This window comes from Vicia villosa, linkage group LG1 (genome assembly GCF_029867415.1).
Source record: "Vicia villosa cultivar HV-30 ecotype Madison, WI linkage group LG1, Vvil1.0, whole genome shotgun sequence".
Taxonomy (NCBI): Eukaryota; Viridiplantae; Streptophyta; class Magnoliopsida; order Fabales; family Fabaceae; genus Vicia; species Vicia villosa.
This window is the reverse complement of record NC_081180.1, coordinates 74,238,719-74,310,807: the sequence shown is the minus strand read 5'-3', so window position 1 is coordinate 74,310,807 and position 72,089 is coordinate 74,238,719. Positions and strand designations below refer to the sequence as shown.

General features: G+C 36.7%; 4 protein-coding genes across 4 annotated transcripts; 2 read left to right on the top strand and 2 right to left on the bottom strand.

Annotated features, from left to right (window-relative positions):
- Positions 1-28,886: 28,886 nt before the first annotated feature.
- Positions 28,887-32,587, bottom strand: LOC131642288 (uncharacterized protein At4g15970). The gene is made up of 4 exons (XM_058912568.1): positions 32,157-32,587; positions 30,659-31,024; positions 29,368-29,849; positions 28,887-29,241 (listed from the first exon to the last, which is right to left on the bottom strand). Exons 1-4 carry the CDS (start codon positions 32,343-32,345, stop codon positions 29,190-29,192), a joined length of 1,089 nt encoding a protein of 362 aa, XP_058768551.1. The 5' UTR covers positions 32,346-32,587; the 3' UTR covers positions 28,887-29,189.
- A 4,735-nt stretch (positions 32,588-37,322) lies between these two features.
- LOC131645962 (uncharacterized) lies at positions 37,323-37,790 on the top strand. The gene has a single exon (XM_058916151.1). It carries the CDS (start codon positions 37,323-37,325, stop codon positions 37,788-37,790), a length of 468 nt encoding a protein of 155 aa, XP_058772134.1.
- A 1,713-nt stretch (positions 37,791-39,503) lies between these two features.
- On the top strand, positions 39,504-59,458 carry LOC131642269 (protein transport protein SEC24 C-like). The gene is made up of 25 exons (XM_058912549.1): positions 39,504-39,716; positions 39,873-40,782; positions 41,552-41,785; positions 41,863-41,937; positions 42,387-42,485; positions 43,064-43,175; positions 43,800-43,927; positions 50,060-50,179; positions 51,158-51,238; positions 52,727-52,804; positions 52,922-53,014; positions 53,869-53,923; positions 54,579-54,655; positions 54,967-55,038; positions 55,180-55,263; positions 55,586-55,705; positions 55,787-55,855; positions 56,140-56,217; positions 56,351-56,489; positions 56,693-56,857; positions 57,300-57,445; positions 57,798-57,977; positions 58,324-58,412; positions 58,526-58,557; positions 59,082-59,458. The coding sequence occupies exons 2-25, from the start codon at positions 39,979-39,981 to the stop codon at positions 59,189-59,191; spliced, it is 3,240 nt and encodes a 1,079-aa protein (XP_058768532.1). The 5' UTR covers positions 39,504-39,716; positions 39,873-39,978; the 3' UTR covers positions 59,192-59,458.
- Positions 59,459-66,633: 7,175 nt separating this feature from the next.
- Positions 66,634-69,567, bottom strand: LOC131642277 (uncharacterized). Its single transcript, XM_058912559.1, has 6 exons — positions 69,108-69,567; positions 68,978-69,026; positions 68,784-68,835; positions 67,297-67,460; positions 66,992-67,108; positions 66,634-66,871 (listed from the first exon to the last, which is right to left on the bottom strand). Exons 1-6 carry the CDS (start codon positions 69,497-69,499, stop codon positions 66,710-66,712), a joined length of 936 nt encoding a protein of 311 aa, XP_058768542.1. The 5' UTR covers positions 69,500-69,567; the 3' UTR covers positions 66,634-66,709.
- Between the last annotated feature and the right edge of the window lie 2,522 nt (positions 69,568-72,089).

Below are 72,089 nucleotides of genomic sequence, written 5' to 3'. Positions count from 1 at the left end.
CGAGCCGGATTAGTGGCCCATATGTGGTGGGTCAAAACCGGTGTGAATAGCAAAAAAAAATAAAAAATACAATAGTGGGAGAATCTTTTCGATAGGGTATTTTGACAACCATGAGAATTTTTTTGACAAACTTCCATATTTTTTTAATGGGTGGATAGAAACAATTGTCTAAAATCAAGGGCATTTCTTAATCCACCTCATGCTTTTCTTAGGCAACACGTGAATTTGTGAATTTTTAAAAATGTCTCTGAAATTTGGAACTACATTTCCAGGAAGCACCAAAACTTTGAAAATTTGGATTTTGGTGGACGAGACCCTACGTAACAGTTTTAAACTAACCGAAAATACTACTACGGGTAGGAACCAGAGAGGTATTTTTGGAAGCGCTTCAAATTCATATGAATGTTTAAGATTGAAGAACATCTACACGTAGAAACAAACTAAAAATGCACTTACGGAATAGAACCAAAGATGCATTTCTGGTTTGTATTGGCTCTTAAACGCGCGTTGCCTCTTCTCCTCCAATAGTTTTACAAATATATCCAATACGCAAAACACTCAAACCCTCTCAACACCCATTATGTTAAAACCATCCCATTTTGCAAAAATTTCATCAAGAATCATCAAGCATTAGACAAAGTTCCGTGTTCAACCAGATTGAAGCAAGAAAAATTATCACTCGTAAGTTGTTTTGAAGCTTTTTCGAGTGAATGTAATTTCACCTAGAAATTGTGTTTTAGGGTCTAAAGTTCAAATTTTTATAGTATTTGCAAGATTAGAAGTCATAATAGACATTTTAGAAATGTTGTTTGTACGATCAATGACCATTTTTTTTAGGTCTTGGCGAAGCTGAAAAGTTACAGGTCGTACGGAGATGCATTTCCGATTTTATTTGTTTCATCAAAAAGCGACAATGCATGTCTGATTTTATCTTGTTTGCATTTTTTCATTTGTATTGAGCTTGATTCTTATTATTAACGTTTATTTTGTTATTCTATAGGAGTAATGGCTGAAGAGAGAGCTTCAAGACTGAGACATGGCAGGCTTGCACAACACGCTTATGTGCATAGAGAAATGAGTCAGACATCCCATGCTCTTGCATCAGGATAGGCTGTGCCGGATGCGTCTACATCCCGGGCTAATCCTATTTCTACACCTACTACATCCTCCTCCCGTAGCATGAGAGGTTCTCCAGTTCACTCCCCGCCCCGTCCTCCTGTAGATGCACATCGTCACCTATTGTGTTTGAGGTAGGAGAGACATCTGGCTCTCACCCGACACCAGATGTCACACAACCTGAGGTACAGCCTGAGGCACAACCAGAGACACGATCTAAGGCTCCTGAGGCACAACCAGTTGAGGCCGGAACTACAACGCCTCAGGGTTTTGGAGGAGGGCCTTCTGATTTTTCATTGCTGCAAATGTTGCTAGACATATTTGGGACGGAAAGGTATAAATTTATAATTGTTGTTATAATTATTTTTGTTGATCTAATTTTCTTATTAATTTTTGTTTAATGAATTGTGTTAAACCATGTATGAAGGAACGAGATTCGCTGAAAATCATTAATCATGGATGGAAGATCTCTAGACTCATACCTCCCGTAGAGCACAGTTTGATCAGCTCTTGCCTCTTGGTGCTTTCAGGGTTAAAGGGCCTGACCCTTTATGGATATAACATTGTTAGTCATGGTATGACTAACGCTTTTGTTGAGAGGTGGCACCCTGAGACGTCCTCCTTCTATCTATCACATGGTGAGAAGTCGATCACACTCAACGCTGTCGCGTGTCTGTTGCACCTTCCGATAAGAGGAAGTTTTGAGACCATAAAAGGTGCGGCGAAGAGAAGGTGTTGGAGTTGTTGGCTGGTGTAGCTTTGGCTGAGATGGATAAGACCTGTGATTCTCATGTCAGATATAGCTGGTTGAAGAAGGTGTTTGATGATGAGCTACTTCTAGCACAAGAGGCTCATGGTGATCCGAAGCAAGTCACCCATCACAAAGCGTATGCTATGAGAGCATACCTGTTATATCTGATTGGCTCTGCCATTTTTGTGGACACCGGTATCACTTACACTGATGTCATGTATTTGCGGTTCTTTGATGATTTTGAGTGGAACTAGGGGCAACTTGTTTGGTGTACTTGTACCATAAGCTGTCTAAAGACTGCAAGTAGAGGACAAAACAAATGACTGACATCATCACCTTCCTTACGGTAAAATTTATTGGTATTATATTGTGAATCCATTTTGTTAATTATTGTATTGTTACTAACTAATAATCATTGTAATTTCATACCCGGATCCTACAAAATTTCTCTCGTATCTCGGGTTGGTCATTGGACGCAGATTATATTGAGGATCGTCTGCGTGCTGGTGCATTCGACCCGCTCATAAGGAATCAGGCGACAGAGTCGTTCATAGTCTATATTGACTGGTTGGTTTTTGATGATATAGACTTTCAGGAATATGCCGACCACTATGTCACGATTCCATTCGACGACGTTGCTTTGTCTTCTGGATGGTTGGCTTGCGGGTCGCGCAAGACGGGTGCTTATCTGTCTAAGCGCGTCATGCGCCAGTTCGGATACATGCAGGATATTCCTCGAAATCCAACTGTTTATGCTTCTCCCCTCGTGAAACGGAGAGTTATGGATGTCTTATTTAATGATTTTAAAAATCATCATGTGTCAGATAAGGCCTGAAGTACCATAGCACCAAACGACTGGAGATACGCTGACGGTTATACCATTTGATTCTTCAAGGTGTCTCGTCCATACCTTACACAAGATGCTCCAGGAATTCCACTGAGGCCATCTCATCAAGAGATTCTAGAGGAATAGGCTAGGAACGACCATGCCACTGATGTGTTGTATTGGTGTCGTCGTATCATAGAGATCACACATGAAGGTATTGATGGAGGATTGTTTCCTGATGGATCTGAGGTTAGAGGTGTACTAGATGCCATCATCACGAAGGCTTTGTTGTACAGGAGGCAGCGAAGGAACGCCGAGAGGGTTATGGGTCGGCTCATAGTCCATCATACCCAGTAGACTTCGTATATCTTTATGTATTTTAGTTTGGATATTATATTATGTCTATTAACTTTTTGAATTGTATTTGGATATCATTTTGGTTACTTTTGGCACAATTTATTATATATATATATATATATATATATATATATATATATATATATATATATATATATATATATATATTTCTGGTCTGGGCCAAGCAGGCCCAACAAGCACAATTCAGGGCCCAAGTCCAATTGAGCACATGCTCTCCTTTGACGTTGGAGCTTCATCCGCACGTGCTCTACAAAGAGCACGTGGTCACCCAAAAGTGGGAAATCTAGGCAACCTCCTCTCTGAACCCTACGGGTGGTTCAACCAGGACGTGAGTCACTTGCTGACTCTGCCTTACGACGTGGCATCCTGGCAGTTTCCTTCGTTTTGGGCCTCCAACGATTCAGCCCAAAATAGGAAAATCTTGGCCCTGCGATGGGAGCTATAAATACCTGTTACACTAGAGGGTCAGGCAACTCATTCATTCTAACCTAATCACTATACTTGATATCTCAGGCTCGTATTCTCACTTTGGCATCTAAGTACCTTGCAGGTACATCCCCCTCATTCACTCGAAGCCCAACTGTTGAAGACCATTGACGTATGATCATATATATATATATATATATATATATATATATATATATATATATATATATATATATATATATATATATATATATATATATATATATATATATATATATATATATATATATACTTGAATTTTGTATTCAAAATTTGTTGCAAGTGATTAATTTGTATCTTACAAAAATTGTATTTGATGCAAAATCAGAAATATATTTTCGGTTCCAAAACGGAGATGCATCTCTGAAATTAATTAAAATCTAACCAAAAAAAGATGCGTTCCGAAAATGCATTGCTAGTTTTCCATAGGCATTTTTTGGAATTCCATAAGGTGTTTTTTCCCTCTATAATATGGAATAAGAAATTTCCTAAAATTTTGCATCAATGGCTTAACACATCCCGATGAGATAGTGTTTGACTGACTCCCAATGAAGCGTAACACATATCTATGTTAGTATCGTATGCTTGCTTTACCTTCCACATGGGAAAATCGAGGTTGTGTCAACTAATGATTCATTCACAAGAGGTTGCAACCTCATTTCAATAAAAAGTTTCTTTAAACTTCAAGACTAACATACACTTTGCATTAGAACTATCATTCTTAGAATTAACATTCTTTTGCATACAAAATATGTGCTTAACATCAAGGAAATCTCTATGATGAGAATCAGTGAAGAGCTTGATCATGGCAAAGTACAAGAGACTTGAGAACTCCGAGGAGTAAAAGCTAATCATTTCAAATATTGACCATCAAGGGGCAACTTCTCTAAAAACTTCATTGGGCATGAACAATTAATGCTTTCTTTGATTACCCTGAGGGGAAGAGTTTGAAGACTCCGTTGAGCATGGGGCAATTGAATCGAGGTTTGACCTCTCAAATTCAGCATGTCTGGGGCAATTATGTCGATAAATCTCTTCAAGCTATGATCAATCTGGGGCAATCACGTCGAGGAATCTCTCTTGAGTTCAACCAATCTGGGGCAGTTACGTCGAGATTCGACAAACCTCTTCTAGGATCCGTTGACCATGATGGACTATCTCGAACACTTGAACATACTGGGGCAAGTTATCTTGAGTATTTGTGGTGCAAGGATCCTTTGAGGAGAATTCCTTTCATGAAGCTGGGGGGACCATCTTTTGAGTTATATCGTTTCTCCCCGATCATAAGGGTTTATTTCTCCTGGAAATTTGGTCTCCCCCCGAGTACAGGAGTTTATTTCTCCTGAAACGTATTCTCTCCCCGAGTACAAGAGTTTATTTCTCCTGAAACGTATTCTCTCCCCAAGCACAGGAGTTTATTTCTCCTGAGAGTTGTTCCATTCCTCGAGCACAGGAGTTTATTTCTCCTGAGATTTGTTCCACTCCTCGAGCATCGAAGTTTATTTCTCCTGAGGGTCATTCCTTCCCCGACCTGGTCTCCTTGTCTGTTTTTCTCATCCTAACATGGTGAATCGAAGGAATCTCCTCGAGTTGAAAATCTTCCAAGCAGTGGCACATGGTGAGAAGCCAAAAGTTATTTTATACTCCACAAGCCAACAACCAGAAGGTACATCTTACAAGTCAAAGTCCAATACCTATTGGCATCTCTACATGGCCCTTAACACTAAGGGGATTCTCCCTGGTGTCTACCTCACTAATGCCTTTAGTTAGCACTCTGCATATAGTGTTCACTGCATATAACATTGCATCCTCGAAAGCGTCGCATATCCATCAAAATGGAGCATTACGCCATAGAAATAATCTAAACATGCATCAATTCATAAGCCAGTTTGTATGTGCCTAGGAGGCACGAAGTAATATATATCCCCCAGAAGAAGTCTCATCTTCTCTCTCCGATGTGGATCGGACACAATGACTTTCTTCGTCAGAATCGTTGTCTCCAAGGTTATTTCCCGTGTGCTGCGTGCAGAATAGAGTGTGAATGAGGGTGGGCATTCAACCCATCTCATTTTTCAATCGTTTGAATAACCATACTTGGTGTGTGGCAATTCGAATAATTGCCGCTCCTGAAGAGTTACACCCCGCCTTTGGCCTGAGGGATTAATGTAATTCTTATGCTTCGCAAGCATCAACATCTTCGTGATTCTTCAGTGTTTACCGATGTCTTTTGATCGAGTCTAGTCGTCACTAGTCTCTGTGGTCCCTTTCCCTCATGCGGACAAAATTTTCGGGTCCAACCCCTGTGTTGTGAATCCTTTGCCTTCCGACCTTCGAACCATTTCAAAGCCCAGTTCCTATCCTGGCAAACCCTTTCAAAGCCCAGTTCCTGTCCTGGAAAACCATTTCAAAACCAACTCCCAATCCCCAGCCTCAGTGTTGTTGATAATCTTCTCCTGCTCCAGCCTCATTGTTGATGTTTATCCTTTTTAATTCTTGTGGGTCGTAGATCCGTTGATCTTACCCTGGTTTCGAGTCATGGATTGTAGGTCGGTCGACCTTATCCTCATCTTTTTCAATTCTTGTGGGTCGTAGGTCCGTTGATCTTACCCTGGTTTCGAGTCATGGATCGTAGGTCTGTCGACCTTATCCTCATCTTTTTCAATTCTTGTGGGTCGTAGGTCTGTTGATCTTACCCTGGTTTCGAGTCATGGATCGTAGGTCTGTCGACCTTATCCTCATCTTTTTCAATTCTTGTGGGTCGTAGGTCCGTTGATCTTACCCTGGTTTCGAGTCATGGATCGTAGCTCTGTCGACCTTATCCTCATCTTTTTCAATTCTTGTGGGTCGTAGGTCCGTTGATCTTACCCTGGTTTCGATTCATGGATCGTAGGTCTGTCGACCTTATCCTCATCTTTTTCAATCCTTGTGGGTCGTAGGTCCGTTGATCTTACCCTGGTTTCGAGTCATGGAACGTAGGTCTATCGACCTTATCCTCATCTTTTTCAATCCTTGTGGGTCGTAGGTCCGTTGATCTTACCCTGGTTTCGAGTCATGGATCGTAGGTCTGTCGACCTTATCCTCATCTTTTTCAATTCTTGTGGGTCGTAGGTCCGTTGATCTTACCCTGGTTTCGAGTCATGGATCGTAGGTCTATCGACCGTATCCTCATCTTTTTCAATCCTTGTGGGTCGTAGGTCTGTTGATCTTACCCTGGTTTTGAGTCATGGATCGTAGGTTTGTCGACCTTATCCTCTTCTTTTTCAATTCTTGTGAGTCGTGAGTTTGTTATACTCACCCTGGATTTGAGTCGTGAGTCTGTTATGCTCACCCTGGATTGGAGTCGTGAGTCCGTTATACTCACCCTGGATTTGAGTCGTGAGTCCGTTATACTCACCCTGGATTTGAGTCGTGGATCTGTTGATCCCACCCCGGTTTCGAGTCATTTACCCTTGTTTTCAGATTTTTTGGGTCAGTAGATCCTATCATTCCATCAAACTCATACTTTCCAATCACAGTTTCATACAACAACCATTTCCATTTAGAACCTTGTATTGGCACCTTGGCTACGTTACAAGCTATCCCCATTCAACCATTACTCACCATAAACTTTTCCATCAGAAAAAACAAAAAAAAACAAAATTCTCTTTCCCCAGCAGATATAAAAAAATAAAGATAATACTTACACCATCTCTTCAGGACAAATTTCTGGCACTTGGATATTTAATCTTCTTCTACCTCGAATGTTCGAAAGGCTAGCGCCAATCTCACCTTCAGGTTTAAGACGATTAAATAGGCAGTTGTCATACCCCAAATTTGTCCTACCCTTATTTATCTGGCTTATAATTCATATACATACATCATTTAGGTCGTGTCCCAATTCATGCATTCATATCATGGTTATTGTTCCAAAAGGTGACAAGAAAAGGGGCTCCCGATACAAAGAATTTCTGATCAAATATAAGGATCTGAGGTCTGGTCTTGTGGCATCATTCTCCTGAGGGCATCCTTGAATCAGGGTTCTCTCACTTTCAACTCAAGGCATTGGTTAGAAAGTACAAGCTTGATGTTCAATTGATTATCCTGAATTAGGGTTTCCTGACTAAAGTCAACACAGTTGACTCTTTGGTCAAAACACTGATCAATAGCTGATTTTATGAAAAAAGATGGTATGATGATCGTGTGGAGGCGTTCAGTTGATTTCCATTGGTCAGAAGCTGATTAATCGGGATTTTTGTTAAGGTCGGAGAAAAATCAGAACAGTTGACTTTTGGGTCAAAATCAGGTCGACCGCTCCAAAATTGACTTTTGGTGGAAAATCGGTCAAGAAAAGTCAAAGAATGAATAAAATCAAAAGTTTGACAAAAGTTGCCAAAAATAGAAAAAAATCAAAAATGGAAAGTTTCATACTTAGAAAATATTTCGGCTCTTAAAAGCTTGATGAACAGTCCACTTCAGCCCTGATTTACACGTATCAAAAGGCCTTATTTTAGAAAATCCCCAACATCAAAAGTGTTCAGATCATGGCATGCTACAATTCTCTAGTTGAAAGTTTTTTCATTCGAATCGTGGTTGAGAAGGTAAAGAGGTTTGAAGTTGGAACTTTTTCTTTTGAATCAAGTCACATTGCTGGGCAAGCTTCTGGACACACGCAAGCATTTTTACAAACACGTGGCGTGTCAGCTTTGAGGATGATTCTAAGAAAACTCAAACATCCATTAGGTTCAAACATGATTCCACCCTCTTCTTCTCCATACCCTCTACACAACAACCAATAATCAAGTCATTTGGGTAGATATTGGATCATTTACAAAGCTTCAAAGTCACTTCTTCACCAAGTCACTCGTTGCCAAAGACATGGGCCAAAATCCAAGGGCACGCGTGTGCGTTCCATCAAACAGGTGGTGAGCCATTTCTAAGCCCCGTTTTAGAGAATTAGAGGCATCTCCCAAATCCAATTCAAGTGCTAAACTATTATACTCCACGCCCTCTTTCATTTGGCACCAAGACCATGGCAATTGGCTGCATATGGTGCGATATACAAGCCATTAAAGTTATGCCCTAGAGAGATATATTTTGGCTGGCAGGTTGGTACACTACGCGCGCCTACACTTTGCAGCTATACATATCCATGTTCCAAGGCGAATTTGAATGAGTTGCAAACCTATTATCCCAATCTTTCCAACACATAACTTGTGCTATCATGTACCCTCTTCAAACTGATGCCAAGATCGAGACAAATGATGACCTATGGCTAGAGTTATGCGTGCACAAAGTCAACACCATGGACACGGTTGTTCTCGGCATAAAGAGAAGGATTATGCTACATGATGCAATTGGCCCACACCCAACCTTACCCTATCTTCCCATGCAAAAGGCACGTGAAAAACCTTACCATGTCCATAAACCCTTGCTCCCTAAGTTATGAGAATTAATCCACTAGACTTACACCACACCATAACACAATGCATCTCATGCACACTATATAAACACTAAACCCCATCACACTCGCGGACTTCACTTCATTTTTTTTAGTTTCACAAAGCTTCTCATTCTCTCTTCTCCTCCTCTCATCTCTCACTCTAACAACCATCATAACAGAATCTTCAACAACCTCTAACTGTTTCCGATTGCCATAACCACTACCAACCTCCATTCTCAACCATCTTCAACCGTCATCATCGATCATCCTCACCTTCACTGGTCTTGATCATCACCTTCGGTCATAACAATCATCGTCTTTGCATCATCATCCATAGGTCTGAAGCTACTCTGCTTGATATCATCATCGTTAGCATTCCAAGAAGAGCGGAAGTTTTTTTTTGAAGATTTGTTGCAAGATTCACCAATAGGTAAGCCTTGATCCCTCTCAACATGTTAGCAAATGTATGTGTTATATGCATTAGTTGTGGCGGTACTTGATGCAATTTGTGTTCAGTTTTTTCAATTCTTGAACTATGATTCGGCTTACATGAAATAATGGCTACTTGAACGTCTGAATTGTGTTTTTTTGATTATGCACGGCGTGAAGAATGTTTTGGTGTAGATAGCTTGAGGTCTTGTTAAATTGTTAAAGGTTATGGCTTTGATTTTCTGTTCGGTTTGCAAGTTAGAAGAAGAATTAACAAAAGCTAACATTAGATTCAGATTCAGTATGAAAATTGGGGTGGAAAGGTATAAGCTTTATGCATTTCTGGAAAAAAACCACTTATCTCCGCCACACCCTCGCCGGGGAAGACGACCGGAGCGGCGCTCCGGCGTCCGTGTCCTTTAATACACTCTCTCTCAGTTCGCATGCGTGGCGTGCGCTCATTGGTTCCCTGTTTTCCATTAATAGTCCATTTTGTCTTTTGCAAATGATTGATACGAGTGTTGGCTATCAGTGATTGGTCCATGACGTTTTTGTCTTTTAGCATTTAAATGAAAAAGGTGACCAATAGATAACTCAATACATGCATTCATGTTATATTTCACATGTAATCATATGCTGAGACAATTAATAAACCACATGATAATCACATGCTGAAATAAAAACAAATGAAATGCAATAATAAATGGAATAAGTAGTGAGCGTTGGGCCTCACGATCTTGGGCCTTGTTACCTTTCTGGAATCACACCCCTTCGTTGCTAATGCACCACTATCCAATAACCATGGGTCGGGGCGCTAATGCTCTTCCCACCCCTGATTGCAGGCCCAGTTTGCTACACAACATAACTTTAGTTCATTTCCCAACTGCTTTTACACCCCCCTGCAGTGTAGATTAGATCTCCATTTTAATTTTTGTTTTGCTTTTATTTTTAGCTCATAATTCCAATTTTAAATCAAATAAAATGCATAAAATCAATGTGTAGATAGTTTAGATATTGTGAATAATTGTCATGATTTTTGTTAATTTTTCTTAATTGTTTTAATCCTTTTAATTGAACTTTTTCTTTACACCTCTTTGTAAATAATTCTTTAATAGACTTAGGAATTAATTTTAGTCTCGATTTTTTTAGAACTAATTGATATATGTGTGTTTGTGAATGCCAATTTGTTTGCTATAGTTCTCAATTTTATTTGTTGCATATTGATTTTCCTTTACCTATTCCATGTATAGTTTTTTTTTCTTTAAATAAAGTGTATAGTTCTTTTATTATTTTTGATTCCCTTGAACAACAACTTAGATTAGAATTCAAGAATAGTTCCCTTCTTTCATTCTTTTTTCTTTTCAACTTTTAAAATACTAAATAAATACCGACAAGGATCATACCGCTATTATTTTTCATAATAGGAAAGAAATGATTGGGGCGTAGGCCCCGATGTACGTTCTTTTCTACTTAGCGGAAAAGAAATGATTGAGGTGTGAGGCCTCGGTGTATTTCTTAATCGCTATTTAGAGAAACGATTGTGGCGTAGGCCTCGATGTGCATTCTCTAAATATTCACAAAAAACTTCTTTTTGTTTTTCTTCTACCTAGCGGAAAAGAAATGATTGAGGTGTGAGGCCTCGGTGTATTTCTTAGTCGCTATTTAGAGAAACGATTAAGGTGTAGGCCTTGATGTGCATTCTCTAAATACTCAGAAAACAAAAACTCCTTTTGGTATGATCTAAGTCACAAATAAATTCCCTTAAAAAACACCAACCAAAAACACTTAAAAAACTTAATAAATGGTCAGACTTAAAACAAAGTAAGGAAGTGGTGTGAAGCCTTGTAGTGGGTTTTGTCACCATGGAATTATCCTAAAAGACACAAACCAATCTCTCTTTTTCTTCTTTCTAAGGGCAATGTTATTTCCGCTCGAACGCATCGTAGGTCGATCCCTTATGCAAGAGAGCGAACGTTTACTCCGCCCAACTAAAAAACACAAAAACAAACAGAAAATCTTGAGCCGAGCTACGGTAACTCTGATTCCTGAAAAGGATACGTAGGCAGCGGGGTAGGGCCCGTGCGAGTACAATTCTTTATTTTCCCTACATTTTGCATTCATTCGCGCATAGACATAGACATAGTACACACCCTTTAGATAGAAACAAACATAGGTGGATACCATCGAGTACGATGGGCGCGAGGGGTGCTAACACCTTCCCCTTGCGTAACCGATTCCCGTACCTTGATTCTCTGGTCGCAAGACCCTGTTCCTTCCTTTGTTAGGTTTTCTGATATTCCTTTCCCTTATGGGATAAATATATTGGTGGCGACTCTGTTCTTTTTTCGCGAGCGTGCGACAACTGGCGACTCTGCTGGGGATGTTGATAGACCTGTGCTGGTCCATTCTTAGCGAGTCGATCCTAGCCTTTGTTTGTTTCGTTTATCGGGTGTTTCTTTGTTTACTTATGTGTTTGCTTCGTTTGTATATATGCTTGCATATCATATTTATTTCTTGCTTGCATATCATGTTTATTTTCCGCATGCATCTGGACTATATTATGGGTCCCCGTGGGGGCCACATATTTTTCCTGATTTGTTTTGCAGGTGGGGGGTTTTTGTGAGGTAAAAGGCCCACTACCCAGGCCAGTGATACTTAGGATTAGTGTGGATGCCCATGTTAACTCCCGTAGCGTTTGATACGATCGAGCTTGACATGGGGTACCACGACCAGCCGAGGTTCTTTCATGGAACATTGTGTCTGGCATGTTTGTGCCTCAAACACATTGTACCCCATGGGAATCGTTAACCCTGGTGACCATTAGGATCCACTTGTCCGTGTCTAGACTTCATACCTGTGAGATTGGGGTGGGACAGGAAACCTTGGCTCCTACATACCATTGGTTCTTCATACTTGAGGTCGGACCTTTATTTGGTCTGTTCTCATGGTGCTTGATATGTTGGTATCCAAAAGGGCGTCGAACCTTTGATCATGCGACATTTGACCTGTACAGAGATGTTTCATCAGTTATCTAAAGATTGTACAGATGCTACTCGTATTGTGTGGGTCGTTAATCCCATACTTTTGCATTGCATAACATCATTACTTTATCCACTTCATTTATGGGGAATCCTAGAGTCTATTTCAAAAAAAAAGAGAGAAAAAAGGAAATAGAACAACAAAAAGAAAAGAAAAAAAAAATCTATACAAAAAAAGGGGGCTTTGATTCCAAAAGAAAAAGAGAAATGAAAGTGTGTGAAAAGACCTTAGAATCTCTCATAAATGAAACATACATTCATATTATCATGCATTTCATGGTTCTTTCAGAGACTTATGGAACCCTTTCTATTCAGATTTCAAGATCAACAATAGACTTGACTTCTCACCGCCACGAGCTCCGAGATCAACTATGGAACAACTCCGTGAGGAAATGGATGAGATGAGGGAACAAATGGGTCATCTTATGTTGGAAATGCAAGACTTGATCCATAATCAGGATGCACTAAAAGAGGAAAACAGTCAGTTAAAAACTCAGGTGAGTCTGGTCATGGAAACTCTAGAAAAGGTACTAAGAAAGGAAGGTGATGGTGTCCCTGATGCTGCAACAGAAATTGTTGATCTCTCCTCTCCAATAAGACCTATTTCCATTCATGGAATGCCTCAAGGAGTTTTTCTTCGACCTCAAGCGCCAGAACCTCCCCGTCAACCGGTTTATGTTCCTATAATGAATCAGGAAGGCCAAATGTATGGACAAAGACCTGAGATGCCCGAGAAAGTTTTTGATTCGATTCCGATACCATATGCTTAGTTGCTCCCTCACTTGCTGGAGCTTTAATTGGTTAAGCTACGCAATTTTCCCGTGACTAAAAACCTCCCCCTTGACTACGATGCCAATGCTCGCTGCGAGTACCATTCTGGGGCACCCGGTCATGATACCGAGAATTGTAGAGGACTGAAGTATCGAATTCAAGATCTCATTGACTCAAAAGTGATTTTGTTCACCCCTGAGGGTATGAAGGTTCAAGGCAATAGGGCTCCGATTGTGGTGGAAGAAAAGGTTGATTCATACTTCTATGTCGGATCTACTTCAGGTCAGAAGCACAATACATCGTCTTGGATTCTCGACCCTTCACTTTACCAGTCTTCGATTGTCTCTCAGCCAAATCAAAAAAGGAAGACACGTGAACAGATTGGGTATTCGAACTGTCACCGACTACAAAATTTCTCTTAGAAAAGGCAACAGAGACCTAAGAAACCTGAAAGGAAGATTGACCCAATATCCATGTCTTATGGTCAATTGCTACCTCAGTTGCTCAACCACTGTGTGATTGGGTTGAGGGAATGGATCCCTCCTCCTGTCGAATTTCCACCAGGATATGATAATGATGCGAGATGCGAGTTCCATTCAGGAACGCCTGGCCACTCAGTTGAAAATTGCAGGTCATTAAAGAACCAGGTGCAAGATCTGATTGAGTTAGGGCTCATTACATTTACTCCAAATGGTCTATACATAAATTGAAGAGTTCATGCCCAAATAAAATGTCTGTATTCCATAAAAGTCTCCAAGGAACAATAAGCCCAAACGGAGTCAAGGCTCCTCAATAATGGCAATCAGCATTTCATTTTTGTAGTCTCATTTGCAATATCCCTTGTTTTGTTGAAAGTTACTTCCATGATTGAACTCGTTGGTGTGATAATAATAAAAGCGCCACAAATTCTCGAGCAACTTTGTCAGAATCTTTTTCAAGTGGTAATCAAGATGTTCTGTAGAAGCATATCTTATTCTCAAGATTCTTGTGCCCAGTTGTATCCGTGGAGGTTGGTGTTTCAGTTGGTGTTTTGGTCTTTCCTTACAACAAATAGCTTTTCTAAGTTTGATGGCCATGCAAGGTTCCTCCGTGTTTGATGGTGGATACTACTCCGACATCTATGCTTGGGGCTCTCGATTGAGGGATAAGCAAGACGTACTCTTATCTTGAGCATTGCACCATTCGCATTGCTCGAATCCCTAAAGTAAGGCAAAAATTTACAACTCTTGGGTGACTTCGTTGGAGTTTTCTTTTGAAGTAATCTGAAGTGTTTGGAAGGAACACATGATAGTGCTAAGTGACTACCATGCTGGAGCACAAAGCCATTCAACTGAGGATTGTGTGTCGTTCATTCCAAGAGGTTTACACATGGATTGAAGTCCCTATGAGGTCTCAAAACTACAAGAAGTATTCAAGAGCAATAAGTCCAGATGGAGTCAAGTCTCCTCAACAATGACATTCATTTAGTTTCTTTACTGCATTCTCATTTGTAATTTTTCCTTTGTTTGTCTAAGCATTTATAGCATGTAAGAACTTGTTAATTTCTGAATGAAAATAAAAATACATTGTTTATGTTTGTCTTGAAGTAATCCATTCGTTATCACTCATAAAATGTTTTTAGCATTACGATACCAACTTTACTAATTGCTTGCTTAGGCAAAGAGCTGAGGGAGAATGATGAAAGATAAAATTGCAAAAATCTATAATTGTGTGCTTTTAAATAAAAACGCTACTGAGGATGTACATGCATTGTTTCAAATCCCCAAACACCGGAGATATAAGGGAGATAGACCCTCGTCAACCCCTTTGAGCCTTGAAGTAGGAGTTTATTTTCTAATCATAAAAATCCTTATTTTAACCTTGGGGCATGGTAGTGTTCGTTTAACTTGATCGAGTGTTCAAAACTCACCAAAAAGGTATGCATCTAAGGATACAACAATGGTTATCCTTCAAAAGGTTGAGGAATGTCAAAACTGCAATGGTTATCTTAATTCCATCACGAGGTCAAAAGATGACGATGCCATAATGGTTATCCCTCATCAATCAAAGAATGAGGCAGTCACAATCTTTCAAAAAAAATCGAGAGCAACACAATATCACACGACTTGTTCAAAAAAAGAATAAAATAAAAAGAGCCCGCTAAGTCAACAACATGAAAACAAGTGACTTAGGCAAAAGTTAGGGCATCCCGCTGGACTCCAAAATAAAACTCAAGAGAATTTGTCCAGGCAAAAGTTAGGGAAAGAGGAAGCGAAAAAGGGATTACAAAATAAAAATCCTTCTCAAAAAAACAAAGTCTTGTGATAATCAATTAGAACAATAAGAAAGTGAGTGACTTCCATGTCCGAAAAACCTCATTGATTCTTCAACCATTTCGAAATTCCTTGTGAGGGATGACCACTCATGTCGAGTTAACTGAACATAGGACTGGAGAACATCACGAAGGGGGTGGGTAAAAATAATTTTGGGCCTAAAAAATCCTCTGTTTTTAACCGTGAACCCGTCCACGTTACAACCCTCAAAAGTCCTAATTGAAGTAGGGTTTATTTTGAAAGCACATCCCGATGAGATAGTGTTTTACTGACTACCAATGAAGCGTAACACATATCTATGTTAGTATCATATGCTTGATTTACCTTCCACATGGGAAAATCGAGGTTGTGTCAACTAATGATTCATTCACAAGAGGTTGCAACCTCATTTCAATAAAAAGTTTCTTTAAACTTCAAGACTAACATACACTTTGCATTAGAACTATCATTCTTAGAATTAACATTCTTTTGCATACAAAATATGTGCTTAACATCAAGGAAATCTCTATGATGAGAATCAGTGAAGAGCTTGATCATGGCAAAGTACAAGAGACTTGAGAACTCCGAGGAGTAAAAGCTAATCATTTCAAATATTGACCATCAAGGGGCAACTTCTCTAAAAACTTCATTGGGCATGAACAATTAATGCTTTCTTTGATTACCCTGAGGGGAAGAGTTTGAAGACTCCGTTGAGCATGAGGCAATTGAATTGAGGTTTGACCTCTCAAATTCAGCATGTCTGGGGCAATTATGTCGATAAATCTCTTCAAGCTATGATCAATCTGGGGCAATCACGTCGAGGAATCTCTCTTGAGTTCAACCAATCTGGGGCAGTTACGTCGAGATTCGACAAACCTCTTCTAGGATCCGTTGACCATGATGGACTATCTCGAACACTTGAACATACTGGGGCAAGTTATCTTGAGTATTTGTGGTGCAAGGATCCTTTGAGGAGAATTCCTTTCATGAAGCTGGGGGGACCATCTTTTGAGTTATATCGTTTCTCCCCGATCATAAGGGTTTATTTCTCCTGGAAATTTGGTCTCCCCCCGAGTACAGGAGTTTATTTCTCCTGAAACGTATTCTCTCCCCAAGCACAGGAGTTTATTTCTCCTGAGAGTTGTTCCATTCCTCGAGCACAGGAGTTTATTTCTCCTGAGATTTGTTCCACTCCTCGAGCATCGAAGTTTATTTCTCCTGAGGGTCATTCCTTCCCCGACCTGGTCTCCTTGTCTATTTTTCTCATCCCAACATGGTGAATCGAAGGAATCTCCTTGAGTTGAAAATCTTCCAAGCAGTGGCACATGGTGAGAAGCCAAAAGTTATTTTATACTCCACAAGCCAACAACCATAAGGTACATCTTACAAGTCAAAGTCCAATACCTCTTGGCATCTCTACGTGGCCCTTAACACTAAGGGGATTCTCCCTGGTGTCTACCTCACTAATGCCTTTAGTTAGCACTCTGCATATAGTGTTCACTGCATATAACATTGCATCCTCGAAAGCGTAGCATATCCATCAAAATGGAGCATTACGCCATAGAAAGAATCCAAACATGCATCAATTCATAAGCCAGTTTGTATGTGCCTAGGAGGCACGAAGTAATATATATCCCCCAGAAGAAGTCTCATCTTCTCTCTCCGATGTGGATCGGACATAATGACTTTCTTCGTTAGAATCGTTGTCTCCAAGGTTATTTCCTGTGTGCTGCGTGCAGAATAGAGTGTGAATGAGGGTGGGCATTCAACCCATCTCATTTTTCAATCGTTTGAATAACCATACTTGGTGTGTGGCAATTCGAATAATTGCCGCTCCTGAAGAGTTACACCCCGCCTTTGGCCTGAGGGATTAATGTAATTCTTATGCTTCGCAAGCATCAACATCTTCGTGATTCTTCAGTGTTTACCGATGTCTTTTGATCGAGTCTAGTCGTCACTAGTCTCTGTGGTCCCTTTCCCTCATGCGGACAAAATTTTCGGGTCCAACCCCCGTGTTGTGAATCCTTTGCCTTCCAACCTTCGAACCATTTCAAAGCCCAGTTCCCATCCTGGCAAACCCTTTCAAAGCCCAGTTCCTGTCCTGGAAAACCATTTCAAAACCAACTCCCAATCCCCAGCCTCAGTGTTGTTGATAATCTTCTCCTGCTCCAGCCTCATTGTTGATGTTTATCCTTTTTAATTCTTGTGGGTCGTAGATCCGTTGATCTTACCCTGGTTTCGAGTCATGGATTGTAGGTCGGTCGACCTTATCCTCATCTTTTTCAATTCTTGTGGGTCGTAGGTCCGTTGATCTTACCCTGGTTTCAAGTCATGGATCGTAGGTCTGTCGACCTTATCCTCATCTTTTTCAATCCTTGTGGGTCGTAGGTCCGTTGATCTTACCCTGGTTTCGAGTCATGGATCGTAGGTCTGTCGACCTTATCCTCATCTTTTTCAATCCTTGTGGGTCGTAGGTCCGTTGATCTTACCCTGGTTTCGAGTCATGGATCGTAGGTCTGTCGACCTTATCCTCATCTTTTTCAATTCTTGTGGGTCGTAGGTCCGTTGATCTTACCCTGGTTTCGAGTCATGGATCGTAGGTCTGTCGACCTTATCCTCATCTTTTTCAATCCTTGTGGGTCGTAGGTCCGTTGATCTTACCCTGGTTTCGAGTCATGGATCGTAGGTCTGTCGACCTTATCCTCATCTTTTTCAATCCTTGTGGGTCGTAGGTCCGTTGATCTTACCCTGGTTTCGAGTCATGGATCGTAGGTCTATCGACCTTATCCTCATCTTTTTCAATCCTTGTGGGTCGTAGGTCCGTTGATCTTACCCTGGTTTCGAGTCATGGATCGTAGGTTTGTCGACCTTATCCTCTTCTTTTTCAATTCTTGTGAGTCGTGAGTTTGTTATACTCACCCTGGATTTGAGTCGTGAGTCTGTTATGCTCACCCCGGATTGGAGTCGTGAGTCCGTTATACTCACCCTGGATTGGAGTCGTGAGTCCGTTATACTCACCCTGGATTTGAGTCGTGAGTCCGTTATACTCACCCTGGATTTGAGTCGTGGATTTGTTGATCCCACCCCGGTTTCGAGTCATTTACCCTTGTTTTTAGATTTTTTGGGTCAGTAGATCCTATCATTCCATCAAACTCATACTTTCCAATCACAGTTTCATACAACAACCATTTCCATTTAGAACCTTGTATTGGCACCTTGGCTACGTTACAAGCTATCCCTATTCAACCATTACTCACCATAAACTTTTCCATCAGAAAAAAGAAAAAAAACAAAATTCTCTTTCCCCAGCAGATATAAAAAAAATAAAGATAATACTTACACCATCTCTTCAGGACAAATTTCTGGCACTTGGATATTTAATCTTCTTCTACCTTGAATGTTCGAAAGGCTAGCGCCAATCTCACCTTCAGGTTTAAGACGATTAAATAGGGGCAGCTGTCATACCCCAAATTTGTCCTACCCTTATTTATCTGGCTTATAATTCATATACATACATCATTTAGGTCATGGCCCAATTCATGCATTCATATCATGGTTATTGTTCCAAAAGGTGACAAGAAAAGGGGCTCCCGATACAAAGAATTTCTGATCAAATATAAGGATCTGAGGTCTGGTCTTGTGGCATCATTCTCCTGAGGGCATCCTTGAATCAGGGTTCTCTCACTTTCAACTCAAGGCATTGGTTAGAAAGTACAAGCTTGATGTTCAATTGATTATCCTGAATTAGGGTTTCCTGACTAAAGTCAACACAGTTGACTCTTTGGTCAAAACACTGATCAATAGCTGATTTTATGAAAAAAGATGGTATGATGATCGTGTGGAGGCGTTCAGTTGATTTCCATTGGTTAGAAGCTGATTAATCAGGATTTTCGTTAAGGTCGGAGAAAAATCAGAACAGTTGACTTTTGGGTCAAAATCAGGTCGACCACTCCAAAATTGACTTTTGGTGGAAAATCGGTCAAGAAAAGTCAAAGAATGAATAAAATCAAAAGTTTGACAAAAGTTGCCAAAAATAGAAAAAAATCAAAAATGGAAAGTTTCATACTTAGAAAATATTTCGGCTCTTAAAAGCTTGATGAACAGTCCACTTCAGCCCTGATTTACACGTATCAAAAGGCCTTATTTTAGAAAATCCCCAACATCAAAAGTGTTCAGATCATGGCATGCTACAATTCTCTAGTTGAAATTTTTTTCATTCGAATCGTGATTGAGAAGGTAAAGAGGTTTGAAGTTGGAACTTTTTCTTTTGAATCAAGTCACATTGCTGGGCAAGCTTCTGGACACACGCAAGCATTTTTACAAACACGTGGCGTGTCAGCTTTGAGGATGATTCTAAGAAAACTCAAACATCCATTAGGTTCAAACATGATTCCACCCTCTTCTTCTCCATACCCTCTACACAACAAACCAATAATCAAGTCATTTGGGTAGATATTGGATCATTTACAAAGCTTCAAAGTCACTTCTTCACCAAGTCACTCGTTGCCAAAGACATGGGCCAAAATCCCAGGGCACGCGTGTGCGTTCCATCAAATAGGTGGTGAGCCATTTCTAAGCCCCGTTTTAGAGAATTAGAGGCATCTCCCAAATCCAATTAAAGTGCTAAACTATTATACTCCACGCCCTCTTTCATTTGGCACCAAGACCATGGCAATTGGCTGCATATGGTGCGATATACAAGCCATTAAAGTTATGCCCTAGAGAGATATATTTTGGCTGGCAGGTTGGTACACTACGCGCGCCTACACTTTGCAGCTATACATATCCATGTTCCAAGGCGAATTTGAGTGAGTTGCAAACCTATTATCCCAATCTTTCCAACACATAACTTGTGCTATCATGTACCCTCTTCAAACTGATGCCAAGATCGAGACAAATGATGACCTATGGCTAGAGTTATGCGTGCACAAAGTCAACACCATGGACACGGTTGTTCTCGGCATAAAGAGAAGGATTATGCTAGATGATGCAATTGGCCCACACCCAACCTTACCCTATCTTCCCATGCAAAAGGCACGTGAAAAACCTTACCATGTCCATAAACCCTTGCTCCCTAAGTTATGAGAATTAATCCAATAGACTTACACCACACCATAACACAATGCATCTCATGCACACTATATAAACACTAAACCCCATCACACTCGCGGACTTCACTTCATTTTTTTTAGTTTCACAAAGCTTCTCATTCTCTCTTCTCCTCCTCTCATCTCTCACTCCAACAACCATCATAACAGAATCTTCAACAACCTCTAACCGTTTCTGATTGCCATAACCACCACCACCCTCCATTCTCAACCATCTTCAACCGTCATCATATATCATCCTCACCTTCACTGGTCTTCATCATCACCTTCGGTCATAACAATCATCGTCTTCGCATCATCATCCATAGGTCTGAAGCTACTCTGCTTGATATCTTCATCGTTAGCATTCCAAGAAGAGCGGAAGTTTTTTTTCGAAGATTTGTTGCAAGATTCACCAATAGGTAAGCCTTGATCCCTCTCAACATGTTAGCAAATGTATGTGTTATATGCATTAGTTGTGGCGGTACTTGATGCAATTTGTGTTCAGTTTTTTCAATTCTTGAACTATGATTCGGCTTACATGAAATAATGGCTACTTGAACGTCTGAATTGTGTTTTTTTGATTATGCACGGCGTGAAGAATGTTTTGGTGTAGATAGCTTGAGGTCTTGTTAAATTGTTAGAGGTTATGGCTTTGATTTTCTGTTCGGTTTGCAAGTTAGAAGAAGAATTAACAAAAACTAACATTAGATTCAGATTCAGTATGAAAATTGGGGTGGAAAGGTATAAGCTTTATGCATTTCTGGAAAAAAAACCACTTATCTCCGCCACACGCTCGCCGGGGAAGACGACCGGAGCGGCGCTCCGGCGTCCGTGTCCTTTAATACACTCTCTCTCAGTTCGCATGCGTGGCGTGCGCTCATTGGTTCCCTGTTTTCCATTAATAGTCCGTTTTGTCTTTTGCAAATGATTGATAAAATGCATTTTAAATCAAATAATAGATCTCCATTTTAATTTTTGTTTTGCTTTTATTTTTAGCTCATAATTCCAATTTTAAATCAAATAAAATGCATAAAATCAATGTGTAGATAGTTTAGATATTGTGAATAATTGTCATGATTTTTGTTAATTTTTCTTAATTGTTTTAATCCTTTTAATTGAACTTTTTCTTTACACCTCTTTGTAAATAATTCTTTAATAGAGTTAGGAATTAATTTTAGTCTCGATTTTTTTAGAACTAATTTATATATGTGTGTTTGTGAATGCCAATTTGTTTGCTATAGTTCTCAATTTTATTTGTTGCATATTGATTTTCCTTTACCTATTCCATGTATAGTTTTTTTTTTCTTTAAATAAAGTGTATAGTTCTTTTATTATTTTTGATTCCCTTGAACAACAACTTAGATTAGAATTCAGGAATAGTTCCCTTCTTTCATTCTTTTTTCTTTTCAACTTTTAAAATACTTAGTAAATACCGACAAGGATCATACCGCTATTATTTTTCATAATAGGAAAGAAATGATTGGGGCGTAGGCCCCGATGTACGTTCTTTTCTACTTAGCGGAAAAGAAATGATTGAGGTGTGAGGCCTCGGTGTATTTCTTAACCGCTATTTAGAGAAACGATTGTGGCGTAGGCCTCGATGTGCATTCTCTAAATATTCACAAAAAACTTCTTTTTGTTTTTCTTCTACCTAGCGGAAAAGAAATGATTGAGGTGTGAGGCCTCGGTGTATTTCTTAGTCGCTATTTAGAGAAACGATTAAGGTGTAGGCCTTGATGTGCATTCTCTAAATACTCAAAAAACAAAAACTCCTTTTGGTATGATCTAAGTCACAAATAAATTCCCTTAAAAAATACCAACCAAAAACACTTAAAAAACTTAATAAATGGTCAGACTTAAAACAAAGTAAGGAAGTGGTGTGAAGCCTTGTAGTGGGTTTTGTCACCATGGAATTACCCTAAAAGACACAAACCAATCTCTCTTTTTCTTCTTTCTAAGGGCAATGTTATTTCCGCTCGAACGCATCGTAGGTCGATCCCTTATGCAAGGGCGCGAACGTTTACTCCGCCCAACTAAAAAACACAAAAACAAACAGAAAATCTTGAGCCGAGCTACGGTAACTCTGATTCCTGAAAAGGATACGTAGGCAGCGGGGTAGGGCCCGTGCGAGTACAATTCTTTATTTTCCCTACATTTTGCATTCATTCGCGCATAGACATAGACATAGTACACACCCTTTAGATAGAAACAAACATAGGTGGATACCATCGAGTACGATGGGCGCGAGGGGTGCTAACACCTTCCCCTTGCGTAACCGACTCTCGTACCTTGATTCTCTGGTCGCAAGACCCTGTTCCTTCCTTTGTTAGGTTTTCTGATATTCCTTTCCCTTATGGGATAAATATATTGGTGGCGACTCTGTTCTTTTTTCGCGAGCGTGCGACAATCAGCAGGAGATCAATGGCGTGGTCATCCTCAGCCTGCTGGTTCTCCAGGATCTCCTCGTGTGCTGGCCTAGGAGCGTCGGGAGCGTCGGATCTCATCAGAGGATGTGACACCCGATAGAACCATGTGACATACCCCTCAACACTGTGCCAGTCCTGGGTGACCCGAATGCGACGATACTCCTCCGGGACCACTTGACGCTCCCAATCTGCATATATGTTAGTGTGTCGGGTCACTGTGTCGGGAGCAGCCTCAAAAGGTGACCTGAGTATCAGCTCCACAAATCCAAACTATCGCATGCACCGCTCAGGGAGATACCACACCATGGTGTTGGTCCCGCATGCCAACCAGCCAGAATATAACGATATGCTGTCAAAGGGGATAACATCAGTGTAGTCGCTGAATGGCCTTCAACTGACGTCATCGTGCATCGTGCGGTCGAGGTACCCACGGTATGGTCTCACTGCATTGTTCCCCTCTGGAGAACGTATCAGGCGGCCCTGGGCATCTCGTCCTCGTACTCAGGATCAACGCGGAAGTCGTGGATGCGGGGGAAGTAGGAGATGATCCAGCTCTGAAACACAAACACGATAATGTATTAAAATTAAATACGAAACATAAATAAATGTGAAACAATTAAAATGAAACGTACCGTCAGTAGTGTGCAGGATCCGGTCAACTGCCTGGTCCTCCAGTTGGAGGCCTCATTCAGCTTCTGGTATAGGTATACCAGAGTAGCTGACCCCCAGTTCCACTGGTAACGGTAGTCACGTCCATGAAGTAGCGGAGGTAGGTCACGTCGACATATCTTGCACTCTTGTCCACAAAGATTGCAGCGCCTACCACAAACATGAACCAGCACCGGAGAGCGCAGCCACGGTGATACGCCATAAATAGGTCGTCATCCGCCTCCTCGGATTCGGCCGCCGCCACCAGGTGGTGCTCGAAATAAGCTTTCAGTGTGGTGAACCGGATATGAGGCCCATTTGTCGTCTCGCACTCATAGTCAGCCATATCTGGCTCCATACCCAAATAGAGCGTCATCCACTCACTGGCTTCGATCCTCTGGATCCGGGAATGGTCCAGCAGCATCCCCCTAATCGGCAAGTGGAGAAGACACTGCACATCGTGCAAGGTAATCGCCATCTCCCCAACCGGTAAGTGGAAAGAAGACGTCTCCATGTGCCACCTCTCCACAAAGCCCCCTGCATGCCGTGGCTGATGGTGGTATACTCCGTCATGCATAGCCCACTAAGCCCTGAAGCTCTCACCGCGTCGTTAAACCACTGCGCCTCTGGTTTAAAGAGACCGAAAACCTTCCGGGCGTGGTTCACCTGTTTCAAAGTCTGTCTCTCCTGTTACAACAAAAACAAATAAAAAACACTGTTAATTAGACCGTTAAGAAAATGTTGAATAAACAGCTAAATTAAAAACGGTTAAATAATAAAGTCGGGCAAATTATAAAAAATACCTCTCCCCCCAGATACGCCGAGCGACGTGCTCGTGGTAGGTAATCAGCAAGGTCGTGTGACTGGGCCCTCCCGGGTAGCCCTCCTCCTGCTCCTCCTCCTCCCCGCGTGGATGGACAACATCCGGTACCTCCTCCGCCTCGTGGTATGTAACTGCCTCCTCCTCCTCCTCCTCTCGCTGGCGAGAAGAAGATACCCGAGTCAGACGACTCCTCGATCCAGATGCATAAGTACCCTCGTCCATCTGCACGGGAACTCGCACACGTCCCTGTCCCTTCCCCGTCCCTGCATCGACGCCAGCTGCGCCGCCCGCTCGCGTCTAGCCGACGCAGTCTGGGTCTCTCTACCATGTCTGATGCGTGCTGGGTTGCCTGCCATGTTCCTGAAAACAATTGAAATCAATAAGAATGCGAAACAATTGAAAAAACAAAAAAAATCTGGACCACTTCGGAAGTTCATTTCCGAAATTGGCAATGGAGGTGTTTTCGGAAATGAACTTCCGAAACACCCCTGCGAAGCAGTTTTCTGCAACTTCCATGGCAGACCCCAAAATCCAACTTCAAAACTAATTTTAATCTATCTAAACAACCTAAATAGCAGTACCAACCTACCCCAATATAATTTTCGCAAGTTCTAAACACCCTAATAGAGATATGAATCATGGATCTAAGAATTGAAAAAATTGATAAACTTACCACTAACAGAGATTGAGATGATTTAGGTTGAGATTGGGTCGCCTTTGGCAATCTCTGACTAGTTCACACACTTGCTTTTGCAGAAATTTTGAAGAGAGGAAGTTTGGAAGAAGATTTAAGGTAAAATGAATGGGGGAGTGGGGCTGTTTTGCTTAATCTGCAAAACACGCATTATTTCGGAAATGCACTTCCGAAATGCTGTTTTCGGAAATGCATTTCCGAAATAAGACAAATTTAAAAAAAAAAGGCGCTTTCGGAGATGCATCTCTGAAAACACTATTTTTTTCATTTCGGAAATACATTTCTGAAGTAAGGGGTATTTTGGATTTTTCACCAGAGGTGGCCAAGAGAGTAAGGAGGTGGGTAAAGAAATAATCTTAAATTTATGCATTAATTGAAATATGTGTTGGCTTGGATTCATCATTAAATTTATGCATTAATTACAAAATGTGTTCTCTCGATATTGCAGCTATAGTATGCATTAATTGAAATATGTGTTCTCTCTATCAATATTGCAGTTGTAGTTTTAAAGAACTTGAATATCAGTTTCTCGTAAGGTGATATTCGACATTTCTAGATATTCGACATTTCCAACATTTAGGAATATTTGTACAAGTTTTGTTGAGATACTCATGTTTCTAGGGGTGTTCAAAACCAAACCGACCCAATAGAAAACCGCAAATCAAACCAAACCAAACCGAAATCGTAAAAAACCGTATTTGGTTCGGATTAGTTTGGGTCATTTTTTAACAAAACTGCACGGTTCGGTTCGGTTTGCAGTTTGTATTTTGTAAACCGAACCAAACCGAATCAAACCGCATTATGTTACAACCTAAATTTTACTTAACTCACATCAACCCAAACTTAAACCTATTATACATTAGTCTTATGATTACGAACAATTTTCTCATCCTTGCCACATACATTTTCCCTCTTCTTCTATAATCTCTACTCTCTTATATTCTTTCTTTTTCACCTTCTCATTTTATGTAAATGTTCCGCGTTTCAGTTTCGTTTTTATCGCACATCTTCTTCTCTAATCTCTCAACACATTTTTTTCTTTTTCACCTTTATTAATCTTTCGTCTCTTTTTTTTTTTTTCATTATAATAATTTTTATATTATTTTATGTTTAATATTCCACGTTTGTCTAATTTAATTTTTACATATTAAATGAAAAATTGTTGTCAAAATATGACGAATTTTGTTGTTATTTGATAGTGTATGAATGTCTAAATACAAAATTATGTTGTCATTTATATGTGTATGTATGACTCAATAAAATATTTGTAAAAAACCGAACCAACCAAACCACATTAGTTTGGTTTGGTTCGGATTTTTTTTTAAAACCAACCGAACCAAACCAAACCGCACATTTTTTCTCTTGCGGTTCGGATGATTTTTTCCGTCAAAACCGCCCAAACCGCACCGCAAACACCTCTACATGTTTCTAATTGCTTACCAGATTGAAAGTGTATTGGGATGATTATAGACCAATTCCTCTTTGTTAATGTGCTTTCCAATGTTCATTTGAAGTTATTGATTCAACTAAGCTCTAGATTGTGTCATCATTAGGTTTCTAAAAGGTTTGAGTGAACATTTTGCTTATTAAAAATCACAAATCATGATGATGAACCAATTACCTGATAGTGATGATAAAAAAAACTAATCATACAATAAAAATGGGAATTAACTGAAACAATTATTGCATCTCCAGATACTGAGCAATTTAAATCTATTACTACTTTAAAAGTATTTCATTTTAGCAAGGAAAGAACAACTCACAAGAAAAAGGTAAAGACCAAGGCAATTTTTCAAAAAGTACTAAAGATGTGTGTGCACGCATTGTGGAAGAAGCAATCATTTAGTTTATACATGTTTTCTCAAGCATGATTTCCTGCATATTACAAACCTAAAGGGAAAAATCAACAACATTCTAAGGCCAATGTTGTTTCTATTGAGAATTCAACACATGGATTCTTCTTCATATGAATCTTCTTCCATTCTATCTACTATCTATTATCTACTATCTACTATCTACTATCTAACATATATTAAAAGATTGACCAAACTTCCTAAATTGCCCTTTCCTCAAAATAAATTTACACTACAAAATGGACAATTTGGTAACTAACAAAATAACCCTTCACCTTTTTACCTTTTGCACCAAGTGTTCCACTCTCATTGGTCCACCAACTTTCTACAACATAATACACTACCTCATTTTCTCTCTCCTTATAAAGTACAATTTCAATTGAAAATATAATATAGTTGCATATTTATGATTATTATTCATTTATAATTGAATCATTTATTTTAAATTTACATATTTTTAAATATATTTTATACAATATTAAATAAATTTACATGATATTAGGTTGTAGTTTACGGGTCACTATCAACATAATACATATTTTATTTATTTTTTCAAATGTTAAAATTCTTTTTATTCTTTTTCCGTCTCATGGATCAATTTTTTTCTTTGCTTAATTATTTAATAATTAAGTAATTCATTTTAAATTTATTTGTATAATGTATTTTTTTAATTTTAAAAACATAATACACTACCGGATTCTCTTTCTCTTTATAAAGTACAATTTCAATTGAAAATATAATATAGTTGCATATTTATGATTATTATTCATTTATAATTGAATCGTTCATTTTAAATTTACATGTTTTTAAATATATATGATACAATATTAAATAAATTTACTTGATACTATGTTGTAGTTTACGGGTCACTATCAACATAATACATATTTTATTTATTTTTTCAAATATTAAAATTCTTTTTATTCTCTTTCCGTCTCATGGATCAATTTTTTCTTTGTATAATTATTTAATAATTAAGTAATTCATTTTAGATTTCTTTGTATAATGTATTTTTTTAATTTAATTAGCATGATGAAAAATGTATTTATCTCACGGGTCACTAACAAGAAAATATTTATTTTAGTTAATCAATCATTATTTTAATTCAAGAGACAAAATTTTTATTTTTAAATATTAATTTTTTCTCCATCTCACACTACAAGAATTTTTTTTTGCGACATATAGGTTGCGACATAATTTTAAAAAAATCGGAAACATTGTACGACGGTTGTAGGCCCAACTGCCCTTAAAAGAAAATTGCGACAGTTCAACAACGGTCGCCCCCAAATATATTTATGGTTATTATTTGAAGATTCTAAATTACTACATTTTTTTTTTAGTTATTTACACAATATCATAATTAAGTTACCCATCCTCAAAATATATGTTGTTGAAATTAATTTTTTTTAATGGTTAATTTCTATTTTAAATATACAATTTGGTCAAACTTTTTATTTCATATTTTTTTCATATAATTCAAAAAATACTACACCATAAATAATGCACCCGTGCAATAGCACGGGTCTCTAACTAGTTTTGTTTTACTAAAGAGCGGTATAATGCATCATTGAACTATTGCAACAGTCAAAGTCAACCACAAGTTATTAAGTGGTGTTTGGTTCCTCACTCATATTGCAAAGTCCTTTTACGCTATCAAAACTCTTATAATAATCTTTCACTCTTCCTTAAGAAGAGCTTTAGTTTCCCTTTGATATTCCAACTTAAGTTAAGTCTTGCTATCAAACGGATCACTGTCAAGTGTATAGTATGCTTGATCATCAAGTTAGAAGCAAATCACCAATTTAATCCCTAAGTGTATAGTCAAATAAATATACAACAAAATGTTGCACAGAATTGTGCAAAGCACATACGAATTAATTTAGGAACACTTAAATCAATTAATTCAACAGCATGCTACATCATTCACATTGCCAAAGTGTACTTTAGTGTGTGAAATATTCTTCCTAGAGATGCTGGTTTATAAAAATCAATTTCCTAATTAAATCTTTATATCAAACCTTTTCATCCCAGAGTGTCGTTGAACTTCCCCATTTTAATGTGACACATGCAACCAAAACATTAATGTTGATCATTTTCCTTAATATCGAACCTTTTCATCCTAGTGTGCCGTTGAACTTCTACATTTAAATGTGACACATGCAACCAAAACATCAATCTTGATCATTTTCCTCTGGTGAATCATGGTTCCTGAGAGCATCAAGGCTGAGGAGAAATTTCACCCCAAAAAGAAGAAATTAAAGCAATGAACAAGAATAAAGAGTATTTTGAGAATGGTAAATAAAAAACAAGGTAAGAATATGAATAGAAAGGTTCAAGTATATGGCCAACCTGCATTTTTGAGGAACCCTCCAGGAAACAATTGACAGTTTCTTCAAGCTTGGAGGCAATGATAAATAATGTTTCCAATCCTGAAGCATAATTCGAAGGTCGTGAAGCTTGCTATCCATACCAAAGCAACAATTTGCATGCATCGTACAAACCTGGTTTAGATCCCTACTGGGCTCACAAAGCCCACCAAATTTAGTTGTATCCAAAAATCTCATCCTCAATCCAATATCAGCAATGAAAGGGTGAACCTTGATGAAGTTAAGGACATCTTGATCATGGTATCCAGGATAAGTTTCTCGAGAAGAGTACCAGAATTTGTAAAACTCTATTGATCTATTATTCGACTTTACAAAGTTGAATCCTCCATTGGGTCTGTTCTCTACATCATCAGAGCTACCTGTGAAATGATCACACGCTATCTGGAAATCTGCGTCAGGGTAAAACTGCGGAAATGGGTCCCTAAACCACATAATATCAGCATCCTGGAAGAGGAACACCATAGTAAGCTTCTGAACAAGAGAGCTTAGAAATATACAGAGCTTCTAAAATAGCTTTTAATAACATCAATTGTAGGAAGATATAATAATAACAGCAACAATAAAATGCATAGCCATGAATATGCAGCAATAATAACTAGTTATTATTGGTAAATTTAATAACAAATGTAAAAGCTAGTTATTATTGCTACAACAGTTTAACAGAATCTCGCAAGTCAAAGTTTATGAAAAATCTTTGGGTTCATTATACATTCAATTTTTACTGTCGCTACACTGTAATGCCTGGAAATGAGAAAGAAAGGAAAAAAAGTAGAAGATGGAGGAGAAAGAAAGGTTTGTTCAATTATCAATGATAACTAAGAATGATAATTCCCACGATAGGGCAAAAGGAGCTTCCACTTTATTCACAGCCTCCACTGTCAAATTTTACATTTTCTTATCAAATTTCTACAAAAAATGTAACACGCTCCATAGCTTGGCTAAAAAAATAAAATCAACAATATAGACTTATATTGCTATAATCAGTATATTCTTTACATGTAAAATGCTGAAAAAGTATATCATATAGGATACAAAATTGACGCAACACACGCAGCTCATTCACTTATTCACTCATTCGTTTAACAGACAAATATCCGTTTATTAAGCACGATTATCTACAAAAATCCATCCCAATAAACAATAAACATTGAACTTAAGAGAGTTTTGTGCATGGCAGATGAAGTAAAAACAACCATAAGGCTTACATAACTATGTTCTAGTGAACTTGAGGAGATTAGTGATGAAAAAAATACCGTGAACACAAAATTGTATCCCATCTCAAGAATAGAACGCAGGAAATCAATCCTTCTCCACATCATCATCAAGTAGCTAGGAGTCATAAAGTATGCTTCTTCATGAAAATCAGCTTCTTTACTAGCAAGGGAAAAGCAATGGATATGTATAACCTGACAGCGTGCAAATGCCTTTTGATCCAACGCAACGATTACCAAATGGTTTAAAAGCCTACGAGTACGATCTCCTATTCTGAAGCTCTGAAGGAAAAGATCAATGACAGAATTTGGAGCTGCCCATGCTTCATTTAATGTGGTCAAGATAACAGTTTTGTCTTCCATGGCAGCCTCACTCAAGATTTTTTCAAGCGGAAATTCGTTGCTAGTCTGCAGAAGAGTCGATTAAATTTACCTTTTTCATGGACAAATGCACAGATTAACCACGACAGTAAAATAAGTAATCCCTCCATCGGGGCAGCAGTTCAGCATCAAGATACTCTCCTGGTAAAATGGTAATAAAACTTTCATGCAGGTTATGGTCATGCTGATGCTTATTATGAAACTAAATAAAATAATGAAGTATAACTATGAAACAACCATCACTTCTAACAGAAAACAGTCTATTCATATTTTGCAATACTGACCATCACTTCTAGCAAAGAACACAGTCTATTCATATTTTGTAATACTGACCCACAATTCATATCAACAGTGAAGAAATCACAGCCGGTTAGTGTATATGTTTCTTCCTGTCCATTGTTTAGGTTATCAGTAATCATAAAAGTTCATTATCACATTGTTAATCTTCTTGGTTAATGCTTGGGAAAGATCTAACTGAAATTTCAATTTTATCAAATCTTACTACCTCAGGTCCTCACGTCACACGCAATCTCATGGAATTTAAGTAGATATCAACTGCAGAGGGCTAGTGCATGTGTAGTATCAAGGTGAGTTAAAACAAAATCTACAAAACAACCAACCACTAAATAACACAGATTTTGGTCCAAAATTAGTATTACAATACTAAAGATTTTACGGATCTTTACTGTCTGCGAAATTTAAGCAGAAAAACCTATGAAGCGCTCACAAGGACACCAGACACACGACACCAGTAATAATTTAAGAAAAAAAGAATAAAATTAAACTTAATCACTGGTGTCAATCTTGTCAGATACGCCTCCACCTTTGGTCATAGATGTGGGTGAGCATAAATCACACCTTTCAAAAGACAATGCCTAACAAAATATCAAGTTCTCATAAGAAATTAGAGCTTCAATTGCAGTTCACAGTGAATTCAATAACATTGTGAATACCAAACGTTGAACACGCGCGTTTGAGGTAGCACAACAACTACATTATAATCAAATGCATACACTTGAGAAAATTAAGTTTCAAATTACTTTTCAATCGATAACACATTGCAGCAAGCACGCGAAAACAACGATGCACAAAATGCTATATCTCGATTTAGTGAAAAAAAATTGATGCGATACACAAGTAGAGAGAAGACGGAACTTACCAGAGCCTGATCATTAGACGGAAAAAAGCTAGAAAGACGAGCCAGATGATAAGAGGAAGAGAATCCGGAGAAGAATCGGTAGGAATCAGCGTCTCTGAGAAGCATTAAACAAGAAAGAGAAACGGTGGCGAAGAAGAACGCCGTAACGAGGGCGCACCGGAGATGAGAGACTTTGGAGTCCTGAAACATGTCGTCGGTGGAGTCACCGGCGGTGAAGCTGTTCGTTGTTGTGGAAATTATATGGCGGCGCGTGAGAGAGTGTCGGTGCGGTCATGTTAATAGTGATGCATGAAGAGAACGTGAATGTGAATGGAAATGGAAGTGGGAGTGGAGAAGAGTGTGAATTAGAAGAATCGAGATTTATGGAAAATCAGTTACGAGCGCGGAACTAATTCTAGTGTTATTACCAACTGGTACGCCTTTATGACTTTAACCTTCAACTTCTTACCATTTATTAATTGTCTTTTTTTTTTTTGTTTCATATTTATTAATCGACAACGTGCTTGAGTTGGAGTTCCGAGTTAGGCTCTATTTGATAACACCGGAAAATAGCTTTTAATTTTTAGCTTCCCAGCTTATATTAATAAAAAAAAATTCTGTTTGATCACTGTCCTTTAATTTTTAATTTTTTTTTTTTTTTTTTAGTTTTTTCTTAAAAGTTATTTAAAGTTATTTTTGAGCTTTTAACTTGTAACTCTTTATTTCATTTATACTCTTAGTATTTTAACAAAAATATAATTTTACCCTTCATATATATATATATATATATATATATATATATATATATATATATATATATATATATATATATATATATATATATATATATATATATATATATATATATATATATATATATATATATATATATATATATATATATATATATATATAAAATAGTTTTTGCGTTGTATAATTATATTCGTGTCGATTTAAAAAAATGTAATATTTAACTTTTTTAACAACATTAAAATTACATACCTTGTAATAAATTTAGAGATAGTATTGCTAATTTTTAAATTTGTGAAACATTTAGAGATTATTACGACGACAAAGATTCGTAATATTATTGGAGTTTTACCGTAAAATAGACAATAAAATTATTTTTATTATTATTTTAAATTAATATAATTGAATTCAAAATCGTAATAATATTATTTTATATATCTCATTAAATTTATATATAAATGTTATTATATAAATTCATTTAAAAATTTAAAAATTTATATATAGGGTTTGTTTGGTAAAAATAGCGGTTGACTTATAAGCTAGCTGATAGCTTATAGCTTATGACTGATGGCAGATGACTGATGACTAGTAGCTTATAGCGGATGTTTTAGACTGATAACTTATAAGCTCATTGAAGTGTTTGGTAAAATTAGCGGTTCAATTAACTTATAATTGTAAAATGACATAAAAGATATTTAATATATAATTATTTTATTTTAAATTAAAATAAATTATAAAGGTTAAAAATGTATTTTATTTGAAATAATAAGGATAAAAAAGGAAGAAAAAGTAATAAGCTATAAGACATAAGCTAAAACGCTATTTGAAATAGCGTCTGAAAAATAAGCTATAAGCTAGTCAAATAAACTATAAGCTCGTGATGAAAAGACCGTTACCAAACAGGTCTAAATTATCATATGAGCTTATAAGACATAAGACATAAGCTATAAGCTCGAAAATATGTCTTACCAAATAGAGCCATAATTGTTCGATATATTTTGATATATTTTGATGTTATTTTTAATTTTAATATATATTAGTTTTTTCGCATGTGTTTGCTAATATACGTATTTTTATTTTATAAAAATTAATTTAATTATATAATACAATAATATAATGAGACTATCAATTTCTTAATTAAGAATGTCCTTTTATGTCATTTTGTATTTATCAGCTAGTATGACAGCTAATTTACCAAACACTTAAATTAACATATCAGCTACCAACTATCAGCTACCAGCTACAAGTCATCAGCTATCGGCTACCGGCTACCAGCTACAAGTCATCAGCTATTAGTTAGTTTTGCAAAACAGAGCCTTAGTTAACAAAGTTAAGGTTGATTTTTTTTACTTCCTTTTGTGAATATCTTAGGGAATAAGTTTTAGAGACTTTTCTCTATTTATTAAATTTCTAAAGATACTATAGGTGAAGTTGAGAGTTGTAATCAAGGAAGGATGATTTGAGATCTTCGTTGTCTAATAGCATTCTTTGTGTATGAAGAACCTCTAGTTGTAGCGTTCTTCTCTGTTCTCCAAGAGGTCCATCTTAATATAGAAATTGACAGACAGGTTTTAAGACATGCTAGAAATGGCTTCTTTTTTTTGTGGCATCAGTCTATCAACTTCAAGTAGGTCTTCGCCCCACTTCTGAAGGACATGTGGGGATTTTCTTCCTGACTCTTCCATTAATTTGGAAGAGTTGAGCTTCTGCTTAGGTGATGATTTTTTTCTTGAGAGCTTCTGCGTGATGGGTTTTTGTCAAAGGAGAACTTATTTGCACTGATAGTTATTATTGATTTGGAAGGGACCATTTGTGGGGATAGGGTCGAGACGTCTTCTTATTAGTTTGTCTTATGTAGTTTGGTTTCTAGTGTCTAGTATAAAAATTTTAGGTGGTTAGTGTTCCAATTGCCTCTTCCTAATGATATTAGATCAATTTTTAATTTTTTTCCTCTCTCTATGGTCTAGTCTTAAGTTCATTATAATTTGGCATGTGGTAGTCTGTACTATTTGGTATGTTCGTAACGATAAGTAATTTATTGGTTCGTAAAAAAATGTGAAAGAGGCTAAGGATAATAGTGTTTTTTGGCCTGGAGTTAGTTTATTAACAAATCCCCGCTAAACTCTTTCTCTTACTAATTGCCTCTAGAACCATATCTTGTGTTTGAACAAATAGTAGCTCGAGAGTGGAGATTTTCCCCCTTGGTGTCTAGTGACTTTTTGGGAGTTGTGATCAGGGGAGGGTGACTTGGGATCTTCGTTGGCATAGAGCATTCTTTGTGGATGAAGAACCTTTAGTTGCAGATTCTTCTATACTCTCCAAGAGATTATTGCGGAGCTACCAGCTACATAAACCTTTAGTTGCATTCTTAGGATCTGTGATCAGGGGAGGATGACTTGGGATCTTCGTTGGCATAAAACATTCTTTGTGGATGAAGAACCTTTAGTTGCAGATTCTTCTATACTCTCCAAGAGGTTAATACAGAGATGGAGGCATGCTAGAAATGACTCTTTTTTGTGGCGTCTGTAACACCCCGACTTCAGTTAATTATTTTAATTTAATTTAGAATTATTATTTTATTTAATTGGAAGGTATATGTGTTTTATTTAATGTATGGTTATAGTATTATATTTAGTTAATATTATAAATATTATAGTTTTTATTAAAATTAGATAGATATGGGTCTTTTGAATAAAGAACTGAGGGTGTGGTGAGAATTAGTCAAATAATAGAATTAGTATTTTAATCGAGTTACTAGAATAATTAGACAATTGTATTATTTTAATTTAATTAGAGAATTAATTGAATTAAAATAAAATAGTTATTTTAGAGTTTTATTTATTTATTTATTTAAATACGGGAAATAAAATGGAAAATAGAGTTTAAGTGAGGGTGTGAGGAGAGTTTGAGGGTGAAAAGAGTCAAAGCTTAGGAAGGAAGAGAGTGGTAGATCCCAAAGACCAAGTATTCATCGATTTATATTTTCGAGGTAACGCGAGAAACTCTTTACATATAGGTGGTTAGACATTCGGAGGGATCCTTATCTTCTAATCTTCTTTTTATCCTTTATATGTTTGTGATTGTATGTTTGTGGCCTAAGAGTTAGCTTTAACCTTTTTTATTTGAATTCTTGCGAACTATTGTATTGATATGCCTTGAATACTTGTTTATGTATTGTTGTTGTTTAATAATTTGCGAGTGTGCACTTTGGGCAAATTCTTAATAATTGGACTATGGTATAATTGTCCCAATGATTGATCTATGTTTTGTGCGATAACTGAAAAAGGCACAAAAAATCTCAAATGACTTTTTTTTTCTGAAAAATAATAAAATAGGAGAATTAGAAAAATCAGATTGAGTCGAGTCAGGGGGAGGCCGGGCGGCAGAGCCGCAGCAACCAGAGCCGAGCTGGTCGACAGCGACAACAGTGTCGGGTAGGACTAGCAATGTGAAGCTACATCATACGGTGCGCGATTGTGCATGGGAGAGGTGCGGCGCGATGGCTGGGCCGCAGTAGGCGACGTGCGGACCCAGCTCGAGGCCACAACAGTGCTAGGTGCATGTGCGGCGAGTTGCAACGCAGTGGACCGCGACTGGGCAACACGGGTAAGTCACGATTTTGCGGCAACGATTCGCGGGTCGACGTTCGGATTCACTTTTTAATTCGGCAAGTTTTCGAGTAATTTTGATTGCGATGACTTTTCACTGTTGTTTTGGTGAGTTTTAAGTTAGAATTGCAAATATTGAATAATTTGAGTTATATGGCTAAATTAAGTTATATCAACACAACTCTAAACATGTCAAAGTTACTAAATTTTAACTCTAATAACACTGGGTTTGGGATGTTTTTATCATTGTCTTGAGTTAATGTTTGGATTATTTGATTAATCAAGTGTTTATTTTGTTTGAGACAAATTGAATTCCGCTGTTATTTTTATTTTATTTGGAAAAGCATGTTTGTTGAGCATGTGTAACACCTGTTTGGAGAAAATAATTATTTATCTTATAAAAATGTTTTCGGGGCTTTAGGGTGTTGCATTGTTGGTATCAGAGCAGGCTGGTTTATTCCACCTAGGTTGAGAATGAGTTTGTACCCTTGTATGCGACATGTGTGTAAATATTGTCGATACTTTTTCTTAATTTGTTTATCTTATTGTTTACGATTAGTTAATGTGTTTTGATTGATTGTGCGAAAGAAATGACTGAAGAAATGACTGAAGAAATGATCGTGTGATTGTTGATGTTTGGAGGCTATGGATCATGTGATGGGGAAAGCGAATGCGGCTTTTTGGGCTCAACAAAAATCAACATGGAGTGGTTGATGAGTTTCGTGGGCTGGGAAAGTTTCAGAAGAACAATCCACCTACGTTCAAGGGAAGGTATGATCCAGAGGGTGCTCAAACTTGACTTCAGAAGATTGAGAAGATTTTTAGATTTATGACGTGCACTGATAAGCAAAAGGTGTTGTTCGATACACATATGTTATTTGAAGAGGATGACTGCTGGTGGGAGAATACCTGTCAGAGGTTGAAAGTTATAGGTAGAACTGTTACTTGGGTGAATTTCAAGATTGAGTTTTTAGAGAAGTACTTTCCAGCGGATGTTCGCAGCAAGAAAAAGATTGAGTTCTTGCATCTGAAGCAAGGTAGTATTATTGTGGCAGATTATTTCGCTAAATTTAAAGAGATGGTTAGATTTTGTCCTCATTATAACGGTGCGGAAGCTGAAGGTTCCAAGTGCGTGAAGTTTAAGAGTGGCTTACGTCTTGAGTTTAATCAATTCATTGGTTATCAGGAAATCTGTCGTTTCTCTGTGCTGGTGAACAAATGCAAAATCTATGATGAAGATAGGAGAGTCAGATCTATTCACTACAAGAGTGTTAGTGAGAAGAAGAATGGAAGTTAGAATCGTAGTAAGTCGTATAGGACTCCAACTGATAAAGGGAAACCAGAAGTTCCAACAAAAGACCTCGAGTGTGAAAGAAACAAGTAATGGAGATGCTCCTACCTCTCTCAAGTGTTTCAAATATGGAGATTTAGGTCATCATGCTTCGAAATGTACTACTGTGAAGTGTATCAAGTGTGGAAAACTGGGACATCGTGCTAATAAATGCAAGAGTAAGGTGGTGACATATTTCAATTGTGGAGAGAAATGTTATATCCGTACTCAGTGCCAGAAACCAAAGCAAGCTCAATCAGGTTGAGAGGTATTTACTTTGAGTGGAGCGGAGACTTATGAGTCTGATAATATAATTCGATGTACGTGATTTACTAATTATGTCCCTTTGATTGCTATCATTAGTACGGGTGCGACACGTACGTTCATATATAATGATTGTGTGAAAAGATTGAATCTTGAAGTGTCTTCTATGAGTGGTTGTAAGGTCATTGATGCTCTAGTTAATGGTTCGGTGACTACTACAATGGTTTATTTGAATAGTCCTTTGATGGTTTATGATAAGGACTTTGGAGTTGACTTAATTTGTTTTCCTTTGAGTAAACTCGGTGTTATTTTGGGAATGAATTGGTTGGAGTTCAACCATGTTTATATCAATTGTTTTAACAAGTTAGTGTTGTTCGCAAAGTTTGATGAAGTGGAAGAATAGAGGTTTATATCTGCTAATCAAGTGGAAGAACTATTGAAAGATGAGGCTCAAGTGCTTGCGATGTTCACTTCTTTGAAATTTGAGACTCAAGCTATGATTGTTAATCTTCCAATAGTGTGAGAGTTTCCAGATGTATCTTCCACTATTCAAGGGTGTAAAGAAAATTTTCTTAAACATTTTCATTAAATATTTGACATTGATTATTATAAAAATCAACTGATAAATATTTGTCATCGATAATTATAAAAAATCAAATAAACAGTAGTACATTAAAATATCTTACAAAAATTTCTTAACAATAAGTACGAAGAGTATTTTACATAAAATAATGCGAGACAATATTTGTAAATTGATTCATATAAAAATAAGCAAATAACACACATTTTTAGTGAATATTTAAAAAATATGAAATAAATATTTATCATTGACATAAAAATAAAAACAAGTCAAATCTTTCTCTGAAATATATATAATAAACCACAAAATAGATACTCAAACAAATATCATATTTAAAAGTTAATATTGACAATTTGATTCATACATTCAAAAGCAAATTCGATGTTTGTATTAATTTCATTCAATTTCTTTCAAAATATTTAAATATTGTATAAAAATATCTTTTTGTTTATTATTTAATAAACTAATTTCATTTCTACTAAGAAACAAAATTTAGAGAATATCAAATTAGATTTTTTATAAAAACAATATTTAATCAGTGTCATAAGGTTTTCTCAGAGGGAAAAAAAATTAAGTTTTATATTATTCTTTTAATTAATTATAGAAAAAATAAATAATTTTACATTAACAATTAATGAGACACATATTTTATCGAATCAAATATATATTTTAAAATTATTTTAATGATGTAATAGATTGATAATTTTTTACAAAACACTGTAAAACTATTGGTGGGTGGGTAAATATGTGTGTAATAAATAAAAGATACCAAACCTACAATTTAGCCTAATTGAAACAGGAGGAGTAGATATCTCCGTTTAATTTTGGATTCCGATAAAAAATTGAGTGTAATATAAAAAGAAAAAAGAACCGGAAGCAAACGAACGGCGTTAGTGAAGAGCAAAACAGGAAAAAATTGGGCGCTGATATAAAATAAATAACGTATAATCCACCAATTACCACCACTCTCTAAAACCCCTCAATCTCACATTCCCGATCTAACATTTCCCCCCTCTCAATTTCGCTGATTCTCCAACGATCTCATTCAGGTTTTCTCTATTTTCCAATCGCTATTCAATTTGCTTCGATCGTGTTTTTTTCGGTTAATTCATTCACTATATGCATGCAATTCTGTTATTTTCATCGATCTTATTCAATTTTCGAGAATTGTTTCGTTGATCTTTCGATTCATGTTTTTTTTGTAGATTTGGATCGTGTTTTTATAAGCATTAGTTTGATAATCCGTTGAAGAAGAACAAGGTTATTTAATTAGAGGTTAGGGGAGTTTGGATTTGATTTGATTGAGTAATTATGGCTGCTCCTGTGCCTCCAGGGGCACCTAGACCCGGAAGCAACACACCTCCACCTAATTATGTCCCTAATTTTAGAGGTTCTTCTGATGGATTAGCTGATAATATGCAGAATTTGAATCTTAATCGGCCTCCTATGACGTCCAATCCTGTTTCTAGACCTCCACCATTTGGCCAGCAACCTGGCCAGCAACCGCCTTTTCCTTCATCAGGTCCGACGCCACAGGGGTTCCCTGGTTCGTCGCCTCCGTTTTCGCGACCTGGTCCGCCTCCTGGAACATTGGCAAGGCCTACAGGGCCTCCTTCTGGACCTCCGGTTGGTTCCCTTGGAAGGCCTACTGGACCACCTCCTGGTCAACCTTCACCGTTTGGGTCAAGACCGCCTCCTGGTTCTTTTTCGTCTCCATTAGGTAATGTTGCAGCACCGGTTTCTGGGGTTCCTCCGCCTGGTGGTTCTCCGCCTGTTCGTCCATCTGGGCCTCCTCCGCAAAATTTTGGTGCCCGTCCTGGTCCGAGTCCTTTTAATGCCCCACCGATGAGTGCTCCTCCTGGCATGCCTCCTACTAGTGCACCCATTAACTTAATGAGTAACGGGCCACCAGTGTTTTCTGGTGGGGCTATGCCAGGTCCTCAACACTTTCCAGGTGGCAGTGTTCAACAGCCACCGGTTGGACCTCCAACAATGAGAATGCCTCCAGGTCCGGCTGGTCATCCTCAGTCTCCTTATCCTATGGCACCTCAGGGAATAATGCAGCCTCCGAGTTCACCTTTCGCTGCACCTTCTTGGCAAACACAAGCCCAACAGGTACCTATTTATTTGAACTTATTGCATTTGGATGTCTTTTTATCTATATTTTCTAACGACATTTTGTTGAATGAGTTGACAAAAGTAATACAGCCTACTCTTTTGCCACTATGCATGACAAATAGACTTTTTTCACTATGTTTAAAAGGAAGAATATGGCTGATGCATTATCTTAGCTCTACTAGAGTCTAGAAGTATGTTTGGTTGCATGAATGAAAGGTTTAGCTGTATTTTTGTCTCTTATGCAAAAATAAGATTATTTTTTATGCATTTATAAACAATTTTGCCATGTGTATGCATCGTCATTACTCAGCAAGGTTGTAGCTTTGTAGGTGCTAAAGCTATGCGGTTGTCTGTTAAATTGATTGCAAGAGGCTACAAACATGATTTGGTATATTTCCATTGTTTATATGTAGCTTTGCAATTTATTCTTCAGGCTGAGGTCTGGATGTAAGCCTAAACCAGGAAAAGTTAGAAGATATGGTTAAGTTGATATACAAATTATCAAAAATCCTATGTTCTCTGTGGGCAAGGCACTAAGCATATCTTTATGTAATTACCTAAATATCACATAGTGCTTGAGAATTGGTGAGCTGTTATGATGTGTATATATAAATGAACATTTAGCAATAGTAAAAATCTCATATGCACAGTTGTGACGTTTAATTGTTATCTAGTATTTATCATACCTAGTACTTAAATTGTGTTAGCTATATATGCATCTATTCATCTTTTGGAAGTCAGTCAATAAACTTTTAGAATTATGTAGGTAGTTCCGCCTCCTCCAGCTCCTGGTACTTCACAGCCTCCCAGGATGTTTGGCATGCCACCACCACTGCCAAATCAATCTATGACTACAACTATATCACCCGCTGTTGGTCAAACTGGAGCCCCCATGGCAGGGCCTTCGAAAATTGATCCCAATCAAATTCCAAGGCCCACGCCAGGGTCCACAGTGATCATGCACGACACTCGTCAAGGCAACCAGGCAACCATCCCTCCGGTATTCATCTGAAAAAACTCTGTTGTTAAGTCATATATACCACTACTGCTGTTTGTTCATATGGTTTTTTTGTTCAGCCTGCTACAAGTGATTTTATTGTACGAGATACGGGCAACTGCAGTCCACGTTACATGAAGTGCACAATAAATCAGGTCACGTTTAATATCTGTGATATATTTTTATCCATGAATAAGTTAATGAAAAATGCTAAGATTTCTTTCTTGCCTGTATGATGTTGCCCTTGTTTTTCTGTATAAAGTTCTATTTCTGGCTTTTATGTTGTGGCTACTTAAAGGTTGCTTTTTTCTGTTTGACAATCTCATATATAGAGCGGTGGAGGGCTTTATTCTTTTGATGTAATTTTTATGCTTTGGCTTCTGAAGAGGTTTTTTATTTTTATTATTTTTGCCTAAGAAGATGCCTCGTTTTCTTGCCCTGTATTATTTTTCTTTCTGAAGATTAAATTCTTCTGTTCAAAGTGAATTTTGGTGTTACAGTAATTTTCTGAGATTGGTTATTTCATTTTTGAAAATGTTTAGATTTCTGTTATTTTATATTGATTTTCTCTCATTTGCTTTGTTCTTTTTGTTGAATGAAACAGATTCCTTTCACTGCTGATCTTTTGACAACATCAGGAATGCAGTTGGCTATGTTAGTCCAACCTTTGGCGCTTCCACACCCATCCGAGGATCCCATTCAAGTACCTATGATTATTCCTTTGAAGTTTATGCATGTCTTTTTCTTTTTAAAAATTTAATAGAAGTGTTAGTTGTAGAAGTTTCTATAGCTGTGGGTATTATTTTTTGAAGTTCTACAGTCATCTATTTTTTTATTTATTATGGAGATTTCATTAATAGGGTGACTTATGTACATTTCACATGTTATTAGTATCTATGTAAATTAAAAATTGGAATTTTTCTTTATCTTTGGCAAATGTTTGATGATGTTTTAAACTTTTAAGGATTCATGAAATGACAGCCTTTGGAATTCTTTGTTCATATTGTAACTTGCTGTGTTTTTCTTATATTTGCTTGTATTTCCTTAGAGAATATTAAAAGCATTTCTCTTCTTTCAAGTATTTTCAACTGTTTATGCTTGAACTAAGAAGATCGGTGGTCAGCCGATAATTACTGAATTGAAATCATAGTTTGTATATCTGTAGTGGCAGATATACTTTATAGGATAAAGTTTGTGAACTTTGTGCTCTGTTATTTCTAAAATGTTTCCTTTTAATAAAATTTTGGTGTAATAACTTTTAAATATCTAATGCTGATATAGGTTGTTGATTTTGGAGAGAGTGGTCCGGTCCGTTGCTCACGTTGCAAGGCTTATGTAAATCCCTTTATGAAATTTATTGATCAGGGAAGACGCTTTATCTGCAATTTATGCGGTTAGTATTATAACAATTGCTCATCCTAATATTAGTTGTGGGTATATACTATGGTATTATGTTTGGAGATGATTTTTTACATTACATTTCCTTATAGAATAAAGAGAGAAGAAATATAATATTTTTTTGTCATTTACTGACAAAGTCAGTCAGTGGTTGGTTGAGCATCATCAATCACATTACAAGTTTATGTATATATTGTACACTTTATTTATTGCTCACTTTTTAAGTGTGATTATTGCTGCTTATGCACTTTAGGTTGAAAAAAGGAAAATAAAGCATCAAAGAAAAATAGCAAATATCATCAGTTAGATAGGTCTGACAGGACGGACATTCAGATTTCAATGCAGAGATAAGCCCTTATAAGTTTTAGCTTGACAATCAAAGAGCAAGAAAAGTGCCATAGAATCCCCCAGTCTGCTCTCTGAGGCTATGTTGGGCTCTGCTAAAAAATTAAGAAGAGAGAAAGAATGTGAGAAAAGATAAAGAGATGAAAATTAATGGGTTAGATGTATTATTGGATATATGATAAAGGAGAGAAATAGAAAATAATGAAATTATTCAAAAGAAATCTTTTTGTGACACAGCCAACTATTTAGCTTTGAATGTACATCTGTTTTGCAGGATTTAGTGATGAAACTCCACGGGACTACCACTGCAATTTAGGTCCAGATGGTCGACGTAGAGATGCTGATGAAAAGCCTGAGCTATGTAAAGGAACGGTTGAGTTTGTTGCTACTAAAGAATTCATGGTTAGTTTATTTGTTAACTATTCAGGGCTACATGAAGATGGATTTCTTGTATATTTCTGTTATTGAGTTGTTCATCATCAGGAGCATACAAATTTAAATAATCTCAATGTGCCAAATTTGCTTAATTTGAGATGATATCTAGTCCACAAAGATTCAAACCATGATCCTCTTGACCTTATGAACCAGTGATCTTCATGAATAGGATAATCCACTGGTTTTTACTCTTCACCAATAGTATTTTAGTTTTTTTGTGTATTTTTCCATTGCTTGAGAACAGTTTGGTATTCTCCTAGAATTTATACAATAAGCGTGAACTAAATACAAAAATTAGGCCCAATACCATTTAAGTAGATAAAGCCTGATAGGAATGGATCGGACCCCACAAGTGATGATGGGGATGTGTTAGTTAACAAAGATAATTTGGGGCCTAAACAATGGAGAGTATATGTGAGAAAGAATAAGAAAGGCCCAGTTAATTAGTATTCCCATATAAATAGGAGTTAGTTTAGATTTCTCATATAAATAGGAGTAAGTTTAGATTTCCCATATAAATAGGAGTTAGTTTAGATTTCCCATATAAATAGGTGTATGGGGCAGTAGCTAGGTATCTTATTATTATTTTCTGTTTTCCTTATTAGGATTTAGGCAGTGAGAGAATTGTTTTCTCTAACTGAGGAGCATTTGCTCTGGATTTCTTTTCTGTTTTCATAATCATTAATAAATTAATTTTCTCCATTATATTCTACCTTTCCTCTGTTCTATCAATTGGTCCGACCTGCTGTGTTCATGCAAACCAGAATGGCAGAGAGAATTACTGCAGTTGAGGAACGCTTGGGACGTGTGGAAACCAGTATTGAGGAATTGCGTACTTTCCTTGCTGCGGAAATTCAGCGGGCGATAGGGAATCGTGGATCACCTCAAACAAGCGGTGAAACGGTTACCTCACCGTTGGATGAGTTTCGTTTGTCCGCAAAGAAGGTGGAGCTGCCAGCTTTTACCGGCGACGATCCGGTGGCATGGATCACTCGTGCTGAGACATACTTTGAAGTACAACGAATCTCTCGGGATGTTCGTATTCAGTTGACAAAGTTGAGCATGGAAGGCCCTACTATCCATTGGTTTAACCTATGGCATGATTCAACAGAGGAATTGTCATGGGAGAACCTATGTGAAGCAATGATGGCGAGATTTGGAGGAGGTCGTTTGGAGAACCCGTTCGAAGAACTCAAGGATTTGAAGCAATCTGAGACGGTGGAGGATTACATAGCCGAATTTGAATTGTGTTCCTCTCAGTGTGGAAGGTTACCAGAACAACAATTTCTGGGCTATTTTATTGGTGGTTTACGTCACGATATCCGTTCTCGAGTAAGAACATTCAAGCCGCACAACCGGTATGTAGCGATGCAATTGGCACGTGATGTGGAACGTGAATTTGCTGAAAATTCAGGTCATGGATCTGGTTCACGTTACAAACCGGGTCATGGCTCTTGGACAAAATCTCAAAAACCTAATTGGGCTTTTCGCGAAGGGGAAGGAAAAGGTTCTGCAATTCAGACCCAGAATAATAACTATTTGGGAAAAACGCGTGCTGGTTCGGGTTCTGGATCTCAAACCGGGTCAACACGACCTACTAATTCTACAGCATCTTCTCGCCCAAATTTAGGGGACAATTTGCGCCGTAATTCTCGTGGTGTTCGCCATCTACCAAGGGCAGAAGTTAATGAACGTCGTGCAAAAGGACTCTGTTTTCGTTGCAACGAAAGATGGGATCCTCTCCATCAATGTGCAACAAAACAGTTACGATTGATTATCTTGGGAGATGATGAAATTGTGAACGATGAAGGAGAGATTGTCGTGTTAGAGGCTGACTCAGAAGAAGAGCTCACACAAGAGGAATTAGAATGTAAAACCATGGGACTGTTTGGTGTATCCACTAATCCAAACCAAGCCCGGACGATGAAATTGGAGGGATGTTTACAAGGTGCATCTATTTTGGTTCTTATTGACAGTGGAGCCACGCATAATTTCATATCCCCTAAGGTGGTAGAAACCCTCGGATTGCCTATGGTGCCTTCTAATCCCTTGGGTGTTAAGTTAGGAGATGGTCATCGTGTCTTAACTAGGGGTAGATGCAATGGAATTCAGTTGAACGTGGGAGCGGTGCAGATTTGTTTTGATGCTTATGTGCTGGAGTTAGGAGGTGTGGATTTGATTTTGGGAGTTGTGTGGCTGGAAACTTTGGGAAAGGTGACCATGGATTGGAAAGAAATGTCTATGGTGTTCAACCATAAGGGCAGTATGGTGAAATTACTTGGTCAGGCTGTAGATGATAAGATGGCTGCATTCCAAAGCATTATCACTCCTTCTCGAATGATAGCAGGCTGTGAATGGCCTACCTTGATGGAGGTGCTAGGATCACCGGTGTCGCGAGTCTCTGATCATCAAACTAAGGAGTTGGGAGGATTGTTGGATCGTTTTGTTATTGTGTTTAAAGAAATTCAAGGTCTTCCTCCGCCAAGAAACACTTGCCATTCAATTGACCTTTTACAGGGTGCTGGTCCGGTAAGTGTGCGGCCTTATAGATATCCTCATTTACACAAGGATGAAATTGAAAAACAGATTCAGAGCCTACTCCAACAAGGGGTGGTGAGAAACAGCACCAGCGCTTTCTCTAGTCCCGTCATTTTGGTCAAGAAGAAGGATCAATCTTGGCGGATGTGTGTAGATTATCGTGCACTCAACAAGGTAACAATTCAGGACAAGTACCCTATTCCTGTTGTAGATGAATTGTTAGATGAGTTACATGGTTGTAGTTACTTCTCTAAGCTCGATCTTAAATCTGGTTATCACCAAATTCGTATGAAGGAAGAGGATATTCATAAAACGGCTTTTCGGACCCATGAGGGTCACTATGAGTTTTTGGTTATGCCGTTTGGCCTCACCAATGCTCCTGCAACCTTTCAATCGGTAATGAATGCAATTTTCAAGCCCTTTCTAAGGAAGTTTGTCCTGGTTTTTTTCGATGATATCCTAGTATACAGTAGTAGTTGGGCTGAACATTTGCAGCACTTGGAGGTGGTTCTTAATATTCTGAAACAACATCAGTTTGTGGCAAACCAGAAGAAATGTACCTTCGGTCAGCACCAAGTAGAATATTTGGGCCATGTCATTTCTAAAGCAGGGGTTGCTGTTGATCCTGCCAAGGTTAGCAGTGTGTTACAATGGCCGATTCCTAAGAATGTCAAAGGAGTGCGAGGTTTTTTGGGGTTAACCGGTTATTACAGAAAGTTTATAGCCAACTATGGAAGAATCGCTAAACCCTTGACAGAATTGACAAAGAAGGATGGTTTTAGCTGGAATGCAGCAGCTGCTGAAGCTTTTGAGAAATTAAAAGTAGCCGTTACAACTGCCCCAGTTTTAGCCCTACCTAATTTCAAGGTTCCATTTGAAATCGAATGTGATGCCTCAGGAAAAGGAGTTGGTGCAGTGTTGTTGCAATCAAAGCATCCCATAGCATATTTTAGCAAGGCTTTTGAATCATCTAGGTTATCCAAATCTGCCTATGATAAGGAGTTGATGGCTTTAGTGTTAGCTATTCAACACTGGAGACATTATTTGTTAGGAAGGAGGTTTGTGGTTTATTCTGATCAAAAGAGCCTAAAACACTTGTTGCAACAACGTATTACCACAGCAAATCAGCAAGAATGGATGGCTAAGTTGTTGGGTTTTGACTTTGAAGTGGTGTACAAGGTGGGAGTGGAAAATAAAGTGGCTGATGCTTTATCTAGACAGCATGAGGATGCGGAGTTGCAAGCTATTAAATCCTATCCTATTTGGCAGCAGAGCAGCCAGCTACAGCAAGAAGTATCAAATGATCCTTTGCTTAAAAATATTGTGGAGGCTATTCAAAAGGATCCTAATGCTAAACCTGGTTTTGCTTTAAAAGGCGGCATATTATTCTACAAAAATAGGTTAGTTATACCTGCTAACTCACCACTTATTGAGGAGTTACTAAAAGATTTTCATTCGTCTCCGAGTGGGGGTCACTCCGGCTACCTACGCACTTATAGGAGAATGGCGGGAACTTTATATTGGCAAGGGATGATGCGGCGGGTGCAAGATTTTGTGAAAGCTTGTGATACTTGTCAACGCCAAAAATATACAGCAACTACTCCTAATGGATTACTACAACCTCTTCCTATTCCGGTTTTGGTATGGAGTGAGATATCTATGGATTTCATTACTTGTTTGCCTAAAAGTAATGGATTTGAAGCTATATTGGTTGTTGTGGATCGTCTCTCCAAGTACAGCCATTTCATTCCTCTTAAACATCCATTTACGGCTCGTTCAATAGCTGCTATTTTTGTGAAGGAAGTGGTTAGATTACATGGAATTCCGGAGTCTATTCTTAGTGATCGTGACCCCTTATTTGTGAGTATTTTTTGGAAAGAGTTGTTCAAGTTAGTAGGCACGGTGCTTAAAATGTCCTCGGCATACCACCCCCAAACGGATGGCCAAACAGAAGTGATTAATCGTTGTTTAGAGGCCTATCTACGTTGTTTTATTGCAGATCAACCTAAGACATGGGCACACTGGATTCCGTGGGCAGAACTGTGGTATAATACAACATTTCATGTGTCTACGGGGTTCTCCCCTTTCGAGGTAGTATATGGCAGAAAGCCTCCAGTGTTGGTGCATTTTTTGGAGGGCGAAACCAGAGTAGAAGCTGTAGCACAGGAGTTAAGGGACAGAGATGAGGCGCTGCGTCAATTGAAAACTAATTTACTCAAAGCCCAGGAGTACATGAAATACCAAGCTGACAAGAGGCGCAAGGAAGTGCAATTTGAGGTTGGTGATTGGGTTTTCCTCAAATTACGACCTCATCGACAACACTCGGTCGTGCAAAGAATCCATCAAAAACTAGCCCCTAGATTTTTCGGACCTTATCAAATCATGAAGAAGATAGGGCAGGTTGCTTATAAGTTAAAGTTACCACCAACATCTAAAATACATCCTACATTTCACGTGTCGCAATTGAAGAAAGCGGTGGGAAACTATACTACTACTACTCAGCTACCTATCAGTTTAGAGTCAGAAAAAGGGGATATTACTCCGGCCAAGGTTTTGTCATGGAGGGATAAGTTTGATGGTGGACAGCACAAGAGAGAATGGTTGATTCAATGGGAAGGGATGGATGTTGGAAATGCTACCTGGGAAGAGGAACTGTTGTTGAAGAGTCAATTCCCTGATCTGCGCCTTGAGGACAAGGCTAATGTTGTAGGTGGGGGTGATGATAGGAATGGATCGGACCCCACAAGTGATGATGGGGATGTGTTAGTTAACAAAGATAATTTGGGGCCTAAACAATGGAGAGTATATGTGAGAAAGAATAAGAAAGGCCCAGTTAATTAGTATTCCCATATAAATAGGAGTTAGTTTAGATTTCTCATATAAATAGGAGTAAGTTTAGATTTCCCATATAAATAGGAGTTAGTTTAGATTTCCCATATAAATAGGTGTATGGGGCAGTAGCTAGGTATCTTATTATTATTTTCTGTTTTCCTTATTAGGATTTAGGCAGTGAGAGAATTGTTTTCTCTAACTGAGGAGCATTTGCTCTGGATTTCTTTTCTGTTTTCATAATCATTAATAAATTAATTTTCTCCATTATATTCTACCTTTCCTCTGTTCTATCAAAGCCCAACCCTGTATTTCAATTCATAAAAGATGTCTCTAGACTAAATTATGAATTTAATAAATAGCAGCTTACCAAACCTAATAATTCTCAAGCAAATTTGTTTTCCTAATATAGTTCGTAGAAAATATATCCGCCTCAATGTCAATACCCCAAATCAAATGTTGAGGCAATTTGTCTATAAGCTTATTGATATTTGTTGCTATTGCTGGTTGTTATACACGGCTGTTTGCTCATATTGAGTCAAGTTTATTTGGTCCGTTTGTATGCTGGGTTAATAAAGTATAGTTAATTATATGATGGCCTAAATTTATGTTATGGCTCTAATACGATATACAAAGTAAGCATTTTATGCTTTGGTTTGGAGTACACTGTTTCTTCTCTGTCATCCTTAACTGTCTTGTAATGAGTGGTGTCCAATTTACTATTTTGTGTAGGTCCGTGAGCCAATGCCCGCTGTGTACTTCTTTCTCGTTGATGTATCAATGAATGCTGTTCAAACTGGTGCAACAGCTGCAGCTTGCAGTGCCATAAATCAAGTTATTGCGGACCTTCCTGTGAGTTCTAACTGTAAACAACTTATCAACCATTTATTCATAATAATATATGTGAAGCATAACGTTTTTTAAATTTTTCGTTTTTTGATTGGTTTGAACATATTCTTTTGTTATATTCCATTTAGATTGGTGCTTTAATATAACGAGACAAATCTTTCAGATTCACCCCCCTCTCTGCTCCTGCTTCCAAAACAAAACTGAAATAAATTTAATGAACTGTTTAAATTGAATGGGGTTATATGAAAAATCAGTTTCCCACCAAGTTGGTCCTTACACTTATTATTATAGCATAACTATTATTTCTGCAATTTATCTATGTGTATTGTCTTATGTGAGCTATTTGATCTTTTGGTCTAAATATTATGTTAATTTTATAAGCACATCTTTGATGAAGATCTCACAACACACTATCAATGCTATGATTGTATGACCATTTACAAGTCTGTTTATAATTCTAATTAGATAGGTTTGACACATGAATTACAAATACCTTCTTGCCTCCATTCCACGGAATGCGGATTCCTATGTTTGGTATGACATGAGAATGATGTGATTCTTGACAATCAGGAATGAGTGAACTTAATTTTATTTTATCCTTTTTTATCTTCATTATATAGTTATGATCTCATTCATCATGTGCTTATCATTCTCCGTAATGATATAGACTACAGATGTTAGCATTAGATTCTTATTAGGGCCAAACTGAATGAGATAGTTGGGTCACTAAAAAAAGGAGAAACGTGTGCGCACGCATGCCTGAGCGAGACCTAAATTTTAATTGTTTAATTGTATCTTTTGGGTTTATCATTGTTGTCTTTTCAGTCCTTTTGACAAACCTCTCTTTTTTACATATCTGACTCAATTTCAGGGACTCTTTTTATATTGATTTAAAATTTAGGTGGTGTGACCAGAGATTCTGGCAAATATTTTTGTTTAACATTCTCTTAATAACTAGAATTTTCTATTTTATTGCTACAGGAAGGTCCTCGTACACAGGTGGGAGTTGCAACATTTGACTCAACAATTCATTTTTACAACTTGAAACGTGCGTTGCAGCAGGTAGAAGCACTTAAGTACCCGACTAAACATACTGAATTTACTGATTTTTTTAGTTTTGGAAGATTTACTTTCAAACTCATGTTTTCATTTGGCTTAAATTAAATAGAAAATTTATATTTTGTTGAGGTGAATGAGACTGAGGATTTATTTACTATATTTAATTAGTGTCTAGGAAACTGAGCTGTCATATTGCAGTTGTTTGATTCTTGTTCTTGTTTTTGTTTCAGAATAGTGGTGGAAACAATGGTTTTCTAATATTATAATAATAATAATAATAATAATAATAATAATAATAATAATAATAATAATAATAATAATAATAATAATAATAATAATAATAATAATAATCTAGGTTGTCAATAGGTGCTATAGTGGCATAGCGTGGTGGCACGGCCCCTCACTGCTACACTATTGACGATAGCGGTCATAGCAGCCGCGAATAGTGGTTTCGTAGCGGCGCTATAGCAGTGCCATCGCAGTTTGATAGTTGCTATACTCAATTTGGGGCAAATTTTTAAACTCCAATATTTTTTAAGGGATTTATCTTTCCCACCCTTTTATTGACCTAATATTTAACCCTAAGTGTTATGCTTCTTTAGTCCCAACGTTTTCTTCCTTCATTTTCTTCATCGCTCTTCCCTGCCTTTGCCGTTTTCAATTGTGCTTCGCTGTTCGCTTCTGCTTTCATACGTTTCTTCGTCGTTCGCCTCCGTTCTCCTCTGCTTGTTCACCATTCGCCTCTGTTCTGTTTCTCCTTGCTCTGTTTCTCTTCAAAGTTTTGTAACTTAATATTAAACTCTCTTGTTCTGTTTCTCCTCTTTTCTTTCTCTTATAGACCGCTTTAATAACAATGATTTAACCGAACATATTCTCCTAAACGATATTGATGAATGTTATCAATGGTTGCAATAAAATGAGAGTGAAAATGGAATATTGGAAGATGATTTGGTTTTAAGAAATTGTTGGTTATGCAATTGGGGCTAATGAATCAACAAGATTTTCTAGACAACAATCTAGACTTGCTAAAACAGTGTCTTATGGAGATGAGGAGTTGGAGGTGCAAATACAAGAGTTTGAATCAAGTGATGAACAAGATAATATTAAAGTGGTGGAACTTAGAAGTGAAGATGAGGAAAACACGGATGTGATTTAGAAATTTCATGTTGTTTACGTTTAGAACTTGGTTTAGTCATTTTGAATACTTAATATTATAGATTTGATTTTGAGGAGAACTCATTTTGATGGGATATGTGCCGCTGCCCGAGATTAACAACCTAGATGATTATTATTATTATTATTTGCTTGCTTCAAATATTTTTAACTTGGGACTGAGTTGTGAAATTTAGAACATACTGTAATAAGTATTCCTTTGCAACTTGTAAGATACAGTGCCAATCACCTAACTAACTTGTTTAGATATCTAGCTCTTCAGAATTATGGTTTTACGGAAATGAGTTTTAGGCTAAATTTGAAATTTAAATTTTGTAGCCGCTGATGCTCATTGTTCCTGATGTCCAAGATGTTTATACTCCTTTGCAAACTGATGTAATTGTTCCACTATCTGAGGTTAGTTTCGAATATTTTCCTATTGCAGAAGCTTACATGATAAGTTGATTCTTATGTTTTATTTTCTTATGTTTGGTTTAACCATATTGTTAATTGGTTTTCTTCTTTTATGGTTAGTGCCGTCAACATTTAGAATTACTTCTTGAAAGCATTCCTACTATGTTCCAAAGTAATAGAACTTCTGAATCGGCCTTTGGCGCAGCAATCAAGGTATTGCATTTTACTTTAATGTTATAATAATTGTCTGACTCTATTGTTTTTTATTAATGCTGTTTGCTGAGATGGTTATAGATATGAAATAAACCTATTTACTTCAATGTTCATCTAACATTTTGCTATAACTTCACTCTGTAAATTCTTCATTTGTTAGCCTCCTTTCTGCTTTTCTGAGGTTTATTTACACCCCTCACCAACCTTTTCTTTTTTGTATGTAGAGTGTCTTTATGATGTATAACACTTAAATTTCCCAGGCTGTTTTTTTTTTTGTGTATACATGGAAGTTGAAGGATTTTGTCATGTTGGGCATTTAGATATTTTTTTCTAAAAATAAATGGTTTCTATTTTCGATCTATGTGGATGCCTCATTGTTAGGAGCTAGCACTTTATTGTTTGAAAATAAATGGTTTCTATTTTGGAAAATGAATACAAAAAAGGATAGAGACGTTTCCAAGGACCCCCTTTCATGAAATGATTTCACGATTGAACACTTGCTTAGTTCCCTTTCATGGACTGGCCCACTTGATTTCTTGGTCCCGTCCTTATTTCTCCTGTTTAGATCCTCCTTATTGGGAGCCAAGTGCTAAAAGGTTACAGGCCAATCCCTCATCTGGCCCTTACTCACACTGCACTCATTGCTTTGGTTCTTTATTCCCCTAATAGCATTTTGTAATTCTCTCAACCTATCCCGTTATTGTTGGCATTTTGTAATTCTCTCATCCTATCAGGTTATTGTTGGCATTTGTTATTATTTAGTGTCTTCTCATTGAGGTTGACAACTTCCTCTAACCAAACCAATATCTCATACGAAAAATATTAATGCTTATATCTTTGATTTCTTATTTTAGGCAGCTTTCCTTGCAATGAAAGACACTGGAGGAAAGCTTATGGTTTTCCAGTCAGGTGTGGTTCTTAACTACTATACTTCTTAACTTAATTGTATCTACTAACATCATGAATGGAGGGAACGTAAAAAAACCATGTTATGAATAATACACACGGACATTTGTTACTTGACCAGTTCTTTTCTGGATTTATCTGACTTGAGTAAAAGTGAGTATCTAAATCTAAATATAATGGAAGTTACTAGTTTTCAGGAAGTCACAGTTTTCTATTAAAGTGCAATACCACGATTTAAAATGAAAGAAGGAAAAAAATATTTTCTTAAGGATAAAAAATGAATAATATGCATTGTTGATACAACACAAAAGAAGTAATATGCATTGGCTTTATCCAAAAGTTTTTGTCGTCTTAAAAGCCCGTTCTCATCTTTCAAAAGTAATAGGTCTTGCCCATAATTGTTCATTTAATTACTTTTTGAACAAACATTATTATTATATAGTTCCGTTGGCATTGTTTTTGTTTGGACTTGGTGACTGCATCATTTTTTTAATGTTTGATTGGGTCATATTCTTAATAAATACTTTGGGTTCTTGTTATCATTTTGCTTTTATCTTTGCCGATTTCTTTCTCTCATCTTTTTTCTACAATTTTATCTGTGTTTTATTCTTTGGCTAATGCATGAGTTTCTTTCGTGTTCCTCTTTTAATTTTTTCAGTCTTGCCATCTATTGGCATTGGTGCCCTTTCTGCACGTGAAGCCGAAGGCAGAACAAACATCTCTGCAGGGGAAAAGGTATTCATCTTAAGTTGGCTGTCTGCATTTTATGGCATTTTCTTGTTATTATAAACTTGAGCTTGTTAGATGGTGACATGGGATTAGTTCCATATATTTGTAAATCCCGTTATTATTAGCTGTAAAATTGTAACAGAGATCAAATTTAATATTAGACATTTGATTTACACTAGTGAAAGTTTAAAATATTCATCGGCATATTACATTAAATTATACATGATTCGACTGATACTTTGCATTGTTTTATCTGTTTTACATCCTAAATATTCAAGTGCAGATGCTGATCTGTTTTTCTGTATATTGAATTTCAGGAAGCACATAAATTACTTCAACCATCAGATAAAACATTGAAGGAATTAGCAGTTGAACTTGCTGAGTATCAGGTCTCTCATAAGTTCTTTTGGTTTGATTTAGTTTAGGCGTTACTTTTCTGTCCAATCCGAGTAATGAGTTGATTTATCTTGTGAGCTTGATGAGCAGCCTGTTGTGGATGGTTAAAGTATAACAATTTTGCAATGCTGTAGGTTTGTGTTGATGTATTTGTGACTACTCAGACTTATGTTGACATTGCTTCCATATCGGCGATCCCACGGACTACTGGTGGACAGGTATACATCAATGCTTAATGTATCTGTTGTATAAGTGAATATCCGATCGCTGTTCTATTTTTGCTTCCATATGACTTTCATTGTATTTTATGCTAAAAAATATTTCATTTTTAGTGTTTATAAGACCTTTACAATAATGATGAAAATAAGTAAATGTTATTTTTATTTACTTATGAAAATCAGTCAAGCTGGATATACTTACATATGTACTATTTTTCTTGTATAAAGCATTTTACATAAAAAAGTAGGTTTATGCTATGCAGATAACTGTATGTGATGCTTACACCAGAATTTTAAATGTTAAACTTCTCATCTTCTTCAGGTTTATTATTATTACCCATTCTCAGCTCTTTCTGATCCTGCAAAGCTTTACAACGATCTTAGATGGAATGTCACTAGGCCACAAGGTTTTGAGGCTGTAATGCGTGTGAGATGCAGTCAGGTAGCTTGCATGTTTCACCTTCTTTCATGCCTTATCATGCAATAAACCATCTCTACAAATTTTCATTTTATTTTTTCTCAGGGCATCCAAGTACAGGAGTATTACGGCAACTTTTGTAAACGCATCCCAACTGATGTTGACTTACCTGGGGTCAGTATTATTTTCTAGATGCTGGATATAGTTATATTCGTATGTATATACAAGACCTTAAACATATGTTTATCTGGGTGAAGAAATTCTCCTAACTATTTCTTATTTCATTCCACCTATTTCTCCATCTGCAATACACATAAGGGTATTCTTGACAATAATAATTATTGTCGCATTGATCTTTGAAACGGACAACTAAATAATATCAGTTTTTCTACCGAAGTGATAAACTACTTGACTTTCTTAAAACATACTCATGTACTCAAGTTTTTCTTTTTTTGCAGATTGACTGTGACAAAACTTTCATGGTGACTTTGAAACATGATGATAAGTTGCAGGATGGATCTGAATGTGCTTTTCAGGTATTCGGGAAGTTGGCTATCCACTTTATCCCGAGTAGTTTATGATCTTCGGATTACCTGATGTTAGTCTTGGAAAAACTTTAGTCACTTGAAGTATCATTTTATTAATTGTATGTTCTTTTTCATTATTTAGTGTGCTCTTCTATACACAACTGTGTATGGCCAAAGAAGAATACGTGTCATTACCTTATCTCTGCCTGTCACAAGTATGCTCAGTAATCTGTTCCGCGCAGCTGACTTGGATACTCAATTTTGCTGTTTCTTAAAGCAAGGTATCTCATTTATCATCAATGTGCACTGCCGTTGTGATTATTCTGTTTTTGACTATTGTTGCTTTCGACTATATGTTAACTGTTAGCAACTCTATTAAATTTCGTTCTCATTATATACTTGTTGTTTCTGTGGTGTTTAGAGCATATGTTTGTAGGTATAATTTTGGATAAAAGAATTTTAACACTTTTTTTTGTGTGTGTAGCTGCCAGTGAGATCCCTTCAAAGCCACTTCCTCTTGTTCGGGAACAAGTGACAAACCTTTGCACCAATGCACTATATTCATATCGTAAATTTTGTGCTACGGTGTCCTCATCTGGACAACTAATTCTTCCGGAGGCCCTAAAGCTTTTGCCCCTGTACACACTTGGTATGTGGTGATTTATAATGCATCTCTGGCAGAAATTTTATGACGAACAATGCTGTGAAAATTAAGGTTTTATTTTTATAGTTTATTTATGTGTTAGGCATAAAATGTCCAAGTGACATTTATTAGTTATACTGGCCCACTGGGGATAGATTTTATTTCTACCTTGCATTCAAACAGATTGCCTTTAATCAATTTATTTGTTTGTTTTTGCTTCTTCACTTCGCATTTATATGCTAGTTCCTTATTCCTGTACTTCTGTTTTGATGCAATGTCTTGTTTTAGCTGGGATTTGAGGATGACTTTGAAAGCTGATATTCATTTGCTTATTTTGTTAATGGTCAATCCATATTGTTGAAATCCAGAATGTTTTATGTTTGGGGATATGTGTTTCAGAAGGGCGGTTAGAACTGGGTGCTAATTTTACTTTTCATTTCTTTTTCAGCATTAACCAAGAGTACAGGGTTGAGAACAGATGGAAAGATAGATGAACGGTCATTTTGGATAAATTATGTGTCCTCTCTATCTGCTCCATTGGCAATACCGCTTGTGTATCCTAGGATGGTGGCTATCCATGACCTTGACTCAAAGGTGTATATTAATTAATCAATGTTTGATATACACACACATACAATCTTGATGTTCGTATGATACAATATATATTTTAACTGTGTTTTATCAAGTGCTTAAAGTGCTTATTCAGATACCAAAATTTGAAGATGTATCATATTTTGAAGATGATGAGTTTAATTTTATAAATGTGTCTAGTACATTTTACTATTTTATTAGGAAATCATGTCAGCCTAATAAGCCATGTAATGAAAAGGTTAAATGGTTGTTTTTATTTGTGACAAGATCACATGTTTAGCACTATTGTTCATTAAGCCCGATCTCATATTTGTAATACTTTTTGAGACACTAATATCATTTTTGCAATTTGCAGGAAGAGGAAGAATCTGTTGTTCCTTCCTTCCTACCTCTTTCTAGTGAGCACATTAGTGATGATGGAATATATCTTCTTGAGAATGGTCATGATTGTTTAATATATGCTGGAGAGTCCGTGAATCCAGACATTGTGCGGAAACTGTTTGGTGTTTCTACAGTTGATGAAATTCCTACTCATGTAAGTTCCACAATCCTTAAATCACAAGCCTGGTTCTTTTTAAATTACTTCGACGATTTTTTCTAGTATTATGTTGTTCAGAACTGGCAATGCAAAGTTGACAATTGTGGCTGGGTTTGGATTTATTTTTAACTAATCGGAACAGTTCAATTTTTATCAAGTCATGGTTCTCTACTTACGGAAAAGTGTTTATAAATTATAGGGGTTTATTGTAATGAGCATTTGAAAAGCACTTAAGCGAGATGCGTTGCTTTAATAAACCGTAGTTATTGCAAGTTTCTTTTAATATTATTTTTCATTTGTTTTTATGAAATGTTTATCTAAAGTGACTCTTTTGTTTTCTCAGTTTGTATTGCAACAATTTGACAATCCTCTGTCAAAGAAGTTAAATGAAGTGGTGAATGAGATTCGGCGGCAAAGATTTTGCTACCTCCGGTAAGCTAATTGTTTTGACAAATATATCTTGAACTCTGTTGAGTAATCTTCCATGTCATTTACTGACTAAACAATGTGTAAATTTTAAACTAATTTTTAAGTAAATCTGGCAGGTTGAAGCTCTGCAGGAAAGGTGATCCATCAGGTCAGTGCATTAAAATGATTGCTGAAACTCCATTGCTTACTAAATGATGGATTTTTAATAATTGGCACGAACATATTAAAATTAATTTAAAAACTGAAACCACGTCTCATCATTACCTAACTCTATCGGCATATTTTCATGTTTCAACCCCACCTTTTTAAATAGTTGAATATTTTTAGGCTTTGTATTTGTGCTTATTCTCTGATAATATTTGCTTCTTGAATCAATACTTATGTTTTCTTGAAAAGGATTCTACTTGATATTTAGCTGGTGTTTGACACGTGGCTATATTCTTTTCTGTTCTCATTGATTTCGCCATTAGATACAACCAACCAAAATGTGTCACTTTTCTTACCATCGATCCTATTCAGCTTTTGATCTGCATCAAACATACAAAAGTATATGAAGATTTAGCTGATTTGCTAGACTTGTTTAGAATATGAAGATTTTTGATTGATGAAAGAAAACTGTGGTTAATTGTTCTGTTCTTTTCAACTAAGCCTATCTTAATTGTGATCCATCAGGAATGTTATTCTTCTCGTATATGATAGAAGACAAGAGCGCAGGTGGCTTCTCCTATGTAGAGTTTCTTATACATGTTCATAGGCAAATCCAGAATAAAATGGCATCGTAATGAGTAATATGCCAGCTTCAATTTTGCAAGCTTTTGGATCTAAATGATAGAGCAAACCCCTAGTCCCCAATGATGGGTGAGAGATACTGCATATTTATGAGCATTCTTAGTTTACTTGCGTTTGTCAGGAAAATCAGACAACACAAGATTTTGTTATTTATGTTAATTAATGTACATGTACTATAAGTTAATTGTGGTGATAGTTGGATCTCTTTTCTTTTGGGGTTGACACATCAAATTTATGAGCAATTGTGTTTTTATGTGGAACATTATAAGATAATGGCATTTTCATTTTAATAAATTTGAAGAGTTAGAAGAAGGAAAACAAAAACCAATTTTTACTTGGATGAATGGATTGATACTTGTATTCAATTGTCTGTCAAATAGTACAATTGATACCACAAATTAGTGACTGCAGGCACATCTCAGCCATCCATTTTACTTGTATTTATGGAAGAAAACATAGAATCAATCCAATTATGAAAAATGATATTGTATTGGTGATTGTAGCATAATGTAGAGTTTATGAGAGAAGAGAACAGAATTGTGCTGACAATCCTTCATTTTCCCTTATATCACCTGTTACTCAGATCATTTTCAGCAAGCCCCTTTCTTCGTTCCTCTCGGCTAACTTATTTCTTGAAGCAATAGACATTTGTCTCAAGGGGATTTGTTTAATACACTTCATGGATTACTCGCATACTTTTGGCGAAACAAGATTACTTTTAGACTCTATTTTAAATTCGGACTCGTTTGGAATACATAACACCCTTTGAACAAAGTAAATTTCAGACGTGTCCACCACATCACACCCAAATTCTATGACATTCAAGGGTTAGTCTGGAAATCGAAATTCAGATTCTTCTCTAATATTACTAATAAATCACAAACTCTTAGCGTCTATCACATTACACCCAAAATCAATATCACACCAAAAATCAATCTTCCATGATGTTCAAGGGTTAGTCTGAATGTTGAAATCTGGATTCTTTCCTAATATTACTAATAGACCAAAAATCAATCTTCCATGATGTTCAAGGGTTAGTCTGAATGTTGAAATCTGGATTCTTTCCTAATATTACTAATAGATCACAAACTCATAATAATGTTCAGAGTTGTTAAGGAGTTTGAAATTCGGAATATACCTTATTATTACAAAATTAAAAGCAATTTCAGTCAAGAGATGTAAAAATACAAACTGACATAAATATTTGTTATCACATGCATGAAATGTAACATTACGTAGAGTTTTGTCAACATAAATCTAATATGACATTTCATGATCGATAGATGATTGAGGGATTCCAACATCTTTAGAATATTATTGGTCGATCTCGCCACTGCCGAATCCACTTTGATCGAATCTTTTGTTGTGTAACGGTGAAATGTACTCCACACAACTCTTAAATCTTCATCTGTCTTCAGCTCAAATTTGTAAAATTTTACCTATTCTTTGTTATCAATCAAGGGTAGGAGTGAGAATAGGCTGAGCCGAGTTAGACTTTGACAAACTTAAGTCTGGACTGTTAAAGAATTCAAAGCCTAAGCTTGACCTAAGGTCTATCATAGGTTTATTTTTTTGGCTTGAGGTTGACCTTTTCGAAGACGTGGTTAGCCTATTAACCTACTTAAAAAGCCTAAATCATTTGAACATATGTAACTAAGCAATTCTATTAATGTTTAAATAGACTAGAGAATTAAAAGTACAATGAGACTAAATATTATTTTTTTTGTATTGACTTATTTGTATAGTAGTATAAGTTTTGTAAGATTATTTGTTTGGGAAAACTTATGAAAATAACTTATGACATTATTCATAAAAAATTTTAAACTTATTTTTACATGTTCTTCAAGGTAACTTAGTTTTAATTTTGTATTTCAATATAAAGTATAAAATATATTATAAAAATAATGAATTTATTCATATTTATTAAAATAGGCCATCTTCATATGTTTAAAATGCTCTTCTTATGACCTAACCTCTTTGACTAAATAGGCTTATTAAAAAGTCTACGTCTTTTCTACTTTAAAAAAGTCCAGTCTGACCTTGGTTTGTGTAGGCTAGGCCGAAGGCCCATTGTCAATTAGCATGACCTATTTCCACCCCTAATCGAGGGTGAACAATACTCGATCTTAACCACTATTCAATTGTATGGTGCTAGCACAAGTGATTATCCAATTTGGATTTCAAATATAGAAAAGGGGGTCCCCCTGTGACCCTAAATTCAAAAGGAAGATTCACGCTATTGAAATAAACAAATGCGGGATGTCAAAATTGAGACATTGTGAGTTATTTTTGTTAGCAATATACGAGACATATTTATACAAGTTTTAGATCAATGCGGACCATATAAAATCAACCATGTCTCATGGGACGTTTTGGAAATTAAAATATGGATAAATACATATAAATGGCTTGTCTGGATATTGAAATTTGGATTGACTTTTTTACGTATGAAATAACACGGGAAAATAGGATTTGTTCAAATATTAAAATTTGGATTCATCCATTACATAAGCTTTTGCATATAGACAAACATAATATCTTTTTGGGTTAATACCTATTTTCACCCCTGCCATATGGACTTGGTTTGAAAAATCCCCCTGCCAAAAAAAAGTTGCAAGAATGGCCTCAACAAATTTCAAAAGTTTCATTTTGGCCCTTTATCAGGTCACATCATCAAAAAGTCTGATGTGGCAGTCTTTTTTTTTTAACTTTTTAATGAATTGAATTTCCACATCATATGTTCAGCCAATGCAATGACATTAATACCCTTAGTTTTTACATCCACAAAAACCCATATGTTCTCCATTTCAACAAAACCCCATCCTCTATACCTAACTCCCCACTATGAAGCTCGATCCGAAGCAACCGAATCTCATTAAAATTCTTCAAATCTTGAGTAGGTGAGTGATGCGTAACACCACCATCTCCATCATCCTCACTACCGACAGCAAGTGGCGAAGACGACGAAAACGAATTCCCCGGATTCGAATTCGAAGACGAACCTCTCTTGGGACCCAAAGACTGACCGATAGTTTGAATCGGTTTAGCAATCCCACAAAAACCAACCTCAGAAGATTCCAGAACGGACCAAGAGATTTATCATACGAAGCAGAAGCAGAATTCGAATCATCATCCGAAATAACACAATCAACTCTCACAATAACATTCTCAACCTGAGGAACTAACGAGTGAAACCAACGCGAGACAACACAACATCGACCCAAGGCTTTAACATCACTGATCTTGTTGAAAACTAAGAGGAGAAGAGAGTCAGGGATGCGATCAAAGTGATCGATTTGGGGGAAATAGGGTTCGGGGTAGATTCAGTTGGGTTTGGGAGGTTGATCTGAGCGAAGTGAGCACATGGTGAGACAGATCGAGAGATTGGATTGGAAATTGGGTTGATTTTGGGTAGATCTGGTCTTGGTTTTAGGGTTGAAGCGTGATTGGAAATGGATTAGGGTGAAGTGTGGTGAAACTTTTCTATGGAGATTTTTTGTGGATTAGGGTTGAGCACATTATGTAGAAAGAAGAAAATTCAAGAAACATGTAATGGGTTAGGGCACAAGAACATATGAGTTTTTGTGGATATAACAACTAAGGGTATTAATATCATTGCATTGGCTGAATATATGATGTGGAAATTCAATTCATTAAAAAGTTTAAAAAACACTGCCACATTAGACTTTTTGATGATGTGGCCTGATAAATGGCCAAAATGAAACTTTTAAAATTTGTTGAGGCCATTCTTGCAACTTTTTTTTGGCAAGGGAATTTTTCAAACCAAGCCCATATGGCAGAGGTGAAAATAGGTATTTACCCTATGTTTTTTAGAACAAAAAAGTTAAGTCCAATTTTTATACAAGTAATGTTAGATAAATATTAAAATACATCAACATGTATCTAGATTACATTGTTATGTCACCACCTAAATATATTATAAGATAAAAATAAAATGCATCAATAAATATGCCACCACCTAAATCTCTATATATGAATGGTTCTGCCATTGAGTTTTCCTGATTTGATTCTTTCAATTTTTCTCAACTTGGTAAGCTCTTCCATCCAATTCAAAAATTATTTGGCCAAGTTTCAGCTTCTTTTGTGGAATGATATGTCCGCTCAAAAAATGTCGTGGTATAAGACATCCTGGTTTCAAATAATCTTGAATAAAATATTGTGATTTTAAAAGTCAACCAAATAGGCATAATGCGTCTGAATGGATTTTGAGGTGGGCCACTTTGAAGTGGAAAAAATGTTTCTGAGAAACTATATCTTGTCAGATCGATACACACCCAGTTATATGCATTTGTTTGAAGATGACTCATTTCAAGGAAGTACATCAATTTTGCCTCTAGTGTTATACCGCTAACACAAGGAATAAGAGATGCATGACTTTTTATTGAATTATTCCTTTTGGCGTATAATATTGTTTATGATTCCTTATGCGCCTTCAACTCTCTTATAAGATGTTGACGAACAAGGGTATTATTTTCCTCTTCGTTACTCAGCAAAGCTGAAACAACTCGATAACCCCAGTTACCGTCACCCTTAACTCCTATAATCTGATTAATGTATTTGTGCATAAAAATATACAACTCTTCAATGTGTATCATTTTCAGTAATGACGGTGAAGGCCATGGTTTACTTATGTGGGCTCCTTTGATAAAAATTTATTTGGATGGTGAAATTGAAGAGTTCGAAAAATGTGCGTCAACATGTTCGAAATTGGATGGAGACTGTTTGTTTAAATTATCACTCAGCGTTTGTTTGACCATCTTAGGAGCACTCTTTGTTTTTACCAATCCATGGGAGGTTTCAAATATGTTGTTTTTAGATATGCAATCTTTCTCAGATGCTCTTTAATAAGAAGTTTCATGTTATCATCAACTTTCGAAAAACTCTCTTGAATCAACTCCCATTATGTCATAATATATACATTTGATTTACTCTTCTTTACCACTCCATCAACATCAAACCAAAGTTTTTTCAGTGTGAGTAAACCCATCCATACATATGAGCCTATCAAGTTTTATCTTTTTTTTTTTAATTAAACAAGCACACAGAAGACCATACGTCCTTCTAAGTGTACAAACACACTTTGAGCTATCTGAACCTATTATCTCCATTCACTTAGCTTCATGATAAATAAAATTAAATCCCGCTTAAGATATATTTCCCATCAATTGTGAATATAGATTTTTTTTCTATGAACCGTGTTCTAATATTGTGATATTTAAACCAACCCATAACCAAATCTCCTTTACTATTTTCCAATCAGTTCTTCAATATGGTGTGAGTAGATTTAACTATATTAGTTATAGTATTTCTAAAGTGTCTAACCTGATTAGCCCAAGGACAAACAATTTTCTTCTTCACCTGGTTTAGAATTGTGCTTTCAACATATTTCAAGAACTCCGAATGTATCCCGCACACCCTTCTGAATAATATGGAAGATTTGACATATAACTCTTTTGTAGTAGAATTTATCATATTATTGCAGACATACGTTATGCTTTTCAATATCACACTAGGTTTGACAATTTTCCTGTCTTCACCCTTGATTTGTTTGGTCCCTACTGCATGCTTAAGTCTACGTCTCACATGTTTTGTTATATGATTCATACACAATAAAACATATGATGTAGGAAACACAACTTTGCAACTGAATTCATCATTGTGGTGTCACAATCAGTGACAATCACATGTGACATGTTTTCTTGGTCTTTCAACATAGTTCTACACACTTCTAAAACTCATGTAACAATGTCTTCTTTTTTAAATTTCAAAAATGCAAAGTCAACTTAATAAGTCATATCTATAGAAGTAACATCAACAATTTCCAGATTTGGTAGCTTGTATGTGTTGGTCTTACATAGTGAATCCATTATGAATAGTGAGAAATATGTTGAACAACTTGATGGAATCAGGATGAGTTCAAAAACAAAACTTGAAGGATTTTTCCATCCTCATACACTTTGTACCTAGATACATAATGATCATCATCCAAAAAACTTAAATAATTGTTGAATTTCAGATCTTGAACCTCTTATTGCCTTATTTCTTGTGCGAACATTCTACACTTGCCTAATATTTATGACACTTTCAGTTTTTTCGTTTTCAAAGCGGATAATATGTTTTTGGATTGAGCCATGTTCAATGTCATGTCAAAGACAAGTTTCTTCTCTTTAGAATTCAGATAACATACAATCGAATGATCGACTAACTTGTGACACAAAACATGGTTATGTATACCACAAATTACATTATATGTCCATGTATTATTTGCCCTGACCTACTTGCACAAATTAAAAGGACACTCACATTTTCTCGATCTGGTGTCATCGTGTTTCAACTTTCGGATAGGTTCTCTATACTTGCCATTTCTTTCGCATCTCATCGTTACAATTGTCTGTCTTCTATTAGAACCAAAATCCAACTTCCCGATTACAACGTCGGACCCTAATTTGGCAGTCTCCGTGCGGATCCATTGAAACATATGTTCACGTATAGAAAACGCTTGCTTATTTGTAAATTATTTTCCAACATATACATGGACATCACCCGGTTTAACATCCATTGTTATAGTAGCCTCGAAGACGTATCATGATGCACTTTAACTAGTGCCAATCATAGCGGAAGACAATTCTAATTCAACATCGAAACACATATTTCAATATCTGGACACATTGTGACAAAATCTTAACGGAAGACAATTCTAATTCAACATCGAAACACTCCATATTTCAATTTCTAGACACATTGTGACAAAATCTGAATTTTAAAATCCGAACGTATCATACATATTTTAGCAAAATAAACCAGATGATCTAAAGTAATGATAAATGTAGTAAATGTACATTACCTAAAATTCCAATTTTTTTTCTTATTTTGATGCTAAAATACAGAAGAACGTTGTTTTGAAGTAAAAAGTCTTGAATGAGAATGAAAGGAGATTTTTGTTGGATTTTTCAAAAAAATGATATTATGATCACGAAGAACATGAAAATTGATATAATGCAAGGTGACACCCAAATTCGTTTTCCCACTTAAAATTCTAAATACTGTAATCCAATATGTGTTCAATATGCCTCAATGATAAAGTGATATTTTGCTATAAAATAAACACGTCCGAATGATAAAGTGACCACTACATTATCCAGGAAACAACACCCATGTCTCAACAATTTTCATATATGAATTTCTTAACTAAAGCCCTTAGCATGACTTTTTTTTTCATTAGAGCTGTCAACGTCTTGTTTTTGCCTCGTCGGAGGTATTGAGTAATTTTTTGTTTGGTTTTACAAATAAAATTGTTTCCTTTACATTGTGGTAATCAAGTGAGTGTGAGACACTTGCTGTTAGGGGATATTAACCTAATACAAATATTTATAGAGCACAGAACCATATATTTAATGAACAATCTTAACAAAAATTCAGAAACATCCACTATTTAAATCATTAAGAATAATATATTTCAACATCATGTATCACACCAAAACAATGTCTGATTAAGAATGTTCATTAGCAATATTTTTCGAAAGAATACGAAGGAAACAAGTGAGGTTCTTCTTAGCCTTAATCTCCGATATCTCAATTTTTTTCTCCTCTTCTTCATTAGTAGCCTTCATTTCTTGAGCAAAGTGCACTTTACGCACGAGCTTTCTCAACTCCTGAAAAAGATTGGAACAATGTGAAAATATTAGATGTATGTTTCACCGTAACTGATGTTCTGAAAGCATTAGAAGACACATATCTGCAGCAACATCATCATGCAGATTGCAAAAAATTACCTGACGATCAAACTCAACACCTTGAACGGAATAAACTTCATTAGTGATTTGAATGTCCTTGCTGATCAAACCATCAAGCCACCTTGTTACTTGACTATCATCATATAATTTATATTCCTGATAAATTGCTCAAAGTATAAGAATACTTCGTTAGGACACAATACATTGTAACTAAGCTATCAAAGAAAGCAAAAAATAAAAAAACAACCTAATTACATCTCTGTTATAAAGATGAGATAGAGTTACGGTATTATAATTAGTAGTCTCATGTCTAGATGATAAGAAATTTAGACATGAACTCATACCTCATCCTCCTCCACTTCTTCAGTTTCTATCAAGTTCTCTTCATCATCTTCAGGATCATCGGACCCCAAGCCTGTTAAAGCTTGAAGCTCTTTGTGATCAGAATCCTTTGTTGCTTTTATTAATCGATCCATTAATTCTGGTTCCACATCCCGTAGCAATTTTCCTGAGATAACAGTTTATGCATGAAGAACATGAATCTGCACTGAACTGCAGAATGGACATGATAATACCATAGTAATTCTCAATTTCTTATCAACTTACCACATAAGTTGAATGACTATTGTTGAGATATTGATATTTATTGTAGAGATATTGATATTTATGGTACTTTGATTTGTTAAAAGGAAACGTTGTCATTTGGTTGATGCAAATTTTATTGATGAATGCCATCTTCAGTATTGGGTAATGCGATTCCACACACTCTTGTTTCCTAAGGACCCCTGTATGCTGTTCATCTCCGCCCTCTCCGCGTGTTTCGCTCAACGTGCCTTCTAACTCTTGTTTTCTAAGAGCTATCAAATGTGTGTTTTTGGGCTATTCTAGACCCCAAAAGAGGTAACAGTGTTATTCTCCACCTACATATTGATTTTGTTTTTGTAAGTGTTATATTCTTTGAGGATACACTATCTTTGCTTCACCCACTACATCTAGTTCTATAAAAGATGTTACTACTTCCCAGGTGATACATATTCCTTTATTTGAGCCATATATCTTTACTTATAATTCTCCAGTCACAACGAAACATGAGTTCATAGTTCAGACCGCTATTGTATTACTTAAGAGCGTCAACACGTTGAAACTCAAAAACGATTCCAGTGATTCAGCTCCAAAGACTGCTGCTATTGATTCTAGTGATTCACCTATTGTTCAATCTCTTCTACTACGGTCCCATCCGAGCCTTATATTGATTTACCCATTGCTCTTTGTAAAGGTAAAAGATTTACTTCTAATCCTCACCCTATTTACAACTTTGTGATTTCCCATCGATTGTCTCCTTCCTACTTTGCTTTTGTTTCCACTCTTTCATCTGTTTCTATTTCTATGACAGTTCATGAAGCATTATCTCATTGAAGACGAAAACAAAGCATACTTAGTTTACTATTTGCTAAAGTATGTTACATACCAACTCATGATTAATGCCAAAAGATATAGTAATGATAATTACATGAATGAATGTTTGAAGCAATATTGTCAACACAGATCATTGAAAATAGTGATTTGTTCAAATTCTACTACGTTATAATGCTACACGTCTCTATAGATAATATTTGACAACATTCTATCAAACAGAGTCTGTGGAACACTAACAATTTGTTCATGATCCGCTAACCTAGTGTCAATATAGCTGTTATTTGTCAACATTGACTGAAAGTGGATAATTAACATGGACCAATGCTCATATATGCATGGTGTGTTTTCAACCCGAAAAACCCTAATAGAACAAAACATAACAGAATGCTTCCAAAGTAATTGGTGATTTAGTTACCTATGTAATTGAACTGGCGTCGCCTTCCTTCACGAATATCTGGTCCCATTCTCTGCGACAAAACAACAAACACCTTCTCTTCAATAAACTCGAACCAGTAAAAAAAAAAACATTATCTATAGAATCACAAACAGAACTATTATAACTCATCATGCCAACACCAGTGATTAAGACGGAAAAGAAAAGGAAATAACCTTAACCAACGCAAGAGCTTCGAAAACACTCTGGTCCAATGAAACCACCCTGCAACAACCCAGAAACAAAATTCAGCAAAGATTGAAACTTTTGGAAGTATGGATTGAGAAATGAAGAAGATAAAGGAACCTGAGGATGCGTTTGATTTGGGGAGAAGAGAAGGAAGCTAAATCCATTCCCCATTTGACAGCACGTTTAGCTTCACGTTTCAATTGGTTGCGGCTCTTAAGGGAAGAATCTTCTTGTTCTTCTTCCTCAGGAACTCTATCTCTGAGTTGGGCAGTAGTGGTAGTAATGGGTGGTGGAACGTGGCCTCTTCGGAGGCTTCCGCGGGATGCAGTGATTGTGAAACGACGAGTTTTTGTGGGTTGTGGTGATGAGGATGGTGTTTGAAGAAGAAGAAGAAGATGAGTTTGGTGGTGGAATAGTGGAAGTTTGGGAGAAGGAGGATGGTGGTGGTGGTGAAAGCGCAAGAAGCATGGCGAATGTCGTAGAGAGCGTGATAGTAGTTGTTGGCTCATGTGTCACGGAATGAATGAAACTGAAATGAGTAGAGACAATGTGTTTTCTTTTGGTGTTTGTTTGACGATGATGATGCATTTTATCTCACTATCTATGTCTCTAGTCTAGAGACTAGTAGTAGATTTTACTCACTCTTTACTAATCATTTCAAGTGAACCACTAATTCGTTGATACATGCAATTATGTTAAAACAATAATTAAATAATTTTACTTATTTATTTCATTTATAAGTCATTTAATCAATACATTAATAAAACTATTAAAATCTGAAAAGTTTTCATCAAAAGTCCTTGTTGCTACTTGCTAGGTATGATGTTAATATAGTTACAAAAGCATTGCGATTGGCTTCAAGAATTTTCTCCTTCGACGCCTCGAAGTACTCGGGTAGGTAGGTCCCCATCTTAGAGATGGAGTCACAAACGTGTTGAGTGGGGTAGGTGACATTGAGAACACACATATTAAATACTTGTCTTGTAATTGAAATATTTCGCATTGTAACTTATCTGCATGACCCTAAGTTTCTAGGGTAGGGAACTGAAAACACCGTTATATCACTCAAATGCACACAAATGTCGTTATGGCTTCCACGCTAATCTTTAGTCGTTGTTCGCATCTTATATGAATGTGTTAAATCTTAGTTGTAGATATTCATTTCCCAATTACTTATTAAAAGGGGGCAATTGCCATAACTTACTTTTTTCTCTCCCTTTGCAACAAAGCTTCATATTTTCATTTCTACCTATAATATCTACTTTATAAGTGATCTTTCATCGTTTCGTTTGACATTTACTCTCTCTCTCTCTCTCTCTCGTGCAACATTTATGGGTTTCTGACAATTTTTTCTTTGTTCCTTCGACTCAAATTCCTTAACTTGCTTAAGGTAACACCTTATTTCCCTATCATTTCAGTTGTTTTTAATTTATATATAGTCATGACCAACATACAAAACTCAAACATTACTTTCATAAACTTGGCTAGTAAGGATGACATAAGTGACGTTTCGTCGTGAACTTGAGTGGTAAACCCATAGATTATTAATAGTTTTGATTTTGTGTGGGATTCAGAAAGAAGTGTTGAAGTGTTGGATGGTCTCCAATATGTGGAGGACCTTGAAATATATGTGGAGGAAGATGATGGAGCTAACCCATTTAGGGTTGACATCAGGGAAGTTAGTTGTCGCTTTGCTTTCCCTGAAACTCCCATAACAAATCGGGAGATGGTAGTGGAGTACCATAATGAATCAAATGATTCTATATTAAGGCCTTTAAGTGTTAGCACGGTTGAGATCCTTTTGATGATAAGGTTAGGTGGTCGGTTGAGTCTCGATCGCATTCTAGAACTTACTATTGTAATTTTTTGCTTGTTGATATTGATGAGGAGATTGTACATAGGGAAAAACGAGGTCTCGAGCTTCTTACTCGCACAAATCAATACCCATATGTGGAACGAGATGTCTTGGGTACGATGTCTATCTTTAACGAGGCACATCCGATGAAGAATGCACATCAGAATGTTAGTGCGTCTTTTGATTGGATAGTCTCCCATGTAGAGTATAACAAAAGGTTATGCAACCCCTTCAATGGGTGTATGTTTCTTCTCCATGAATTCTTGTTTACCATACTAGGATTTAGACTTCCATTCAACGAGTTCAAATTTAGGGTTATGAACCATTTATAAATCACCCCATTGCAACTACATCTTGTGGGTTGGGCTTATGTAAAGGTATTCCATTACTAGTGTGAATATAAGAACAATACTCTCACCTTTAAAATTTTCTTCTACCTATTTAAGGTACAATGAACCGAGACCACGATGTATCATAAGAAATGACTATTTTCCTGCTAGAAAGCAAGAAAGATGTTTAACATCTACATGAACAAATTCAATAATTTTAAGGACCAATACTACTTGGTTACCCTTCATATTCGTGAGGCTCGCGAAAGCCTGACTGTATTACCAGAGGGTTCTTCTTTAAACCCCACTGCTTTGGAGGCTATAGAATGTGAGGATAAATTTCCTAAGTACCAAAATAACAACCATTTTTTGGAGGTTCCCAGCATGCATGTCTTCAAGTCTTGTGATTTGTCTCTAGAGGAAAAAGGTTTAAAGACTGGGCTTATTACCTTTTGGGAGGACCTAGGTTTTGTATATGGGGTCAGTCCTTCTGGAGGCCAAGCACTGTGAAAAAAGGTGGTATATAAAGACAATTATTTGTAGAGGTAACCACCAAATAAGAGAGAATAAGGATACTTGGTGATGAGAGGAAATTTGATTTTATGTATGACTTCTAATATTGTTTGTTTATCTTATTTATTCATTTGCTTTTGTCTTTGTCTTGCAAACAACAAGATCATCATTAATGATTTGATAATGATGATGAAGGGTTTTAACAAGAACACTCCCTACCTCCGCCTCTAGAACAGACATTGGAGACAATCGTGCATGCTAACAAGGAAACTGAGCAAATGGGTCAACAAAAGGATCTTGAGAAAAAAATAATAAGTTGGGAGAAGTCATGCTAAAGGAAGCGATGAACCACGTCCCTTCATCTTCTAAAACTCAAATCAATAAATCTAATGATCTCTCGAG

Coding starts and splice junctions, on each gene's coding strand:
- LOC131642288 (XM_058912568.1), bottom strand. CDS start 32,345: ATGTTTCAGGACTCCAAAGTCTCTCATCTCCGGTGCGCCCTCGTTACG. Junction 31,025..32,156: donor CGTCTAATGATCAGGCTCTG/GTAAGTTCCGTC, acceptor ACTCTTCTGCAG/ACTAGCAACGAATTTCCGCT. Junction 29,850..30,658: donor GATACAATTTTGTGTTCACG/GTATTTTTTTCA, acceptor TTCCTCTTCCAG/GATGCTGATATTATGTGGTT.
- LOC131645962 (XM_058916151.1), top strand. CDS start 37,323: ATGACGTGCACTGATAAGCAAAAGGTGTTGTTCGATACACATATGTTA.
- LOC131642269 (XM_058912549.1), top strand. CDS start 39,979: ATGGCTGCTCCTGTGCCTCCAGGGGCACCTAGACCCGGAAGCAACACA. Junction 55,264..55,585: donor CACGGACTACTGGTGGACAG/GTATACATCAAT, acceptor CATCTTCTTCAG/GTTTATTATTATTACCCATT. Junction 58,413..58,525: donor CAAAGATTTTGCTACCTCCG/GTAAGCTAATTG, acceptor TAAATCTGGCAG/GTTGAAGCTCTGCAGGAAAG.
- LOC131642277 (XM_058912559.1), bottom strand. CDS start 69,499: ATGAGCCAACAACTACTATCACGCTCTCTACGACATTCGCCATGCTTC. Junction 67,461..68,783: donor ACGCCAGTTCAATTACATAG/GTAACTAAATCA, acceptor CTGTTATCTCAG/GAAAATTGCTACGGGATGTG. Junction 66,872..66,991: donor GTGTTGAGTTTGATCGTCAG/GTAATTTTTTGC, acceptor AATCTTTTTCAG/GAGTTGAGAAAGCTCGTGCG.